The sequence below is a fragment of the Seriola aureovittata genome, chromosome 9 (assembly GCF_021018895.1).
Source record: "Seriola aureovittata isolate HTS-2021-v1 ecotype China chromosome 9, ASM2101889v1, whole genome shotgun sequence".
Taxonomy (NCBI): domain Eukaryota; kingdom Metazoa; phylum Chordata; class Actinopteri; order Carangiformes; family Carangidae; genus Seriola; species Seriola aureovittata.
Genome location: NC_079372.1, coordinates 18,664,104 through 18,729,508, shown reverse-complemented (window position 1 = coordinate 18,729,508; position 65,405 = coordinate 18,664,104). Strand labels below are relative to the sequence as shown.

Below are 65,405 nucleotides of genomic sequence, written 5' to 3'. Positions count from 1 at the left end.
AACGAGAGGATTTTTTATGCATAGCCACAGACCTGTAGCCCATATTTTAATGTCAACACACTGATTGGACAACCTGACTCCAATTACCCTTTTAAATAAAAGCCAATATGTCAGGGATTCATATACCTTTTTTTAATACTTTTTTTTGTACTTTTCGGTCCAAGATAAATGTTTTCTATTAAAACATGAAAAACTTTGGTACAACTTTCCAAAATAATCAACAGTACTGAGGGAAATAATGCAAAGGGTGTTAGGAAACGGAAAAAAGAACAATATACTTGATATTCTGTTCCAATTGCTGGCTGTGATGCCTTTATGATGATCACCAACTGGTGTTCAGTTTACCTCTGGGGTGTAATTAGGCAGCATTTACTGGGGCATATGCCTTGGTAATATTTTACCGTGCCCCAATAAAACAATCAGGGGAAATTAATGTGTTTTTGCATTGTCCAATAACATAGAGTAAGAGTGGGCAAACTTCTACAGCAGCTGAGCTCAGGCCCTGTGCTGACTGCTGCTCTAGACTGACAGCTGGACGATGGCAGCAATTAACAGTTTTGTTTTGAGCCCATTTGAATGATGGCAGTTATATGTGTGTGGGCTCATTATTTTATAAGGCTGTGAGGCGAGGTTCATCGCTTTGAAGGAATTGAAGACATTTTTTAATAAATTTAAGCTGTAAACACTGCTGTCACCACACATCATAGCTACTGACCAACCAACCAAGACATTTAAGTTTCATTGTACTAGATGATGCTATTATCCTAAGAAACAAGTGTTTTTCTTTCATCAATCCTTCTGTCATTCACCCACCGTCTCCACTGCCTTAACTTTACACAGACATTAATGAATGTAGAGGGTGTTAGAAAGCAGTCCAGGGCTGCCTCTTTCCCTGTCAGCATCATTTCCCTGAGTGAGTGTCTGCTGTCTCTATGAGCATGTTCATGGCTGAATATGTTTGCTCTGAGTCAGCTTGTCGACTTTAGCACAGACACCTGTCACATACAGTGATTTCACCTGGCAGTGGACACAGGTGGGTGCCATCTCTCCGCCTTAACATGCGTCTTTTACCTGTCCTGATGGGGGACGCTTTACTGACTTGAGATTCCCAAGGAGTTTTTAGTTTTTTTTTTTTTTTTTTCCTCAGTTATTCTGAGGGTCTAAAGGCCTAGTCAGAACAGCTTTCATAACAGCACCTTTTAGGGGATTGAGGTCTGACCAGTGTTAAATGGTGAAAGCTATCCTGCTGCACCATAACCATCTGATAAACCTGTATTTGCAGGGGTTATTATGTGCTCCACAAAATAAGATGCAGCAGGGTTTGCAGTTAGTGAGACAGCTGCCAATGGTAAAAATACCTCTCTTGAATAGACTCTGTTAACTTACACACTGGTTAACTGCTAGCCTGCTACTTGGGAGTGAGCAAGCTAACTAATGTTAAATAAGCTAGTTTCCCAGTCACTTTACTTTGCAAGGATGCACAAATACATTTTGTTGTTCCATCACCTGGAGTAAGTGGGCCACTAAGATCGACTTGATAGGCCTCATATGACGCTCAAATGTGCTGTTGTTTCAAATCTTGTTTCTTGTGTTTTATTTTGCTGTAGTCCATACTGCATGATGCTGTTTGTGATTGATTGTCGGACAGTTAAAGGCAGGTTTGTTCTCTGAAATGTTGCCATGTAGGTTACTACTGACGAGGATGTATTTCAGACGAAGGAGCAGTGCTAGCAGCTCCGTGAGTCCGTACTAGGGCACAGTAGCTAAATGTTAACATCAGCATGCTAACAATACTCACAGTTAAATGGCTAACTTGTTGATGTTTCGCAGATACATCAATGTTAACTATGTTCACCGTTTGCTAATTAGCACTAAAACACTAGCAAACTTGGGGGCCGTAAATGTCAGAGCAAAACTTCATGACAGTCAGTGTAATAGTTGTTGAAATACAAGTCTGGCGCAGAGTGGTGGACCAACTGACCGACGGTTTGACCATTCATAAAGCGACTCTGCTATCATAGTTAAAAAGAAGGAGTACGTCTTTTCGCCCCACAGGTACTGACACTCAGATAAAGGTGTTGAGGTCCTGGAGGACTGTACACCACAGCCTTTAGTTGCAGTGCCCCTGTTTTGCACAGTTTGTCATTCCGTGTGCTTACTCAATTACAGAATACCTTCTCCTCTCAGTACCATACTAAAGGGGAGAAGCCCAAAAGCACAGCGGTGCACAGTGTTTGCACTCATTCATTCGGAAAATACAATTATTCTCCCTCCCCTCGGCTGTGAAATTGCTGTACAACCGCTGTTAAACACGCCGCAGTCATAATCACTGATAAGAGATGCATGGGGCCGGTCCTCCTCTGCCAATACAATATGCAAACGATGCCCTGCCGTTCTACCCATCTTGTTACTGAGCGATATTAGAGTTTCTAAAGACACTTAGGAAAGGCAGCAGATGTGACGGGTGTCAGTGAGCAGCCCCCCCTCCCCCGTTCCCTCCCAACGCTGCAGCTTCCTGCCAGGATCATGGTCAGGGATCCAGAGAAGGTGTGGTACAAAATGAGTGATTAATAACACAGAAATGTACACTAGACGGGATGCTGATAAGAAGAGACGCTGCCTCGGTTTCAAATGGGAAAGACAACTGAGAGCTTCCTGTTAGAAAATTTTGTTCACCTGAATTCTTAGTTGTTAAATACTAGAAAACACAGTTCAACTTAGCAGCAAATTAGTACCTGCTAAATAATTTCAATACAATATCAGCAAGTATGACAAGACAACAGACCAGGACCTGAAAACCACAATCGTAGCATCAAAGACATGCATGGTTTCAAGTTGATCCTGGTAGTGACCGTGCCATTTTCACAGTTATAGAGCTTAGAGGGGCTATTTGTAAGGTTTCTCTGCCGCCCAAAGTGGTTTCCTGCTGGGACGGTATGATGGTGATTGTTGCTTGACAAGAGCTTCAGCCATTGTTGTGTTTACAAGACAAGAGGTTATAATACCTCCTCTGAGCAGCGCTGCGTCTTCAGGGCAGATTGGAGGCTGCAGTGAGTCGCTGTTGGGAAACTAACTTCGGTAGTAGAAAAGACGCGATAGAGACTAGAGTCAACATTGGCATTGCTTTCCACCGCTGGAGACAGCAGTTGGTGATAAGAGGAAGGAAGTTTGATGCCAAACCTGCAACCTTTCTTCTATGACGTTTCTTCTAGTGAGTAAACAGCTGTTAATGCTGTGGACAATTCATCACCTGTGGCTCCATCTATCATCACTTAAGTTTCATAGCTACAAAATCTTCAGGTTGCCTCTGTCAAACTAGATGGTAAAACCGAAGATTGTGAATCTCTCACTGATCTATATTTACCATCTTTGGGTCTCACGCAAGAACCACATGTACAGAAAGATTGTTTTTAAGTGGCACGTACGAGCGATTTATGGTTGGTAGCGACGAACGAGACATGTGCCGAGCTCGTTTCAGACAGCCTCACCTGAAGCTCTGCGGTGTGAAATTCTTGTTCTGGCTTTGTGAATGCCCTCAAATGAAGCAGAGCAGGTAGCCTTATATTGATTATGCTGGTGATCAAATCGCACAAACGAGCACCTGCTCACGAACAGGTGGCATTCGTCAGGCTGAAATGAACAATTTTCCAGTTTGTTTAAGCCAAATTTGTGCAGGTAAGAGAGTTTGGGGGAATCGACTCGGAACATTCAACTTGGATAGGAAAATGTTTTTGCATGAGGCCCACTGAGACTGACAGTTCTCTCTTGACCTTTGCACTCAGCATATCACACAGCTAATATTGGCAGGTGAAGTTTTGGTCAGTGTTTTAAGGAAATGTAGACGTTCAAACTTTCCTTTATTCGTCTCAGCCGTGTCGGCCTAGACGTTGAGCATGACAGTTCATGATCAATGAACGAGTGGAAATAAAAGTCTGAATTCCAGCTGTTAACCAGTGAAATCTAACCTAATGTTCAACCAACCAATCAGCCTGAAATCTTTAACTGGTCTCACTGTGCTCAGATAAACATAAAAAGTGAGTCAGTGTGAGAAAGGAAATGACATGTACTTACATGTTTTCTTACTTTTACTTTATTGTTATTGAGTCAAATGTTAGTTTACTGATATAATGGTAGATCAGGCTTGAGTGCTGCACCAGTGGCAGTTCATCAGTGATGGCAGGGGATCATCAGATAATGTATTATTTAGAAAACTAGGCATTTTCCCAATGCACAATTTGTCTGACAGCTACCGTGTTCTCTGAAAAGGACATAAAGATTCAGATCAAACTAAAAATAGAGGATAAATTGAGTATAAGTGGGTCAGCTCTTTACTACTACAGGTCTCTGCAAAACATCCTCCTCCATTTCCCCTCTGCACTGATCCGTCTCCTCTCTCACTCGCTTAAAATGCACGAGTAATTGGGAGTTTTTCCCCCCCCGCTCCTAAGGATAAAGACAGCAAAGATACAGTGATGTATTGTGCACAACACAGGCAGAATAAAACAGTGGGTTTGTTTGTGTGTACAGCTCTACCACAATACACCTCCACACTGATGAGAAGAGAGCTCCAGGAGGCTGCTGAGATCCAGCAGTGGGTGGGTTCAGACAAATAAATAAGAAACAGGTCTGTCTCACTGTGAGGATCCTCTCTCTGTGCAGGAAGCTGCAGATATGTACGCGCTCGTCGTCTCCATCTGTGCCTGTGTGCAACGGTAAACAAGTGTAGGCATAATGAGATTCATGTGCACAGACGGTTATCAATAAGCTGTTGCCAGTCTCGCTCACTAAACCATGACATTAATCGAACAGAACAAACACGCAATCAAGATTTTATTAACAAATTTTTTATTTGAAAATATTTTACACGCAAAAAAAAAAATCCCAAACAAACAAACAAACCAGGTAAAGTGATGAGAGCAAGGTCTGTCTGTTTTTTTTTATCCTGCAGAGTTCAAGAACACAGTAGAGAAAGTAAACAGCACATCTCCTGTTTACTGTGTCAGTTTATCTACAATATTCTGCTCTCAAAACTTAACTGCTCTGCAGTGAGCACGTTCACTTGCACCGCTTACACTGGATTTTAACCAGTTACCTGTGATGTATACAGATTGTGTTTAGTGGATAAATAAGATTTAATTAATTAAAACATCTAATTAATTAACATTTTTTCCGGTAATTCTGAGTTTGTTTTTCTTTTTTTTTTCCCTGAACATTGCATGTCAAAGATTCAGGTAAGATTATAAGATAAAAAATGAAAATAAGTAAATGAAGGTTTGGTTTGTAGCTCTGCATGTAAACGTCCTCACTGACTTTAGTTACAGAAAAACAGACCACTGGCTCAAGGTCACGGTCAGTCGGTCCCAGATCAAAACCGAGGGATTTCAGTGTTCTCACATGGAAGAACATACTGTTTGTGTTTGAGAGAGAGAGAGAGAGAGAGAGAGAGGTTAGAAGTTGTCTGCGAGGTCCATGATCCTCTTCCGCTCAGCTTCTTTGTACTCGTCACTCTTCCCATCGCCGATGCTCTCTGCGTACTCTGCAAAAGACGGAGAGAAGTTGGCGGATTAGTTGACTTGACAGCGCAGGCGTGGCTGTTTGACTTTTGAAGGTACAGAGAACATCCTCGGAGCCAGGAATTCACGAGCTCCGTCTCCCCATGGCTGAACAGAAGATAAATGTGAGCGGGAAAATAATACACGGTATAGGGAATCTGCCTGAAAGTCTTATTCAGAGTGACGGTAGAATGAGCTCTAGTCACTTTGTCACCAAAAATAAGGAGTAAAAGGTGAATGTCCTTGTGTTCTCACAGCCCTGAGAGCAGGGAAAGAAACAGATGTTAGTATTTGAACAGCAACTGGATGTAAAGACACATACGTGGCCCACATTCAAATATGTACACACAATATAGATTTTTCTAAGTAAAAGAAAAACATAAGCAAACATTAACAGGAGTTAACCCGTCAGCAGCTCCCATTCCTCCCACTCGCTTTTGAAATTGTGTTGATATCTGGTTGTCTACAGTGGAGAATGCCGACTGAAGACAGTGAAGAATTGCCATCATTGAATAGCTTTTCACTACAGTCTAGACTGTACTAGTTCAGTCTGCCCATCACTTTGTAACAAAACTCCTATTACAAGATGTTTCCTTTGAAAAAGTGCTGTCATATCATGAGCCGTCCCTGGACAGCGCCTGTGTCCTCCGGCTGTGAACAGTAATCAGTCCAGGTGTATTGTGCAGTGATTGCACTTCATCACGTCCTCCTGAGCGCTTCCTTCATTTTGTGCGTCTCGCCTCCCACACAAGGCCTCCGAGACCAACCCAAAGTCGATTTGTGAGTCTAATGCACAGAAAGAGAAAGTTACAGCTGCTGCAGACCCGGTGGAGTGCGGGCATTTGTTCCATCTCTCGGCCAGCCTCTGAGGCAGGGATCACACATTAAACCCGGGGATGTCGAGACAGAGAGATGAAAAAGACCACTCTCTTCTCTGGGAGACACTGCAGAGAGGAAAGAATGACGGAGGGGTGGGGGAGGCTTTCCTGACAAGAGCCCGCAGGGTTTAGGATGAAACACGGCTGTCAAAGACACAGAGGAGATTTTGTTTTACAGTTTCACAATTTTACAGTTTGCTTTCATTTTCTCCACTAAATAAGCCTGACTGACCCGGGGCTTTGCTTCAAACCTTTCTCACTGTCTCACTGCTCTCAGCATCGCCACAGTTTCTTCACCAGATTCCAACAGTTTCTGTATCTTGGTGAATACAGATAGAAATGATGCCAAAACTACAAAAAGTTTTATTTTGATCAAATGGAATTATCATTTAAAAGTACTCAACTGATAACAAGCTCAAAAATCACTGCAGGTGGTTTACACTGTCGTGTCACAACAAAAAAAGGTTCTGGGTTCAAACCTGCCGTTTGCATGTTCTCCTCGTGCCTGCGTGGATTTCCTCCTCGACTTCCTCCCACAGTCCAAAGACATGTAGGTTCAGGTTAATTGGCCACTCTAAAATTGCTGGCAACCTGTCCAGCCATCGGCCAACATCAGCTGGGATTGGCTCTAGCCGCCAAATGTGGAGGAAAAGAAAGAACGTTTCTCTCTGAAATGTCATTGAGGAGAAATATAAAGTGGCAGAAGATAAAAAAACAAAAAGTAAAAAAACAAAAACACACAAGGTGTCTGAAAATTGGACCACCGTCCATCACTGCATGACAGAAGTAAAGGAATAAATCAGACAGGTTTGTATTAAAGTCAGGAGCAACATCAGTCATATTTGAGCTGTAAGGAAAGCAGACAGAGGACGGCAGGGTGGTGCAGTGGTTAGCACTGTCGCCTCACAATGAGAAGGTTGTAGGTTCGGTTCTAGGTTTCTGTGTGGAGTTTGCATGTTCCCCTCGTGTCTTCTTCTCTCCAGGAACTCCGGCTTCCTCCCACAGTCCAAAGACACGCAGGTTTAGGTTAACTGGTGACTCTAAGATCACCTGTAGGTGTGAATGCTTGTTTGTCGCCTGTATGTCACCCTGGCCCTCGCCCAACGTCAGCTGGGAATTTGCCTAAAAGCATAAGCGGTATGGGTAATGGATGGATGGACAGCAGACAGTATAATGCATGAGATACAGGTTTGCAGACTGGAGAATAGAGGTCACTCCATCACTGGATAACCTGAACAGAGCTGGGTTGAGTTATAAGCTATAAAAATGTAAGTGCAGTAGTTTGGGGGGGTGGGGCGGTGTGTGGGGTGTAGGTTTGGACCATGGCACAGAGATATGCAGCTTCCACAGCAGCAGCTCTGGGGGGATCTGAATGTGATCCCCAGAGGTGTGGGATGTTAGTGAACTACAAAATGGCAGAATTTCACGGTTGACTGAGAAAAGCAGGTTAGGGGAAACGGAGCGAGTGACTCAACAAAAACATGAAAACCTACAGACTCTTTTCATTGTTCGCCTGTCATTGTCCCTGTGTGTGTGTGTGTGTGTGTCTCCGTGTCTATAAATGGCGATGCAGTCAGCCACACAGACGGAAAGGTCAGAGATTCGGTGACTCTTCAACTCTCTGCAGAACCTTTTCTTTGGCATGCTGGTACTCTCTCCTCCTGTCACCACGGCAACACGGCAGAGGACAATACAGTACTGAGCATCGCCATTACTCAGGTCAGTGACTGGGACTGATCTGCCATGAGTACAAGGAGAATCGTTTCCAGGAGCAGTCTCTGCAGCAGCAGCAGCAGCAGCCCCGGGTAGAGACACACTCTAGGACTTTGAGTGTGATTACAGCTGCAGCTGGGACACAGCAGCTCATTTAAAACACCCATATACCCAGTCTGAAACTGGTCTGATCCAGCCGCACAAAGGGCAGCTGGCACAAATGATCCTGTGCTATGTTCATCCGACCGCAGAAGTCGTGGCATTGAGTGTCACTGACACAAACGGCGGAGAAGAAATCAAAGCCGTTCTGAGGTTTCTGCTGAGTCGTATTATGCTCGTCAACGTCGAGATAAACTGCGTCTTTATATCTAGATCGGAGGAACGCGGTGTGAAATAATGTCTACTGCAAAGATGTCTCTAAAATACCACCATCAAAACATAAAAAGGACACCTTGAGAAGAATCACCAGCTAATTTGTATGGCCACATTTAGTGAGCCATCTGCTGAGCTGTTTTTTTTTTTTTTTTTTTTTTTAAATAGCTGTTTCCAAGGCTTTTAAAGGAAATGGCAGCATTAACAAGTTTTTCCTATGTATCCAGTAAAGAAAAGAGCTGCACTATTGCATTGGGTAATGCACTGCTTCATTACTATAACTGCATTTTGGATCTTTGGAGAAAAGGATCAGGTTGTGTGTTGATTATATTTTCTACACAGGCTGGTTTTTCTCTCTTCATCGGATTTGTTGATAATAAAAAAGAAAAATAATAACCAGAGTTATCCTTTAATGATTCAGATCATCTATCAGAAGTCATACTTCAACAGTGGCTCAAGTGTCAAGGAAGGATAAATGAAAAATTCATACAGTGACTGAAAATGAAATGATGGATCTGGGCTGGATTATGACCCCAACAAGCCAGAGTTAAGTGTTGGATAGCAGATTTGGAACCCCCCCCCTTCATACCGTGATGGGTCAACCTGCTATCACCATCCGTCTCAGGTGACTCTTAAGTTCAGGTGTGAACGCACCCAAGACGCCTCAAGACGCATTTGAGATTCAATCACTCAGGTGGTCTGGGCCACGTTGAAGAACTGCCTACTTCACTGACGTCCTCTGTCACGGTCTAATTAGTCCCCCAACAGTTTCAAAACGAACCTCAAATATTTTATTATTTCAAATGACTAAAACTTTAGTCTGTGTGCAGCACATGGTTTCGCTCAATCCCTATGTTCCCCGTTCTCCCTCCCTCTCTCTCATCTGTCAGACTGGTTAAAAACAACGCATTTTAACGGGGGATTTCTTTTTTAATTCCTCACGCCTTCCAGGAGAGACCATCTGAAAGTCTTGTTGTTCTTCTTCTCCCTCTCTCTGTGACGGCCTGCTTTTCGCCCCGCCTCGGTGTGACTGTTCAGAACTGCTAAAAACACTTTGGGCCTCAGACAAGGCCAGACAACATGTTGTACCAACTAATTCTGTTAGACCTTAACCCAGCCCTGAGGCAAAGGAGAAAACAAGTCCACCAGAAAGTATATTTGACATCACCTGAATGTCCTTTATTCCTATGCTTTATACAGTTTCTCAGAGCTCCACTAGCACTACCTTGAAGGCAACATACAGTGTTTAACATGAATCTTTATAATTACGCCAAGTCTAACCACCTGTCAAATAACCTACCTAAAGTTTCTTAAGTGGAAAACCTTGCCCCAGGTTTTCACAGCATTAGTGAAATCAATGTTCTTCCTTCCATTGTGCAAAGCCTTCCTTCCTGCAGAGCTGCTTCTCATTCAGAGAACTAAAGCCATTAAGGTCAAGACATCAGAGCCGGCGACACACTTTGCATGTGCTTAACCTTTTACTGCAGTTTCACATTGACCAGTTGAGGCACTTGAAATGAGAGAGGGCTTCACAGCGCGGCCTAATGAAAAGGGTGAGGGCATGCGCCACGAGCCAAACACACACACACACACACACACACACACACACACACACACAGATGCTATTGGACGTACACATGCAACAGCACCATACCATTACAGATGCATACACACGGTCCTCAACACATAAACACAATCGCAATGCAGGACAAATACATATACGTCAAGATCATGCAAGGACAAGCTCACGCAACATGCACATTAATATGTGAAAACATGCGAGGGCCGACATGAATACAGTCTGCAAACTGTATCACAAAGGAAACAGACTCAACATGTTCATACCTGCATATATTTTCTCTCAAAGGGATGTTAATATGAAAAAGAAAAATATGCAGATAGAAGCAAACAAGGTGCACATAAATATGCAGACATGCTACAGGCAAACATTTACACACACAACAAAACAAATCTTGTTAGTAGGTAAAAACACATCATGGAAACTACGCAGAGAAGTAAGGCACACGTGTATGCAAATATGCAGATGAAAACAAAAGCAAATACACATTTGAAAACACATTCCCGCACACACACACACACACACACACACACACACACACACACACACACACACACACACACACACACACACACACACACACACACACACACACACACACACACACACACACACACACACACACACACACACACAGTGAGGGCTGGAGAATTGCCATGCTTGCTGGCACTGCCATGCGTGACGGATGGCTCTATCTTCAGTGCTACATGCCACTGAGAGCCAGGGGGGTGTGTGAATGGAGCCTCGTCCTCGAGCTTTATCCGACAATGATACAGGAAGGATGGATGTCACACCGGGAAGAAAATAACACACCTGCTAGGTCTTTGAAAACCAAACAGAAAACAAGTACGGCAGGACAGGAAATCTTTGGGACGGGGGGGAAAAGAAGTGGTGAATGACAGACTTGGCTCCTCTCACACTGACAATACGATCAAATTATAATGCGTATTCACATGCCAGGATGTATTTCTGTGCATTGTTTTACCATTTGTACACAGGTAATGTGAATAAGAAGCACATAAACACCTGTTTATACACTTCTACTTGGATGTATCAGATGCTGGATTTTTATTGTGTTTGTTTATTGCTCCAATATCTTTAGAATTAAATTACTTCTCCAACTGAATTTTGTATTTAACGATTTTCAGGACCATCATTATCACCTATATCCTCCTCTGTTCCTCTGCTCCAGTAGGTCTCCATAAGCAGGGGACAGTGTGACCAGCACAAAGGAGGGATGTATTCAACAGAAGCCTGCACAAAACACTGGTTGAGATAAAGAACTCAACTCAATCTTAAAAAAAATAGAGAGATGCGTTCTGACAACCCAGTTTCAAAGTTGACCCAAGTCTGTTTCTTTGTTCCCACAGAATAAGTAAGAATGACATTATTCATAGTATTTTATTATAATCCAGCACACCCACTTTGGCAGGCGAACAGCATGGGCTCGCTATCAAACGACAACCACGGCTAAAGAGCAGTGATTATACCAACATTTCCCCAAAAAGTTGCTTCCTTGCCAAGTACTCTGAAACAGGATTTTAAGAAATGTGTCAATAAAGATTCTCCGAAAGTAAGACAAACTGATTTAGCTGTAGGGGCAGCTACTGTCCCTTCCACAAAATACATCTCTTTAAACATTTTATTTGCTCTATTTCACTCCGTAGTGAGGGATTTATGTTTCTGGTGCCACTGCCAGGCCGACCTGTAGACGTGAGAGGGGTCCATAGTCGGAATCAGACACTAAACTCTTACTTAGGCAACATCCACTCTAATATATTTTCATTTTAAAGATCGTGTTTTAAAACAAAAACAATCTCAATCCAGACGACCATTTTAGCTCCATATCACAAATAATTAAAATGCAAGGAAGAGCTAAGGCAGTTGTAGCATTAAAATGGACAATTTAACTGCGCGACAGCAACTAGCAAAGACAACAAGGTTAGCAATGCCGCCATTTCGTTATCCATGTTGCTTTCACCACTGTTAGTCGAGGCTGATAAAACCCAATCAGGGAGCGACAGTGGACGACCATGTCATTGTTTCCATTGGTCTTCGTTTTTGCTCGTCCAGACCTCAATGCAACCCTGGAGTTTGTAAAGTAAAGCAGAACCAGCAGCATTTCCAAAAGTCTCAGTTTTAGGGGCTCGAAAACTCTGGAGCAGTGTGGAGGCCAGGCGTAAAAAATACTGTTTTGCTAACATGTTTTAACAGTAACTGGACATAAGGTGATGTCTCTGCTTAAACCATAAAAATTACATTCCTTAACTGAACAAAGGCCTTTATTTGAGACTATTAAGAATGCCTTTATTTCTTAACTGCCTCATTATGTAAGTACATTTAATCTTATTTTAGTGAGAAGTCGGGTTCATTTTCTCACAATTCCTCCATATGTTTCACATTAAAAGGCCCCAGCAGTGTCGTGAAACACCTGCGAGAAGCGAGTTTCAGTAACAGCAGATTACTGCCGAGAAAGCACAGTGAAGTAAAACTGACTGGAATCCATTAACCAGTGAGTGAGAGAGAGTTTTTGTTAGAAAGAAAAACACAGAGCAACAGAGGAAAGAGCACAGCACGACTATGACGTTAAACTGTACTAATACTAATACTCCCCCACATTACAATACACTGCATTTTGTTTGTTTGTTTGTTACTAAAGCTGGTCAATTGCGAGCTATATTTTATTTCAGAAATTGCTGTGTTAAAGAAAAGAAAATGACTCACCTCTCATGATGTGGCGTACTACTTTGACGGAGCCTCCTCTGAGGTTGAGGATTTGATGAACTCGCTGCTGCAGCTAAATGCAGAGAAAAAGAGGATCATTAAAACACACCGTAGATTTAAAGTCAAACTGAAATTTAAATTCACTTTTGATAATAAATCAGTGTATTTATCCTCAGTGATTGTTTGGACCTTACTTGATCTTATTCAATTATCAAAAACAAAGTTTTGACAGTCTGGTTGTTTGACATCACCTTCAACAAGACCCAGACAGCTAACACTAGCTAGCCCTCCTACTTTCTATAATGTGGGACACACGCAGTGCTACATGTGTGGAAGATGCCAACCATGACTCAGCAGGTGTTGAAATAACATGAAAAAGGCAACAGCAAGTGGGAATCAGTACTAACATTAGCAAGCTTAGCTAACTAGCTTCCACTTTCTGAGTGGAAGCAACTTAGCTAAGCTTGCTAGTTTCTGTTTCCAGAATGAAATACAATAACAGCACAATAGGTCCTCCTGACAGCTGTCTTAACTCGCTAACAGTGGATGGCCAACACCGTGAGAGCTTGTTAAGAATAAAATAAAAAAAACATAAAAAAAGGTCTTGTTTCGATGTTCGTAGGTTATGATGTGTTCCTGACAGCAGCGCGCCACAGAAACTGACAGCATGTCCCCAGGCAGCAACAGCTGTGAGGTGTCAGTCAGCTGCTGCCACGGCAAACACCCACTCAGAGGCTGTTTTCACAAACATTTCCAAAAAGTGTTTTATCCTCTTTGGAATACATGAAAAAAAAAATTCACAATACCCACAGTATCATTAAAGTTCATATTTCCCTACTCAAAAACTCAGATTGGCATCAATATCAGATGGGAGGCGTCACACAAATATCTGAACTGGAATTTGAAGGGGCAACTTATTTATAATTATTCCCTAAAAAAGCATGAGGTGAGCAGGGCTGGACTGCAGCTATTTAAACTGCAGGTCCAGTCTTAAACACACACAAAAGTGTCACCGCGTCCAGTGAAACCCAGATTAGTGGTGAAGTGAATGAGCCACTTGGCTGCAGTGCCCATAAAAACCATCTGACTCCTGTCTGCTTTTATAGCCTGTCTGATCAGATGTGCGAACAATAATTAATCTGAAAGGGAACTAATTTGGCAAACCAGTCAGTCAGTGTGTGTGTGTGTGTGTGCTTGTGTTTGTGTACCTGTGAGATCCCAGAGTTGCTGATCTCCACCATAATGTAGCAGATCAACTGAAGGACGAACAGTCCGGCATCCAGGCGGCGAAGGTAGAACTCGTCCTCCATGCTGTCGTCCAGGATTTCCCCGCGACGAACCATCTCCTGATCACACACACACACACAAAAAGGCACAGCACATTCATAAAAAGAGAACATGCATTTATGCATGACGAGTGAACAAATCCCAATTTACTGTTTTTTATAGAGGGTTCCTCTTGTTCATTGCACACTTTAGATTCAACAAAAAAAATCAGAGAGTAAGTTTAATTTAGGTGTTGTTTTTCATCGTTTTCCACAAATCCATTTTCTCCATTGACCAGACACAAATCAATTGATTTCACAGCGTAGCTGCAAAAAAGAAGGGAGGCGGGTACACATTCACACAAACACACACACACTTGCATAGTTATCCATCTTAACAACCCTGTCAGTATGCCAATAACACAGTGCTGCCAATACGCACACAGCCCACATTAATCATCATTAGAGATTAAGAAGCAGACCTGAGTGGGAGAGTGGAGTCTGGAGTGTGAACCATTGGAGTGGGACAGAAACAGACAGTGTGTTAAGTGTTTGGCTGTCACACAGTTTTACTTCTGTGCATGAACAATAGGAAGATATATTCTGTTAAGGCTGTAAACAATGCACAAGTTATTGCAGTGAGGAAGGCAAAGCTGATGATGCCACTTTACATTAAAATCTTAGCTTTTTAATTTAGATCTAGATCATTTTAAATTTAGATCATTTGCTAATTTAAAGACACAGGCTGAAAGATGTAGGAGGAGTAGTTCTGTAGCATTCTGCCACACAGTAGTAAACTTGTGATTGTTAACGTTCCATCATAAATGATTTTTGGTCAAAACTTTGAACTTAAAAATAATTTCTTACTATTATCTAATGGATTTTATAGAATATTACATACATTAACCAAAGGATTAACATTTCCCAATAGAGTTCTCCTGGTCAGTTTTGACTACTAACTAACACATTTAACCTACATGCTGCAAACCTACCTAAGAAATTCTGTATCAACTATTTGTGAATCATGCATTTGTTTCAGTCTACAAAAGGACGGCCCAGTACTAGACAGAAAAAGCAAACGTGCTCCAGTATGTGACAGTAAATCAAGAAAAAAGGGCGACTTTTCAAACCGCTCCTAATGAAAACAAATAGCTTTCAGCGCGAGCTAAAGGGTACTACACATGACATTTACATCCCAATGATTTAATCTCAGAGAAAATTAAAACTTTCAAAAGGCCTTGTCCTTAAAGATCAATTACACTGTAAAACCCAATTATAGCTGTTAAGTTCAGCTCATTAACATGCCTCAATCAAAGGGCAGCTCTTGAGGACTACAGTACGAGACTATTCTGGGAAAACCATTTGAGCTGCAGGTTGCAGAGCTGGGACAAAAAACAAAACAAAACAAACAACATATCCATTTTTGTGACATTGGGTTCTGACAGCAGGATTTCATCCTGCTTTAATGATTTCATCCCGAGAGAAGAGAAAACAAGCAGATACAACTTTAGAACAAAGGCCTACTGTACAATGTCAACTGTAGGTTATAAAAGATGCAAAACAATGCAGATAATTAACAACAAGAACCTTTAATAGAAGCTGAATGTAGGGCATTTGTCTCCTCTGTGTCCTCTGGGTAAAACACTGGCCCAGAATTCTGTCTTATTACAAAGCGGAGACTTATCGCATTGTAAAATATTCCCAGCGCTCGGCCTTGTTGTCAACTAGCAGCCATTAAATATGTAAAAAAAAAAAAAAAAAAAAAACTTGAAACAAAGCTATTTGAATGTAAACTGTGTTTCCACTACTTCCTGTAGGAGAAAAGATTATCTCAGTTTCCAGGACAACTCAGCTCATTATTCAGAGCCAATACAGTAGCTTGAGGCAAAGTTACACAAATCTCACAATCCAACTTCAGCAAAGATACAAAACACAGGATGTGATGGGACACAATACATACATGTGACCCCTGAGGGAGAGTGGAAAACAGCACGCACACGCGCACACACACAGATGTGCAGCACACACCGTGCTTGCTGCGTTTGCATTTTTTCTCTCATTGTTTCACACCAGAAGTCTATTTCCTGTCATCCTCATTACTGCTCGTTGGCCAGCACTGCAAAGGAGAGCCAGGGGCATTTTCTGAGAGGGTCTTGGACAACTCAATTACTGCATATCCACAGGTTTCCATTACAGCCGTCCGACTATCAGCTGCAGGGGAATGGGACTTTATCACAACCGTATAAAACAATGTGACTGCGGCTTGGTCTGTGATGTGTGTACTGGTGAGATTAGAGGAAATACAGTAGGATAGACTACAAGGTGTGTCAGCAATCAGAAATTAATTCTGAGAGCAAGGTAAAACATCGAGGCAACACGGTAATGTCAACATCAATCATACAAAGAGGAGTCCAAACCGCTTTCCCATAAAAATGAACACTACAGTTTACAGATGCTCCCTCAACGCCTCGCATACAGACTATTGGAAGATGCTAACCAGGCGTCTAAAATGTCAGAATAACACACCAGGATGGATAAAAGGAACTGATCATCTCTGAGTCATATGCTTCTGATGGTTGGGACAATTTGGAACCGGTTTTCTACTGGAACTGGTTCTCAGTTGCCAATTGTCGAGGATGGTCTCTGGCCTTTTTGATCTTTTTCAGCTCCCCACTGATTCAATGGTCAACAACTATGACCTCTTCCCAGCCGGTGTTGAGGTCAAAGTCTCTTAAAAAAAAAAAAAAAGCAAGTAACTGAACCCTGTATTATTATGTTTTGTTCCTCAAAATAGAAACACAGGTGTCTCCCGGATAATTTAAGAATACTACATGTTTATGTTATGAACATCATGAATCATCTCTTAGTGTCTGAGAAATGTCATGTGTCGTCCGTCTGTTTGGTCTGTCAGATGTCTCTAGGTGCCATGATAACCTGTGAGTATGAAGCTGGACTTATGCTCCTGCAACAATACACGTAAACGCATCCACAACCCTGCGTGGATAAGGGTGTTATGGGTAACCATAGGTAAGCTCACAGAGAGGATTAAGATGACCTATCCGAGCCGTAACAAATCCAGAATTGTAAGTCTTAGTTGATGCCAGACATTTACTTCTGTAACCCTTGACGCCTGCAGTAACTCCTCCTCCTATTAGGCCACTCGTCAAGGGAAAAAAGAAAGAGAAAGATTTTCAAATAAAGGTCTTAGACGGGTCAATTGCTGCACCCTCCGGGGAGCCTTCCTTTAATGGAATAGAGAAAAAGATGTTCAACACACATGATGAATCAAGCCAGATCTTTGAATCTGCACAGGGAGTGGAGGGTTTTGAACAATGATAAGTGCATTAAATATTCATTATTGTGAGGAGCAGAAATGGACATTTGGGACATTAAAACCCGAGCAGATGTGGGCTGTGTGGCAGTATTCATTACAGCTGCGGAGTTTTGTCCATTTGTGAGTTTTGACATTGCGGCCAATATCTTTTGTGTGGCAGCTCGGTCCCTCTGGCAAACACCGGGCAGAAGAAGCAGAGAAAGAATAACGTGTTTAAAGGAGGGATTGGACAAGTCAATTACTGCAACCTCAGGGGAGCCTGGCAGCCTGGCTACAGTACAGACAAAGTAATAAGCAGCGATTTTCAGTCTCTGTCCCTCTACTGTAACTCAGCTGCATTGTGCAAGTGTGTTTGTGTGATGGGGTGTGTATGATTTATGTAAGCCTGTGTTGTGCGGTACGAGTGCTGGATGCGTGTACTGGAAACCTCGCATGTGCGTTCGTGCCCGTGTGTGACACACAGTATGTATGAATATTGTGCGTCTTTCAATGAGAACCTTCATCTGGGTTTGTGTTCCTTAATGTAGTATTTAGTTTTGAAAATGTGTTTGTCTTTCCTTTGTGTGTGTGTGTATGTGTGTGTGTGTGTGTGTGTGTGTGTGTGTGTGTGTGTGTGTGTGTGTGTGTGTGTGTGTGTGTGTATGTGTGTGTGTGTGTGTGTGTGTGTGTGTGTCTGATGTTTGTGGATGGTTGTTATTCATGTGCTTTCTTTTCCGCTGGGATGCTTAGATGCAGAATTAAAGTTATTTCTTTGTCAGCACTTTGCAAAAACCCACTGTGACTCTGTATATGAGAGTATGTGAGAGTGTGTGAGTGTGTGTGTGTGTGTGTGTGTGTGTGTAGGACGTAATGCTCTTTATGAAGCTTAAGCAAACACCAAGAAGAGAGAGGTTAGATATCCTCATTAAAAACCGAGACAGAGAGGTTGATAATGAGGCAAACTTTGAGGAAAAAAAAATACAACTTTGTGAGAGTGGGAGATAACATGCTGATTTCAAGTTATGATAATCTCCAAAAGAAACAACAGCCCTGTGGCTTGGGGTGCACATCAATTAGCATTTGTTTCACAGAGTGGGGCAAATCAAAGCAGCGGTGTTCCCAGGAGGGAGGAGGTACTTGCTCCACCATGACATTCAGTTTGTGCTGAACTCTTTCCAACAGAACTTTTAATCCAACAGAGTTTGTCTGTGTTGAGTCTCGAGCTGTTTCTCAGTCCTGATCTTTGACCGCTCCCCTCAAACTGCCAAGACGAGGCAAAAAAAAGAAATAGAGAAAGATTAAACAAACAAATTAAAGCCAAACCAACCTGTTAGTCCTCATCCTTGAATTATTTTCTCCTATTTAAATTTTTTTTTTATTAAAGTATAAGTCGAAGTTTGTTTTCAATGTGGTATTTACTCATTGTTGCCCCTTGTGGCTGTTCTTACCAACTGTCACGGCCTCAGGGGGCAATAATGAGCTCATTACAGCATCACAATGGCCCAGTTCAGACCTCGTGCTCACATCCGTCTCGGGTGATCCGATCGCATGTGGACAACTCTGAGTTCAGGTGTGAACGCACCCAAGACGCATTTGAGATCCGATCACTCAGACCACATTCGGAGGTGGTCAGGGCCACATTGAAGGACCGCCTACTCCTTTTGACGTCCTCTCCTGCAGTCTGATTAGTCCCGCTGCAGTTTCATAATGAATGAAAATATTTTACCACTTCAAATGACTAAAGCCTTTTATTTCATTGTAGAGCTGTGCGCAGCAGATGACTGGAGACGCATGTTGATACCAGGTCAGATCAGAGCCAATGAGGCGAAGACACCACCACAACAGAAAACTTGGGACAAGCAACACGAAGCTGATTTGTGCTTTATTGGAAGTGTTTTCCAACTGTTTTTTTTTTGGTTTTACAAAAGAAAAGACTTCAAGGACAAAGACTAATTGGTCAATATGGCAAATGTGCGTCTATTTAACAGCCCCACTTCTGATAAAGAGCAGCCACTTTCCCCTGACCTTTTCCACTCGGATCTCTTATCCAGTCCCAAACGGGGCTAACCCTGAACTATAACTACACTCATTTTGCCTCACACCTTTCCTCTTGTTTTTATTCTTTCTTTTCGCTGATAACAGAAGTCTCACAACTCATGGAAATCATGTTTCAACATCCATCTCCACATACAAACAAAAGTCATTTCGCTGTAGTTCACCTCAAGTCTTATGCCTGATAAACCAACTGCATGTACAACTAATTGCATCCAAATATAATAGATTAGCACTGGCTACCAACCAGATAATATTTTTCATTAACATTATACATTATACTGTACATATACAGTGATTTTTTTTAGGATCTTTAGATAATCTGTTTGAAATTCATGCACATCTTTTTATGTGCTTGAAGATCCAATCACCACTAAAGTGTCATGCAACAAAATGGTCAAAGCTGCCATATTGACATTTAAGGAAAAGATTCCACCTTAAAACTTTGACCGTAGCTGCCGGTAGCCTCTGAGCCTCACGGTGAATTAAATGATTCTTTTTTTCTGTCTGGCTATCATCACCTAGAAAAGATGAGAAGGCAGCAAAACATCCTTTCATTCATCACTCACTCTTGTGACAGTTTCTTTATTTGGGATGCGTTTGAAAAGAAACATGATAAAAAAACAACCTATTAAACTTGGACAGCCTGTGCTGCTTCAACAATGGCTGCTGGAAATGAAAGCTCGCTTGTAATATTCTCAACATGACGAAACTATTCATGGAAGTCTAATGTTTGATCGCATGGTTTTTCTAATTCTAGTTGACTAATGTTGGGTAAACTTGTCACTGTAGAAACAGCGATTACATAACATAACATCATTGTTTCACAACTAAACGATGCACGTCACAGCTGCGTCTGCATCCTCGTCTAGTTCACTGGCAACCAATTCATTAGTGTATATAAGAGTTTTTAAGACTGTGTGTGTGCATGTTTGTAAAATGCTCACCGCTGCTGTTTTAATTTTTCTTCCAAACAACATGTGATGTGAGCAGCTCAAACAGGGTAAGGTCAAACCCCTCAGTTGAGGTTGAGAATGAATGCGGTCTTGGTTAAGACTTGAAGGAGGAGACAAGATGTGAACTCCAGTCTCTGGTGTCACTATCATGCACTTTATGCTGTGTGTCTGAATCCCACCCCATCCTGCTCTATACAACTTGTTACTGCTTCCTGCCCTGGAATAAAACATTGCCTGGTAATGTAATTGTCTGGTGCAAATAACATTATTGTTTCCTCCGAAACTTATTAGCCATTACAAATTAGATGCATGTGAACATAATTTGTAGGAAATAGGTGAAATTAAGTTTAAGTTTTTTCAGGAGGACTGAGACATTTTCAGGCATCTTGGTGCAATCCAAGAAGAAGAACCCGGCCTCGAGGTGAAAACTCTTTAATTGACCAATTTTTAATTAAAATGAAATTGGTTTTAATAAACCAATAAACCTGGCTGGAGTTTTCAGAACCAAATTTCACAGCGGCTTCACACCGCTGTTTAATGCACACCCTCATCCTAAATTAAATGAATGAACGGTGACTTCTGATGGAAGGAACGATGGATGAGGAAAATTGAGAGAAGACAGAGCAAAGATGAAGGGACGATAAACGAGCTGTGACACAGACAAGCAAAGTTCAGAGAGAGAGAGAGAGAGAGAGAGAGAGAGAGAGAGAGCGCATTTACTCTTGGGAAAACTAAATATGTCACATCAAGGTGTAAAACCAATCCAAACTTAACACAGACTTTATTTGAAAAGGTCTGCTGTCAGCAATGCTAAACCAAGCCATTTCTGCTGTACAAACACACACACACACACACACACACACACACACACACACACTCAACTGGGTTCTCAAGGTGCTAGGAAAGTGCACTCTGCTGTGCATTTTACAGTATTGAGGTTGGCCTCCGCCATGTTTTGCTGAGCTTCATCAATCTCCCAGAGCTGTTACCTACAAGCCAAGAGCAGAAACAAGGTCTGGTGAGGTGAAAGCAGCAACATTAGATGGGAGGAGAAGAAGGAGAGAAGAAATAGGAAAAAAGATGATGGAAGGAAAGAGAGGATGGAGGAGGGAGGAGATGATGTGGGGGCAAGAAAAATGAAGGCGGGAAGGTGCATGAAAAGATGGAGAAAGGAGAAATGGTGCGACTGAGTGGATCACGAGCAAGAAAAGGAAATAGGGAAGATGCAACGTAAAGAAAGAGAGGAGATGAAAATTAATGGGACCAGCAATGGTTATTGAATAACAGATAGGAAAAGAGGGGTGAGAGAAACAGAGGAGAGGAGGGAGGCGAGTCAAAAATGAGAAATATAGTTGGATGGAAAAAGCAGCTTTAAGGTGGAGAGAATCAGAGGGATAGAAAGGGAGGAGAGAAGAGAGACACCAAGGTGGGAGGAAAATAAGCAGCTTATTAAAGCGACTGGGCTGGAGACGCAGAGAAAAAGCAGCAGCAGCTTTTTCTTCGCTATCCTCCCGAGAAATCTGTGGATAATATGTTGCAGAGGAAAAACATTTTGCTTACCGCCCCTTAAAAACAGGCTTAACTGGGGAAAACCAAAAGGCACGGGAGAGAGAGAGAGAGAGATAAAACGCCGCTGCTGACGGCAGCCGACTCAGCGGAGGCGCGCTGGACAGAACTGGGTTGGCGTCTTTATCGTGTTATTTAACCTAACGTGACATTTGGTGGAAGCTTTGATTCGCACAGACCTAAAATATCATCTGGGTGTTTTTCAGTTTTAGAGCTGTAGAGGGAATGAAACCACAGATTTTGCTGTTAATGTAAATACAAGATACAAAATGTGAAATCACTACAATACAAACAATCATCATTGAGGAATATAAAGCATGGAAGGCTGTTTCTATGCTTTTAATGTAAATGCTAATATCAGGATGCTAACATGTTTGTTCGCCATCTTTAATACTTAATACTTTCACTCACGCATAGCTGAATATATGCCTTGCCATCGGCCGGATCCATCGTGGTTTGCCTAGACTACAGGCGAATGTCTCTCAACTACACAAATCATTGATCTGTTGACATGATCAGGAATCAGATAAACGCTACAACAAGTGTGTGCACCCTCTGTATGAAATCGCTGGGGCAATTTTTTTTCCTGTCGTTTCAATAAGACTGGGACAAAACTGGCTGATTTCAGTGTAATTTTAGTGTAGTTTTTAGTCCAGCTTTCAGCTTTCAGCGGTTATGAGGTTTCAGAGACAGATTCATGCTTGCTACATCCATGGCCGTGAGGTTCTGCCTGATGTAAACTACTGTGCAAAACTTTAAATGTTTAAAAGTTTTCTGAATTCCTTCTGCAGCATGACAACGACCCGAAAACATACAGCCAGAGTCATGAAGAACTTTGTTCAGAGACGAGGAGAACAAGATGCAACAGGTGCCTGACTTCTTGCTGGTGTGAGGATGCCATCATGTTATATTTGTAGAATATTTGTAATTTAAATTTGTAATCTAAATGGGATAGTAAATTTACTGCTCTTACATAGCCACATGCACACACACATTCATGCAGCGCTTATTTACCATACAGGCAACTGGGGTTGAGTATCTTGCGCAAGGACACTTCGAAATGCGGACTGGAGTCGACCGAATTTATTTTAAGAGTGGTTCCCCCTAAATTTAAACACAATCTTTAATCTATAAATCTGTGCAACAAATTGAGGCGTTAAGAATTTAAGTATCTATCACATTATTTGTCTTTCGGCAGGTTCTGCGCATTGTACTGGGATTACTGGGACATGAGTCCGGTCGTATATAGTAAGTTAATAATAATAATAATAATAATATTCATGTCTTTGCATAGTGCCAGGAGTCTGCAGGTTCTACATGCTCTTCGAGCTGTGTGCTGGAAGCAGTGGGTGGTAAATACTGATTAAGATGCTTTTTTTTTTTTTAAGTGTATAATGAATAGAATAGTGTTGCTTCGCCACAAATGGGTATTTTATCACCTCCCACCTCACATGTGCCCGGCTCACAGAACGGCTCTGAACTCGGGAAAGCTAAACCGTGTGGCTTCAAAGATAGTGGCACACACAGACAAGGTTCCTTATCACCAGGTTATCACAAAGTCATACTCTGTCATCCCGGAGGAAGTGGCGAGAGAGAGAGAGAGAGAGAGAGAGAGAGAGCGACGGGAGGAGATGGGGCGAGAGAAGAGGAGGGGATGGGAGGGAGAAAAAAAAAAAGGAGGGGGGGGAGTCAAACTGTCTGGCCTTTTCTTGACGATCCCACCACGATGTCTGTCTGAAAAATGAATCTGCTGTCATCTTTAGATAGGAATCTCACACTTATCTGTCTCCACCCACTTCTCCCTCCCCCTCATCATTCCCTCTTTCACTTGACATCCCTCTCTCTTCCTCTTTCTACTTTTCCCTGCATTTCCCTTTCTGAAAAAATCCACTCCTCTTCATGTAACTGTACTTCCTGTCCTGATATTTACAGTATCTTTCTCTCTGCTTTTTTTTATTTTCTTAGATGGTCTTTCTCTCTCTGTTGAAGCCATTATCCCCGCCCCCCCTCATCTGACCATGTACCCTCTATCTGTATCCCTCCATCAGTCTGTCTAGCCCACAGCTCAACACACTGACACACACAAACACACAATCACACACACTCACATGCAGACAGCTCAATAGGGGCCTCACACACACCTATCAAGTTTTCCATTCCTCCGTAAACTGTCATATTGTTATCAATTGGAGTGTGATGTTTTTTATTTTTTGGGTCTCTTCCCTCGTGGCTTTGGATGTGACACTGTGTGGAACTGCACATCTTATCTACCAAAAATGAACGACACAACCGCAACCCTTTATAACCGGGATCGTCATTCATATCTGAGCATCTGTAATGCAATTTGAATTTCTTTTATCTACCGGGTGATAAAAGAAAACCACAAATGTGTGATGGGATTGGAGTCTGTGTTTTTGTCTGTGACCATTGTAATGGAAGGTTATTGTTCCTGTTGTTTCTGTTCCTCTGCGGGTTGATTTTAAGGTTCATAGAAAAATTAGACCCAAGAGAAACTCTTAAAATGTATTTTCCTTAAAATGAATCACTTGTTTACACTTATTTCCAGAGTTCTTCATTACAGTAGTGACCACAACAAAGTGAGAGGATCATCACCTCTTTAGTAAGCTGGTTAATTTGTTTCAATGAACGACTTGTTCGTAAGACCCGCAAGACTCAATACCACAGTAAATATGACTTAAGGGGACGGACCTTTTCTCCAGAGCACATTTTATGATAAGCTGCAACCGGCTCAGCAATAATGAGAGCTACACTGTGGTTAATGCTAATTGAACTATCCTTGGTTTATGGCTGATATTTGCACTTGGTCAAAAAAAATAAAGAAAAAAAGATTACTCTGCTCATTGTTTTCTCAAATAAATCAATTACTATTTTATGTAAAAAATATTTGTTCGTTGTAATTTCCCAGAGCCCAAACAGATATATTCTAAATCCTCGTTTTATCCGAGCAACAGCCCAAAACCCAAAAGTGTTCAGTTTACCATCATATACAACAAAGAAAAGCATCGAATCCTCACAACTGAGCAGCTGAGATGATGAATCAATCATCAGAATAAATTTTCTGCTGATCGACTGATCGATTCATTTTTGCAGCTCTCAATGTGACGTCATCCAGCAAAACACATTGCTGGCAAATAAAATATGAACACTATAATATGAATAACGTAATCAACACACATATATATATATATATATATATATACAGTATACGTTTTCTTTTTTTACATAAAGCTGTTTCTGAATCCCCCAAACTACAGATGCTTCAGTTCATCTGATTAACAAGTTTTGCAAAAATCTGATCTGATGACTGTTCTGATGTGTGTGTTGTGCTGGAACGTAAATGAGAACAAAAGAAAATGTTTTCTGCTGCTGAAAATCGTTTGAAGAGAAGATACTTTTGAAACTACAAGAGTGCACTCATCCTGCAAGAGGAAAACTGCGTGTGAGGAAACACCAGTTAAAAAGGCCAGATGTCGTCAGCTCACCAGGAGGATTAGTGTTTGAGAAAGTTATGAAAAATCAGTGGGAGATTATTGGTGAGACTTTTAAACTCCTTCAACTAGACGTTTTTCCGTAAACAGAAAACATCCCCGGCCTATTTAATAAGAACTATTACCTGCCACTTCAATCATACTCACACCAGCCTGGAGCTGCTATGAGCCATTAACAGTCAGGAAAAAATAGGCAGTGGTGACCTGTGGGAAATATTGAGGATAAGTTGTATGAAAAATAAAAAGGCTGTTGCATCGCTGCTCTTGTGCTGTTGTGCCGTCTCTTTCCCTCCCTGTCTCCACCTGGCTACAGTCGCTCTCGCTCTGTGTTTGTCAGATAAAAACAGTGCCGTAGATTTTGCAACGGCTTTGACTAGACGTTGAATGTCAGAATTATCTCTGCAGCAGTGATAAATCAGCTGCAATAAATTTCTCTGAACAGAAACGTAACAGAAATTTAAAATACATATAGGAAAACACTTTACTTTCACATTTTACTCTCTCACACACACACAATTAGGCTTTTCAGCTCCTAAAAAATGGCCATAAATACTTAGTAAATATTGTCCATGGTCTCTGTAGCCACTCTGACACATGCATAGTAAATTATTTACTCTGTACTAATCTCAGCAGAATGTAAAATTAGCATTGTTATTTTTACTATTTATTGTTCCTATTTTTGTATATGTGATACCTGGAGACTTTTTGGTCCAGTGTTTAATGGTGCATGTTACTGCACAGCAACAACAACAGCAACAACAACTGAACTGCACCCAAGTCCAAACAGCACCTTTATAAGAAAGGCTTATTAAGATTAAAGGCTGTTGTAACGTCGTTTGGCGCTGATTTGTGGACGAATTCACACAAGTAGGATTGAAACTTGATGCTGAATGACTTTTTGGAAGGAACTGATCAAAACTGATGATGAATTACAGTCATTAGGTTAAACACAGCATGTTGTTATTAATAGCAGCATTAATAAAGCGGCATCGATTTCACACATCTGGACTGTTCTCAGATTCAGAACAGGATCAAACTGCTTGGTCAGATTAGATTCATACGCTCGTACTAAGATACCAAGAACATGCTGTTGAGCATCACTGCTTTTAATGACGTCGTGGTTAGACACATTTCCTTTATGGCATGTCATTTGTCCATTTGTGGTCAATAAAGCAAAGCTAAAACGTCCATCTGCTTAATATGAAGCCAGTGTATAAAGGCACAGCTCAGGGAGGAGGATGGAGGGGACAGGGGGTGGGGGGTGGGGGGAGAAGAGATTGCTTACATGTTTCTCTCCTTCGATCCTCTTGTCAGCCTGTTGAACAGCCTCCAGGTACTTAAAATGCAGCTCCATCAGTCGATCAACCTGGAAACAGAACGAAACGGTGGCAGACAGAGAGAAAGTGAGGGATGCAGCGTCCAAGAAGGTAACGTGAAAATAAGAGAAAGACGAGCACAAAGAAAAGAGCGATTTAATAATACATATGCATTGTGTATTCCCCGTATGTGGAACAACATTTCAGCCTTGTTCAAATTATGTTTTCATTTATTTCACATTAATAATTTATGGATTCTTTTTAACTCTTTGCTGCAGAGCGAGTAGACGCAGATTCCTATTTATAGTGACAAACATTCCCATGAAATGAACAGACACGTGCAGGAAGTGGACAAAGGAAATAAGACTGTAGGGACGGCAGGCAGTTTCCTTCATCAAAACTCATGTGTCCTATTGAAATGGCCTCGAGGAATCCACTGAATACGAGACATTTTCGCGTACGTGAGGGGAGCTGTGGGAGTTGTGGGGAAAAAATTTTTTTTTTTTAAATTGCAGCTTGATATTTTAGATATTTTAATCACTTTCTCAAGGTCGGTAACATGTGGCAGGAATCTGTATACACAGGCACAGAGCAGTCACTGATGTCTGATTGAGTGACCTAAATGTGAACCTGGGTGGATTTAATCGACCTTGTTAACTCCTGCCTACAGCTTTGGGTAAAAATAAGATTGACAAAAATACTTTAAAAAAATTAAGTCAGCTTAGTGTCTTCTGACGTATCTGCTTATACAGGGTACCTGGCTTTGATAAGAACGTGCATGAGGAGAATGAGGACTGTTGCAACAGCCACAACTGTTAATGAACACGTACGGTAACGGCATTGTTTCACAATTTAACATGCTCATCTTCTTTACTATCCCTTTTATCATTACAGTTCAATTAAGGAGACAATGCCATGCAAACGATAGGGCTCTGATCAAGTAAAATTATTAGTATTTACTGCAATTAACAATCTCTACCCATGTAGGGCTTCGACTAACTTTTATTTTTCATTATCGATTAATTTGCCATTTACTTTCTCCATTAATCTATCAATTGTTTAGTCTCTGAAAGACCTCGCTAGAAACACCTTCCCAATGCCCAGAGCCACGTCTTTAAAAGAGTTTTTTTTTTTTTTTATCTAATAATTAATCGAAAGCCTTACAAAATTGCTCATTTACTGTTAATGTGATAAAACATGAGATTTTAGAAGCAGGAACCAGCAGATATTTGACAACCTGGCTTAAAAAAACCCCAAGACATTTAATTCATTATCAAAGTAGTTGCTTGTTACTTTTCTCTCAATCGCTCACGGATCATTGCAACTCTAAAAACACGCACCGAATCTACTGTTTAATCAGCATTAAACTAAAAATATATTAAAACAACTTTGTGCGAATATGAATATGAAAGATTTAGATCATGATTGCGGTTTAAAGCTTCTGGAAACCTTGTTTCAAATGTTAAATATTATTCTATAACATCATATTTTCTTGACTAAATAAGTAACAACCAGAAAGTAAAGCCAAAGTTAAAGTTTAAATGGAAACACTCGAAAGGTTATTTAATCAACTCTATGGCTGTGTTCAGATTGTCCACTTGTTCACTCACTCGCCTGCTCTTTAGTGTCTGCAACATAGAGGACTCTCTAGGGGATGAGTGCAGACAGCAGATGACACATTTCAGACACAACTTGGATGTTAAATTGCTCCATAAAGAAGCGCCAGATATTCAGAGTTATTATCTCTGTCGCATAAACAGACGCCAGAGGACCTTAAAATACATGTTATCTTATAAGATTTGCAATTTCTACGCATCTTTCATGTATTATGTTTGTTTAACTTTGTGTCTACAGAGCAATCTTTACTGTGTTGTTTGCAGATCTGGTCCCAACGGGCGTTTTAATAATAAGTCCTGCTGTTCAGGCAGAGGAGGAGACGAGTCGCTGCGCGGTCCAGACGTCTGAGGAGTATTAAGTGAATAATAAAATCACATTAGCTAGCAGCTAACGTTAGCACCTAGCCTGTTAGCCAGATGACTTCTTCTGCAGCACTTTCACCAGACAGGCACTGCACAACAGTTTCGTAGTGCAGCATATAGTGGATAAAATTTCCAGCTGAAAATTTGAACACTGCCACAAAATGGCTGATGCAACTGTCCGAACATTTTTAAATCACATTCTGATTGGTGCAACAAAGTGAGTGACATCACGCTTTTCCAACAGAGCTCTGCCCCACTTCAAACCAGCTAAAGAGAGCACAGAGAAAAACAAAACATACAAAAAACAGTTATGTGTAATAACCAAAACTGTTCTAACTCTGTCAGAAAATAGTGTATTCATGCACGACCCAAAAAACATCTTTTCAGAGCCTTTAAATTTAGAATTAGTACAGACTTCTGATTCAGAGAGCTGTAGATATTCTGTAACCACAGTCAATGGATGTCAGACATTTCTCAGCTTACCCCTACTAATGAAGAAATCTGCTGGCGATCAAAAAGAGCAGTTTCAAAGAAAAGGACGAGGACGGAAAGAGGAGTAAGAGGACTAAAGAGGAAAGCAAGAAGACGAAGGAAACTAACCTTCTCACAGTCATTTTCTGTGAACTTGTTGAGGAGTCTGCTTCTCTGTTGGGACTTGAGATTTCTCAGCATGGAGGCGATGATGGAGCAGACGTGTTCTAAGGAGAGCAAAGTGATAAGTGAAAACTAAAGCATCCTCATTTACATCAACAAGACAGCAGCTAAAAGATTCTCCCATAGTCAAGTTTTCTCAAATGGGATCTTTATACACATTGATTATTACTTTACAACACCTTACAACTGCTTCTCCCTGCTCACTCTCTTAGACAAACACAGACAATACGCAAGCCTCCGACATGATAGCACTTCATTAAAGAGCTCATTGTGTTTTACAGTAAACTGGCTTCGCAATCCAACAGGTGCGATGTGCTTTAACTAACACGTGAGCTACTGTAATGCTCCGCAGTTAAAATAGCCTCAAACTGATGACTGCAAAGCTCATTCACATCCACAGCCCTCGGAAAGAACAAATTGATTAGCACTTGATAATTTGCAATTATAGCACACAGCCAGCTAAGCATGGATACTCTTACTGAGGGCGCGCAGAACAAGAGGAGGAGAAGAAAATCTTAATGAAATTAAGAAATCAATTTTCATTTTAGGGCGTGCTGGAACATATGTAATGGTTTTGGCTGTGGCTGAATTACATTTCTCGGGGTGATAGAAATTTGTCTGTGGCAGCTCCGGGGCCATTTAACGAGGTGAAGGTCTAAAAACATGTTAATTGACTAAATTAGCTACAAAAACGAGTTAGTCCCATTGAGTGCCCTTGTCGACCAATTCAAGCTACGAAAGACGCAATATCCTATTCACAGACCAGGCTGCACCCGTGGGTGACAAGCATAGTATAATATTTCTCTACGATATTGAATGAATAATACACTGTAAACACGGGGGGGGGGGGGTGTATGACATTGTAAAAAATCTCTAGATATACAGAGTGAAGAAAAAATATGTAATTGGACTTTATCAACAAGAGGTCAATATTCTCTCTCAACGAGGCTTTGCAGTTGCTAAGCAACAAGAGTACAGGAATCAATCCCATTTCTGCTTTTTAAAAGGGGTCGTGTTTGCTGTCAGCTCCCTTTGTGCGATCCCTTACGGCCCACAGCATCCTTACCCACAAGACACTGAGAAAACTAAAGGCTGCAACACCTGAGCTCATGTCAAATCTCTCACAATATACACATATCCATCTGCATTACCAATATGGTTGGTGGCACAAAAAGGCAGGAAAATGTTTTTGAAATAGACGATAAAGCTAAAAAGCGATGTGTTCTTTCAGTACAATAGTGGGACAATAGGAAATATGTCCCACCTGCTTTGGGATTTCTGTTTATTACTGTTATATCTGAGCATGAAGCCCTCGAGTGAAACAAAGAGCTGTTGATTTGAAACACTCCTGCAATTATTATTATAGATATAAATCCTTGTAGATGTGGTTTTAAATCTTTAGATTACTATAAACTATATTTTGCAACAACTAGAGTTTTGAAAACAGCATCGTAAGTTACTATTTATTAGGAGTTTAAGGGCTTTTTAAGCAGCAAAGATGTTAAAATTTACCAAATATCATGAAAGCTATTCCTTAATTTACACATTAAAGGGGCTTTAATTTTTTAATTAAGGAGAATGATTTTGAGATTGCTTTCATGTTATTTGGTACAATTTAAGGGCTCCATTGTTGGTAATATCCTCTTGGTCCAGACTGAAATATCTAATATATAATTTTATTCGTGGGCACGACATTTCCTGGTTTCCTTGTCGTCTAGCAACGCCAAACAGGTTGACATTTTTGGTTTTTAGGGAAATCGCCATGAAATTTTGCACAAACATTCATAGCTCCCTCAGGTTGAACTATAATAACCTTTGTTTTTTTTTTATTTTTTAACTACTGACATTCCCATCAGCTTCAGTTGTGCTTTGTTTTGAGTACTAATCAGCAAATATTAGCATGCTAACACATTAAAATAAGGTGAGCACAATAAACAACATACCTGCTAAACATAACCATGTACTCCTTACAATTTACTTCAGAGTTTCAGAAATGTAAGTATTTTTAAGGGGTTTAGTTTTCACCCTTTTCCAATTAAAAAACAAATTAGGACTAAAATAACTCCTTGATTTAGATGAAGGTGTGTGATGTGTTTTCTGGTATAAATTGAGGATTTATTAAGGGATTTACTTCATAGTGTGTCACAGTAAAATTCCCTCCATACCTCTGTGAGGTATGTGGTATTAGATTTTATTAGAGGTATTACATGTGGTCGACGCTGCGTGCTCTTGTTGTACATCAGTTAGGGGTCTGGCCCAAGGTTCCTTCATTTTCATGTAGACAACCGTGTTTCCTGTACACAATGACATGGAGGGTAAGTGCTGTTTCCAAAAGGACACCACTTTATCAACCTGATCCAAGTGGTAATTGATGTCGCCACCTCCACGCCCTGCCCAGGAGGATATTGATCGCTGGCTGTGGAACGTTCTCTCCAAAGACTTTAAAACCAAACGCCGACCACTGCGTGGAGATTTGTGAAGGGGTGGAGGCGGGATTACAAATTTGGGTACAAGATGGAGGGCAAGGTTTGGAAAAAATTGCTTCCTCATTTGTCCTCAAAAAGGTAACAAATCAATAGTTAATTTACATGCTTAGCTTTACACTTGAATATCAAGAGTAAAAACAAGGACCGAACAAGAAATCAAGGAAAGAGCCACAACAAAACAGTAATAATAAAGATTTTACAAGTGTCAAACAGCCATGTAGTATGTGGGAAGCTACCACCATCATTGAACATTGAATACATATGGCATGATGCTCATGACAGCAAAGAAACCTCCTGTTGTTTGTGTCACCGGTTGCCATGACAATCACATTAACACAGGCCTCCTTAGGAGCCAATGTATTTATTAATGAAGAAGCCTGTGGCATTTGTATAGACCTTTGTAGAGTTTCTTCTACAAATAACACAAAGCTCAGCATTTACTGCACAGACCCACAGTGTTACGCAGATGACACACAGTTTTACCTATCAGTTACACCTGACAAAAACGTTTATATCATATTTTATATCAGCCAGAACTTTTAGTTCCAGGTACTTTTCTTCAGGAACTAAAAGTTTCCTGTGACCCATTGTTGCCTGCGTTTCCACCGTGGCCTAAAGTACTACCCTTTTTTGGGGGTCGATCAATTACCCCGGAACTAAATTTAGATCCTGGTGCCTGCGGTGAAAACGCACATAGTTCCTCAAAAGGTTGCTGTGGAAAGTTCCTGCGGTGGAAACACAGCTTTATAAAAGAAATGAAGGTGCTTTTCTTCCTATGTCTGTGTTTGAATGCTGTTCAAACTTTGTAGCATTTTAATGGCGAGTGTTTGATCAGTTTTCCTACATTTAGCACAACAATGTCCATCACTTTCCAAGAGGAGAACCATATGAGGAACTAAACCTGTGTTTTTAGCGGAGGAGCCAAGGACTAAATTTAGTTCCTCTATGATAGTTCCAGTTGATAAAAAAAAAAAAAGTGGTAGCTTTCTGATAGTCCAGGAACTACAGTGTCGTCGATTGGTTAAACACAAGATGCCGTGGCAACCACAACTCCTGTCCCGCTTCATGTGACAAGTATCGATATTGCAAAGGATGGACAATTCTTGATGTATATCAACATTAAAAACAAAATAAGGTTTTTGTTGTCGGCTTCCTGACTCATCTAAAAAAAAAAAAAGAAAAAGAAGAAGAAAGAGAGCGCACACAAGCAAGCTGTGAACATGAGCGAACAAGAGTCGAGAGAACTAGCGAAGGAATGCGTTTGAGTTGTAAAAGGAATGTCACTTTTTTAAATCGTCATCTGTCTAATTTGCCTGATCGTCACACACCTTGAGTTCGGTTCACTAAATGAAGCACCACAATTCTGTACAAAGAATATAATCCTACATTTTTCACACATTCCTTTAGGTCTTTATACAAAAAAAAAAAATGTTACAGCTTTTATCAAAATTTCTCGTAAAACATACAGTATATTGCAATTTAGTTCCACCTTGAGATATGTCCCACACACATGAAAAGGTTTGAGTTATTAACTTTTCTCGTGCTACTGAATGTAGTGAATGTCATCTCAATGTAGAGTATGTCACTTCCTCGACAGAATATTAAATGTTTCGAAATCTTTCATATACATCTAAATATACCACGGCATATTTCTTATCAAAGTACGAGTTTACAGAGATGGAACATGATCAATGATCCCACCAGAGGAACGACCAAACGTGAGGAAGATGTTAATTAGATGCGTCTTTACACAAGGATCTAACAGCAAATCTCTCCCACTGAAATACACTAATAATAGGATTACACAGCACGACTCTGACAAAACAGATTACAATCAAACTTGTATCATGTAAAATGTCACTAATCTCAATCTGTGCCAAAGGGGCTGGCTGCTGGCAGGGGAGATGATTAAATGAGACTCTTATTTGATTCTCTGCTTTTGACTGAACTATGTGATGAAACTTTCATCATTAAAACACCGATAACCAAGTTTCTCTATTACAGGCATTTATCTAGTCTCATATATTCTGCTACGTCGTCATGCTTTCTAAATCTCCATTTGTTAATATCAGAGAGGAGATACTGGTGATAAAGTAATGGGCTGATAAAAGTCCACGTTTTTATCTTTGTCATGAAACTGCCATAATTTGCCGGGTAAAATGTTTTAATAAACGCATCCTATTTCTATCAAATGGCCTGTTCCATCTTTTCCCCCTCACTGTGTACACTTTATATAACTGCTATGTGCTTGTGCTGAAAGTCTTGAAATGGTTCAGCTACAACTTGAACTAAATCCAGAGAATCTGACCACATTACAACAATTTTAGCTTCCCCTCATCGGCTTTCTATCCATCACACTTTACGCTACTTCTAATGACATTAAAAAAAAAAAAAATCCTTCATACCTGTCTGATTTCTTTAAACCTTATATTGTATGCTCTTTGCTCTCAGAATATCTTGCTCCTATCTGTCCCCAGGGTTAAAAAAAAAAAGAAAAGAAGTCAGCAGACTGCAGGGCCTTTTGCTATCGAGCCCCCTACCACTGGAGCAACTTCCATTCTGACATCACACTGTCTGACTCCATTAAATCCGAACTTAAAAATCATCTTTACGCTGTAACTTTCAGTGAGTGGCTCATTTTTTTTTTGTTTATTTCAGTTTCCATTCTCCCTCCAGTGCACGGGTCTCAAGTCTCAGTGAATCCATTTAACCTAGTATGTATAGTATCGTCCAAGGGTAAAACTTGATGTGCTTGGTTTTGTCTCTTGTATGTTTGTGTGGTCTGTCGTCTTCCCGGGTCTTCATGGTGGAGATGAGGTCGTGTGGTTCAGGTTGGTGGCACCCGGAAGATGCTCGCTGTAGATGACGGTGATTTATGATATCGGGTAATATAAATAAACTCTGACATGAACTACAAGGGGCCACAAAACACTCAAAGGCGTTTCAAAGCATATAAAGTACAAAGACGTCTGCTCCATCCCTCAGCCTCTCCCTCGTGCACCTTCTCTCTACCAAACAAACACCCACGTGCACACGAGCACACAAAGAAACACTTTCCCCGGGTTGGAGCTGGAGACGGCGCTACGACTATTGTGCCTCGCCATGTAAATTAGTTGTTTACTTCTGTTCCCTTCTCACACTCACTCGCATCATTAGCCATCTAAATATAACAACCGGCTGCCACCAATTTCCATCATACAATCTCATTTCACTGGTAATGACAGAGTACATACGCCAATAAACTGAGACCCTAAAAACAAGGTGAATGGCGGCGTCGTGACAACAAATTTTTATGAGCAGAGAAATGTAATTTGTTGCTTTTATTATCTTTTTTTTTTTTCAGCTTTTTTTTTTTTTCTTCTATCCCACTCACAATGTCTCTATTAATTATGTGGTTCTGTATGCTAATGCAGCCTGGCAATCCCTGGTCATTTGGACTGTTTCAATTGCAGAAAGGATTTTACGGGGATCAATCTTTGCACCAAGGTTTATGATAGAGAGAGCAGCGAAATGAATGTGTGAGAGAGAGAGAGAGAGAGAGAGAGAGAGAGAGAGAGAGAGAGAGAGAGAGAGAGAGAGAGAGAGAGAGAGAGCACGAAGGATAGGAGGACAGAGAGGTCCCTACCTCCTAATTACTTTTGTTTGAAGCAGCTGATAGTTAATTAATCTACTGTGTTATTGTGTTATTCTGGAGAACCACTTGATTCACTACATTTTCAATTAGTAGCCTTAGTGAGAAGGAGGGTTCACTCAATACACCTTATATTATGACAGGCATCTCATTACGCCTATAGCTGGTCCACAAATCAATGGAGCCACGCTGGACCGACACAGGCTGAAACTCTCAGCAGACAGAACGGCTACATGCATGTGCACTTTATCTTGTTAAAGCTCATAACTTAAATAGTTGAATACAGGCACGAAAAGGCACATTTATTTGTATAGCACATTATTATACACATAGGTCATTCAATGTGCTTAACAGAAATAAAAGAAGCATAAAAAACAGAAGTAAAAGTTTAAAAACTGTATATAAAACAGGTAAAATCTAATTAAAGTTGAAGGTTCACTTATTAAATGCAGGCAGTGGAATATAAAGCAGTTTTTTTTGCTTCTTTTAAAAACAAGTTGCAGTTTAAACAGGTTTAATCTCCAACGGGAGGCTGGTTCCAGCAGTCGGCAGCGTAGCGGCTTAAAGCTATTTGACCCTGTTTAGTTTTAACTCTAGGCTTCACTAACTGACCAGCCCCTGCAGATCTGAGGGATCTATTAGGCTTATATACATTCAGCATTTCAGAAATATATTTAGGGCCCAGATCATTTAGTGACGTGTAGACAAGTAGAACAAAAATAAGAAGAATACAGACTACTATAGACTAATCCAGGGGTTTTCAAAGTGTGGGAAAGTGAGGCTCTCGCCTTTGTAGGAGCATATTACTCCCTTGACAATACACCCTTAAAATAACAGTGAAATACTGCGACGCTGACTTCAGACCAGGTTTGGTCCAGACCTGATCAAATACTTCAACCAACACACCCATGTGCGCTCAGACGGGCACAAGTGTATTCGTTATTTAAAGTAGTGTGTGTACTGGATGGGAAAATATCAACTGTAAGAGTCTGAAAACTAGCAAAACGCACTTGCCTTGCGCTTTGCTCCGGGCGTAAGACAGAGCGCTGCGTCTTTGAAGCGTATAGGTGGTTGATGTGGGGATGCACTGTAGAAAGGAATAAAAGGTAGATCGTACTTCCTCCCGTTTTTCTGCTCGCCCCGGACTCTGTCTCCTCTCTAACTGTAGTTACTAAAAACTGATCAGTTTTGCCACATGCATAGCGGAGTTTAGCTATCCAGATGTTTATGTATTTTCTTCAAGTTTCTTTTAAGAATATAAACCAATCTGTCGGCTGATTTATGTGTTGTACTCTCCCAGCACACACAGTCCAGCTGAAAGTGATAAGAGGTTGAATTGATCACAATTACTGTCTCTTTTTTTGTGTTGTTTTTTCTGTTTTTTTCCTCTTTGATTATATTAGTACAGGTATATTCACAGGTGGGTTTATAGGAGAGTGCGCGCATGCATTTTTGTGTTTTTACAAATAAATAATGGTAGTATGTGAATTACTAGGTGTTTTCAACATACTGATTTTCATCATCACTTACATCATCATACCCTGGATCTCTAGATTCTGCTTTGGTTGAGAAATATGCGGAAATCTAGATCACACTTGCCAAACTTCACAGGGAGAAGGAACCTGCAGGGTGGATTTCCACATCTTTTTTTTTTTTTGAAAGTGACTTTTACGTGTGTGTCTGCCATGCCCGGGGGCTCCGACACGAAGAGGGGAAAGGTTCAACTGTTACGACAGGTTATCTTTCCCTACTCTTCCTCCTACTGCATGTGGAGTTCAAAGGTTAATTCACCCAGTCCCAGGGTGAGGCGGGACGCAAAGGAAGACAGTTTGTTCTTCCTCTGCAGGGCTGGGGGGCCCCCACTGGATGTATCAAACTTAATTAACACAGACAGAGAGAGAGGAGGGGTTTCACATTTTGGACATAGGTAATCAAACAAAGAGCAGAGACGGACAGGGTTTCTACCTCTTTTTCACTCAGTCTCTTCTCTCTTTTGTTCTCTCTCACTTTGCAACACACGAGGATCCAATCTTCCTATCTCTCTCGCTCTCTCATCTCTCTCTCTCTCTCTCTCGTTTGCGCTTCCTATCTCTCACTCAGAGACAAGAGAGGTTTGAGAGCACAGGCAGGAAAATCAATCAAGACTAGATTGATAGAGTAAACTGACAGGACGAAGAGGCAGCAAACCGTGATACATGAGCAGATTAGGATTGAGAGCGTCTGCAGGAAACGGGTGTGACTACACGGAGAGAAAAACTAGAAGCAGGAGAAGAAAAAAAACGTCTCCATGGTGATTAGCACGATAACATAAATGAATGCAGTCAGCGATGTGCAGATTTTTTCCCTGACAAATAACAAAAACTTATGACAGCTGAAGTAGTATGAGATAAAAATGACTCTAGATTACATGCATATCATTTTCCCGTGAGGTAGGCAATCTAAATTCAGACTCCACCACACCCAATGAAAACTACTATACAGTAGAGATATAGTAATCTTTATTGGTAGTGGCAGAGTCTGCCACCAGTCTAAGTACATTGGATGCTATTGCAAGAAAAATGTCGACCATAAATATCTTCAAAAATTGAGTTTGACTGCATGAAAAATCTAAACCTTTTGGAGATCAACATAAGCGACATAAGATAACACAAATTAAAATGTGAATTGCAGTAAAACAATAACAAATGAAAAGGGAACTAAACTTCCCGAAGCTTGAATGGACACAAGATAACGAGTTAACAGACTGATCAAGTTAATTACTGGGGTTCCTGCGACCTTCCACTCGTACTTATCGTCCAGTGTTTTTACTCTGTACATCCTGCTCAGCTTCATGTGCAAGCAGTTGCATAGGAATGCCAGCGCTCACAGCAGTGAAATCATATTCTGCCTATTGAAAATACAAAAGATGAAAATAATAATTTTCCAGGATGTGCAACTTCTCTCGTACTAAAACTATTCCTGGTGCTAGAACTACTCCACAATCCAGGACGTGAGGGAAATCTGGAAATAAACCACATGTCTACATAATTTATTCATTGTATCTGTGGAATCTATTATCACACAGAACAACTGGTATCATTTTTTCCCCCAGTGGGTTGGTTTCCATTGGTTTGTTTCCTTTATCTGTTTGCTGCACCATTTCATAACGACGTATCTCACCACATCTTTCATTGCTCGACACGACGAGTCTCACTACTGTAACAGGTCAAATCAAGGCGGCAGCTGACTGCAGCCTTTTTGAAGAAACTTATTAGTGACTGACCTTCATGCTCCTTCTCAGAAGCGCCAGTTTTCTTCATCTTCTTGGGGGTTTTCATGAAAAGCGGGAAGATGGTCCGCAAGCCCAGGATGTCCACAAACTTATGGCAGTTATCTGCTCCCTCTGGTCCAATCATCCCGTGGTCCAGGACCTTCAGAGCACTGGTTCGAGACATTTTCTTTTCTCTGCAGCAAAGAGAGGAAACCATGCTGAGGACACAGATACTGTTGTTTCAGTAGATTTAAAGGAAAAGCGCACGTCAAATGAAGGACAGGTGACAACAGTTGAGAAAGCTGCAATAAACCTTCTGAGCAAAGTGGAAGTTAGACGATGTTATTTTAAAATATTTATTTTTACATTATACCAACTAAAAAATGAATAAAAATAGGCTGCAGATTTTTAAAATTTCACCTTTGATGTCAATATAATGGATGGAACAAACATGGTATTTTACAGTTATGTAGCTACAAACAACATTTGGTCAGTACTACAGACAGACTTAATCTTTATAACGCTGAAATTTTAATACATCACAAAAATTAACTTAAATAAAAAATAACCCCTTAAAATAAACTTCATATTCTGTTCAGCATATAATTATCATATACTTTACTGATTTGCATTTTTTCTTTCTTATTCTATGATTTTATCTGAAAATTTTGTGACGGCGACTTATAAAGTTCAGTGTTTTCTTTTGTTTTATTTTTGTTTTTTATTCCTCTCACTCCCACAGCTGCCTGTGTCTTTATGCAGGAAGTACCAGCTGGGCTAATATTCATTTATCTAGCATCTGTGTCACTGTCGCACCCCCCGTCTTGAACTGCTGCTATGATGACATTTTGTCGGCAGCTGTACTATTAATATTTTGGAGTTGTTTCAGGTCGTCTAACACTGACACTGTTACATTTCTTTATTTTGTTTGTTAGCTTGTTAGTGTGAAAATGTAACATTTTGTGAGTGAATATTGTCCACAAACGGAGCAGAAAGAGTAGCTTCGTATTGCGATGTAATGGTGTTGATTATGCTAATGATCAAAACCTTATAAACATGAACCCGCTCGTGAACAAGCGACATTTATCATGTTGAAATGAGGGATTTACATTAGTTTGGTTTGTGCAAATAAAACAGTTTGGTGAATGCAGAGTGGAACAGTGGCACAAAGAAACCTTTAGTTTAGTTTAGGAGTACAAAACTGTGTGAGGTCTGTCGAGAGTCGAGACCCATCTCACTTTTTTCTAAAGCAGCCAAAGGCAAAGAAAATTGCCCAAATGTTCTTTTACCCACAGCAACGAACATTATTCTCATCATGAGCCGCATGATATTTTCAAACTAAATCATGGAGACTAAAAAAAAATACGCACATTTAAATATGATAAAACAAGCAGACAAATTACTCTGATAATTGACTAAACAAATTAAATTGCATCTGTTTTTCACCGAGGCATTGCCATGACGAGCAGAACCAACTGTTTCCTGCTGTTTCCACCACCATCCCACACACCCCCCTTTCCCCACTTCACACCTCCTCTTAAGAAATGTAGCCGTCTGTCACGGTGTCACTTCCTCCGCTCCCACCAATGACAGATGACAGTGTTTATCTCTGAGGAGGGACACATATTTCAGGCAGTTGAGTCTGGTCCTCCAGACAGACACATTATATATGATGGACGGCGAGCGAGGCCGGGGGGTGGGGGGGTGGGTGGGAGCTGTACTCAGTGTACTTTCTGAGGGGAAACTAGGCAGTTCAATTGGTAGACAGCTGACTTAACTCAACATCCTGCTGTTGTCACCCCAAAATGGATCGTGGGTCAATGTTAGTGGGTGCTTCAATGACAGCAGCAGGTTTTTGATTAGACTCATATTCGAGGTGAGGCTGGGTCACACAAAGACGGGCCCTGGTTGAAGTTTATAAATCTACGTACACCATAAACGAAAGGGCAACATCCCCTTAAAAGGTAGAGGAGCTGTGCATTCGAAAATGTTCAGGATACTTTAAATAACATGAAATCATTCGATTCTTTTCTTAAGCACTGGTGTTGTACTCATTACGGACGAAGTCTATGGTTCGTGGTACATCTCAGTTTCGGCTGCAGAATCTGACAAACATTTAGCTGTGCCATGAATTCATCAAGAAGCCAGATGTGAAATCTGTATGTGGCGCAGAGCTGCATACAGACAAGGAGGTCTGGTAGGAATTGAAATGGAGTTTTTGATGGAAAACCAATAAATATGTCTCGGTGAAAGAAGATGATTTTTTTTTTTTTTTTCGCTTTTGTATCTTGTTGCTCAATGTGTTTGTTATTTTTGCAGCTGCATTGTGTCTCCGTTAGAAAGCAAGAGCCAATCTCTCCTCAAAATTATAATGAAACTCCTCAAGGACTCACAAGTTTGATGTTTTGAAAATTATTTTAACAAGTTTGCGACACAGGGCTGCTGCTGTCACATTACTTCTGCCTTTTGGAGACGTTTTCATTGCAAGTTTTATTTGTTTATGATATACAAATATCACTCTATTCAATTTTGCATTCGATTGTGTTTTTGTATATTTTACATCTTATTTCACAGTCTTCCCTTCTGACTTCAGATGTGTTGAACTTCTGTCTGTAAGTCACAAACCTGCTTTATTGACCTGAAATAAATAAAGTCAACAGAGCATGTGATCTGAAGTGATCAGGGACTATTTATAAAAAATATTCTAATTTTTTTGGCCCAAAAGTTATTCAAAATGCATCTTAGTGCTAAAAGTAGCTCCTAAATCTGAGAAAGGTTAGAGGTCAATCCAGAGGACTCTTGCATTTTGTAACAATAGAATGATAATACATTTCTAAAATCATATTTTGATGGTGGTCATTTAATAAGGACTCAGTTGGCTCACTAAGAAATCAAACCGATGATGACGTCAGCCTCAGCCGTCTGTCAGAATTCACCATCAAACCAAAGTGCACATTAAACAATCACCAACTGTGATGAATAGATAAATAAAAGAAGACTGGTTTTGAATATGGCCCCTGGTATTTAAACTTGTGTGATCTACATGCAGACTCCATGTAACTACATATCAGGGCTACAGCAGCTACCGTCGTCAACGTGTCGAGATCATAAAACAAGCTGCGATTGGTTCATTTGTGCTGCTTTGTGTTTTTATCCCGCAGGTTTCTGATGCCGGTGGAGATGTGTTGATGTTAAATATTCAAATAGAAATTATTATGAATGAAGGCTGTTGGATTTTCTTCAATAAAAACGATATCTTGATTGATTAAGGATTGAACATCAATAGGTTCATTTTGAGTAACTGGGAGAAAAGGCCAAGTGTAATGACAGAAAATAGCGTTAACGTGACAATAACTTATTATATATGGTATATGACTAATGCATGATGATGGCCTGATAATGTTGGACTGATCCATCCGATGTCGCAGCGGTGGGGTCACCATGATGGGCTGACTGTTAAAAACACATGTATAAATCCACCTGTTTTTATCAATATTTCCAATCATGTACTGTACCGACAATCAAATTCACAATTAGCTTCTCCGTGGGGACTTTAACAACTTTTCCAAAGTCATATCTTGCTCAGCTCTTTCTCCCCCTCCCTCTCCGTCTTATTCTTTCTCCGCTCCTCTGGTGGATGATTTAACACAAAAGGGTTTTTTTGCATTCCAATAATGAGATATTGATCCTAGCCTTAAATCTACGTGTCCAGTGATGTGATTATCAGCGCGGAGGTGCAGAAGCTGTGGAGGTTTCATAAATGCGTCTAATGTGTCTTTACGAGTCTTTAAGGTCACGTCTCTGCCTTGCTGCGCTCCAGCAACTGTTGATTGATTGGACCGGCAGCCTCGCCGGCAACAGAGCAGACGGACGTGCTGTTCTGTGCAGTGCTACACCCTGTTATGCTATGAGTGTTTAAATTTTCACAGGGGAAAAAAAAATAAAAAGGCTCTGAACTGACTGTATATCAAGAGACGCTCTGTGCAGGTCTCAGCACCGTATATTTTCCTTTTAAAGAATTTTTTTTATAGCGCTAAAGCACTTATTGCCCATTTGTTATGAAGTTCAGCGTACCGCACTGTAGCACTCCAGTATATCGTGAGAGGTGAATATAACTGGGGATATACTTCATACATAATGCATCCATGCCTCTGAAGATTGTGACGAATTCCTGGCAAATGTCCAGCAGCATAGGTAATTTTAATTGATTAATGCCTGATCGAGAAAACCGCCTGTGCACCGAAGAGATGTGCAGTTTTGTAATTTTGTTTAAATTTGAAAGCTGCCTGCAACACAGAGGTTTCCATTTGGCACCTGACTCTTAAAAACCTCTGAAGTCGGAGCTTCCCTCAAGCTCGCAAACACACTTTTCAAAACAAATGAAAAAAACCAGAAGAACTTCTCTCCCACACTTCCCTGCTCCCTCATAAATTTTAATTTTTTTTTTTTTTAGATAACAGGGATTCTTCTTCTGAGCCAAGAGTTAGTTGTTCTGACAAGAAATAAAATTACAACTTTCCAAATATAAGCAAAATAGTCCACATCTGTCTTTCCATATTTTAAATACATCAGCTGGACTGCAGTAACTCATCCACCGAGGGAAGTGGTTTAACATAGACGGCTGTAGTTTTCAGAAACAGAAAACTGTATTCTGATTCCTGCATTAGCCGAGACAGCGAACGTGACCAGGGAGAGGGAGAGGGAAGGGAGTGGTTTGCCTTCAAGTCTCATGCTAGCTCTAGCATGACTTCCAGAACCTGCATATTGAAGCTTTAACATGTGATCTTAGAAAACACAAAAGACCCACGCAGCACATTGAAAGGTCAGCTAACACTCACTCCTTCTGCTGGCTTAACCAAGCCCAGCAAAAGCTTCTATTAGCAAGTCATCAAACCAAACCTCAACCTCATGGTGGCAGCTGACATCATGAGATCACCAGAGTTAGCAGGTGTCAGCCTCTGGGCGCCATGAATATCTGTATAAAATCTCATGGCAATACATCCAACAGTTGTTGACACACTTCAATCCGGAACGACTGACCGACGGGAGACAAATCATCACTGCCATATAAAGCAGTGATGGCATTTTTAATTTTTTTTATCGACCGCAGTCTCACCTAAGCATGAGGTTCATTAGCTGAAGCCCTTCCCCTCTGAGGAAGCGGTCCCGATTGCTGGCCAGCATGAGGCAGGAACACAGAGCGTCGAAGAGGTTCTCCATCATCTCCTGTTCCTCGGCTGTTGACGGGTTGTGACGTTTGAACACCTGAAAGGAGGAGAGGCAGCAAGAGAGACAGGACTTTGGCTTTTACACTAGAAAGATAATTCTACAAAAAAAAAGGTTTTTGGAATAATTTGAGAATGTGGGCTAAATGAGCCTCTTTTTTCTTTTCTTTTTTTTAAAATAATGAGCAGGAACGAGCCGAGTGTGACACGATTAGACAGGTTTATACTATAATTAAGAGAACAGAAGGAGACAGGGTGGGAAAATGCCAACAGTCTCTACCAAAATGTTAGTCAATGGAAGCTTTAGTAGCTCATTTGGTGGGATATAAGCTATAATTTGAATGCCCTATTTTGGCCACAAAATGTCACAGGATGCTCAGAACCACCCGAAAATTTAACTACGGGAGTTAAAGTATGGGTTAATTGAAAGGCTTAAAAAATTGTGTGAGAAAATTTGCTGGAGCCACAGGTTGGAGCACCACCACAAAGCATATTGTTAAATTACTGAGATTTACCCAAGTGAGGCTGAATTGGACGATGGGTTAATACGAAGGGTAGTTGTAGAGCTAACTAAAAATAGAAAGTAAAAGCAAAATCTTACAGATAGTTGCTGTAGTAACACATCAATGCCATCCATCTCACCCAGTAGTTCTCTGGTATCTGTGGAAAAGAGATGCAGAGAGGCTGAGAGATAAAAATGGCAGAACAGGACAACAGGGAGATTAAATTGAGACGTGAGAGACTGAGAAAAAAAAAATGTTTAAGTGGATGGATGAAGGAAAGAGAAAAAGGAAAAGACAAAAGGCAAAGGAGGAAAAAACAGTAATGTGCTACAGAGGCAGAAAACGATCATAAACACTGACGAACACTCTCTGGCCACGAGGGACCTCCGGAGAGAAAATGAAGAAAAATGAGGGCAGTGAAAAATGTATATCCTCACACGTTATTCCATCTAGACCTGTGTATTAAAATGTTGTTAAGGTTACGCAACACAATTCTGCTTCTCAGTGACTCCGAATTGGAAGTGAGGGCCAACTGTCTTAATCTCAACAGCCAGAAATCCTGAAACTTCACATCAGGAAAAAAAAGGGGGGAGGGGGGAGACCAGAGTATATATTGTGCTTTTGCATTTCTTACTTTCTGTAGCACAGTGAAGTGTTCATAACTCAAAGCACACTTTGATTTGAACAGTATGCTGAATCTACAGGGTCTTAATTAGTAGGGATGAGATGCTCCTCCTGTCTGCAGCAGCGACTATTTTACATATAAACCCTTCAGAGTGGTGTTTCAAGTCAAACTTGACGGTGGGAAGCGATAGCAATACATTCAAATTAGCACATCAAAATAATTCCCAATTGCCATTTTCCTAATAGTAGGTTTGTGATTTGCCTTCAAGACAGTGACAGTACTATATGGAACGTTATTTATGGAAGCACGTTTCCTTTGTGTTGCGAGAAATAGGTTTTTATTAGATTTTATTTTGTATGTGAAGGGCAGGAAGGAGAGGATGAATGGAGGCAGCGACGCTGACGAGGAGGAGAATGAGTGTAAAACGAGACACGACTCCCACTGAATATCAATACGGTTTGTACCATTAATGAGAACCTGTCGAAGGACCTGATAGTCCTGCAGCTATCTGAGGCTTTATAGGGTTTAAGTGAGGGGGGGAAAGAGGGGAGAAGACAGCAGCTAGACAAGGAGGGAGGAGCGGTGAGATCGGGGGATTGGAAGAGGAGTAGGGGAAAGAAAACAAGGAAACATGAAAGGTGATGGAGAAAAATAAGGAGAAAAAACAAAAAACAAAAAGGAAAGGGCGAAGGAAGTGAAAGAAAGGACAGTGCCAGGGGAGGTCATGGACAGAGAGAGAGATTAAGGGACACAAAAATCAAGGAAGATGAAGGAGGAGAAGGAGAAGGGAAAGAGAGGACAAGAAAAGGCCACTATGGGCAGAAAAAAAGAAGAAAGAAAATGATCAGAAGAGAAGAAATGAACAAATGTGGAGAAAGAAAGGACAGAGAGAAATAAGGGGACAGCGTGTTGAAGAAATGGCGGCCCGTTCAAGGTACCAAACAAAACCGTTTACGGACAAACTTACTGTCATTGTTTTGCAGCAAGATAGCCAGGATTTCACTGCAGTACAGCTTGTTAGCATCAAACGGCATCTTTGCCTGAGAGGGAGAGGGGAACGAGTGCAAACTCCAATTATCACTCATCTTAAGAAACTCTGTTCTCCAGGGTCCAGAGTCTTAAAACAACACGTATCCTACAACAAAATCTGCATTTCTCTGACCATAAGCGGAGATTATACAAAATATATTGTATATTGCGGGTGATACACAGCAACAGCAACGTCACATCTTTCAACTTCTGGATCTAATGGTCTTCTGGTGAACAGGTTTATCTGAAAACCCATTTCATTGCATGTAATCAAGCGTTTTACTCAAGCTGCAACTTAAATAACTTTAAAAACACATTCACATTTTTTCAGTGTAGATCATTTTGTTTCTAAAATTATGTAGAATTAATTTATTTTCCCCTGGTTTTGGATTTTCCCTAACCCTAACCACTGACTGAAGTTAAATTAGCCAGCTGGTTAACAGTGGGTTATTTACAGAAATGTTGTCCTGATAAATAAAGAAATGAAATGGAAAAAATAAATCTTCCACAAGATATCTAAATAGTGAGCTCAGCATGGGTTAAAATATTTGCTCACATATTACATTTAATTAGTTGTGGAACATCAAGTTTTGCAGGAAAGATAATAGGATCGCTCCAACTTTCTTAATCAGTTCATCTTGAGGTTATTTTCTTGATTAATCGTTTAGTGTCTGTAACATAAAACTATTAAAAAAGCTCATCACAACTTCCCACAGCTCATTGAGATGCTATGAAATGTCTTGTTTTGTCCAACCAACAGTCAAAAACATATAAAATAATTAATTTAGTACAACATTAAGACACAGAAATCAGCATATTTTTACATTCGAGAATCTTAAACAACTCTATATTCTAGAGTATATATATATATATATAGTATATACTATATTCTCTTTACTTAAATAATGTCTTAACCAATTAATTAATCAAAATAGTCACATTCTTACCTTAATTCTCTTGAGCAGCCACTGCATGAGTCCCTGCTGGGCGGCCTCGGCACACAGGCCTGGTCTGAATTCCGCCATATTTTCAATGATGGCTGACGAGGACATGCAATATGAAAAGTCAGAATTTATTCTTCAAGCTGCATCTTAAAAAAAACCTGCCAGAAAGGACCCCCTACCTAGTTTTTGATAGAGATTAAGTAGGGATGCACCGATCTGAACCACTGGATCAGTACTGATACCGATCTTATTAAGTGGATCAGGAACGCTTTCTCTTTCTCAGTGTCATTATATATTTCAGTGTTTCCACCCACTACCACTATAGTACAGTCAAAGGCCACTATCAAAGTCCTCTGTCAGTCCAAGGTTAACGTCTACTGTACAGATGCTCTGCACACACACTTTGAAGGCAGGGAACAGTGAAATATGGCAGTCATCTTTGTATAGAGTGCTCGTCTGGGTTCTGTCCCAGCGTCTTCTAATATTATCATTAGAAAGCTGTCTGTGCCACATGATATCTCTATCAGAGCAGACTGCAGCAGAAGGTGACACAGAGAGAGAGAGAGAGAGGGAGACTGTGGGGTGGTGATAAAAGGAGAGAGCAATGGGGAAACTGAGAGGGAGAAGGGAAGATGGGAGAAGCAGAAGGGAGGGAAAGGGGCGGGAGGACAAGCCAAAGAAGAGGGATGCAAAGCTGAAGGAATGAGGGACGGGAGGAGCGAGGGAATTAAGAAATATAACAAGAGGGAGTTGAGATGGAATAAAAAAAAAAATAGATTTGGAAAAAAAAACAAAAAAACTAAACAAAAGAACAACATCTGCAGAGAGGGGCTGCAGATGATAGAGAAATGTTAAGAAAAAGAAACAGAAGAAAAGATGGAGAGGACGGGTGCTGAGGGAGAGAGAGAGAGGGCCTTTATCAGTGATTCAAACAGAGCAGACAGACAGCATCCTGGAGGACAGCAGGCTCAGAGCAGAGAGCAGCCAAGGCAGACAAAAGGCGTATTCAAGCTTGGAAAGCTCCCTTGATAACACACACACACACACACACACACACACACACAAGCTTGAATAAAGGATGCACTAGCACGCCTCTCTTGATATAACCCACACTAACGCACAAAGCCAAACACACACACCTAAACAGCCCTCCTGACACTCGGCCTCAATCTGGCAACAAAGAAAAAAATAAATAAAAAATCATCTCAGTAGACTCATTCAAAACAAAAAGAGCTGAGAGGGAGAAAAGTCAGATTCATGTGAGGCTAAAAACTATCTGCTGGCCAATGACCTTGAGTCTGCATCTAATACTGTCAAATCCACGCTGCAAACAATGATCGTGGCGCTCTGTAACCTGCACGCTTCACTTTTGCGGACTTCACCCGGTCTCAGATTTAAAAAAAAAAAAAAAACTTCCAATAAGTGTTTTCAAAGCGCTTCCTCTTTGCCAAAACATTTAAATGTGACATTGACAGCTTGTATTCGCTGACACTGAAAAAGTTAAGGACACTTGGCAGCAGGGGGACACACTGATAAAGCTTAAAGAATACAAATAAAGTTTGTCTACGCCCTCTGTAATGTCACACCGGAGTCCGCGAGGACTTCCTGTCACCGCACTGCCCAGAGCTCTAACTCGGGCTCATACACACCTTAAAGGCGCACACACCTCCCTCTGGAAGAGCCTGTCATGTCTCAGAACTAAACAAGACAAGGTTGATCAGTTGTGCTTGCTGCGAATATTCAAATTATATTTTTATCCAAGCCTGTTTTGTTTTTTATCCTGTTCAGTGTAAAACCACAGAGTTGTCTCTGCAGTGAAATTTGTCCCAGATTTCTCACTGATATTTGTTCCACATGTTCTGAATATGAATGAACGCACAAGGCTGTGCAGCAATTGAAAGTCCCCTCACAGTCCAGGTTTTGTTTTGCTGCTGAGAGACACGTACGGTCGAACACTGTGTGTTGTCGACACAATATTGTTGTGAATTGTTTGAAAAACCACCTCATTTTTTTGGGGAGAAATTCACGTTTCCATTTCTCTTTTTTAAGTTCACAGTTTCAAATTGCGCTTTAAGCAGGTTAATTGAAAAACACCTAGAGGAAATTGCTATAGCTGTTTCTGTCATGCTTTAACTATTTCAGTGAACCCATATATTCCATCTGACAAAGCTGTGGCCTCCGACACTTTACAGTGTCCGGTCGAAGGCTCTGATTGGTCACAAATGAACGGAGCATTGGCAGTTTGGAAACAATGACACTAATATTCATTTAAGACAAACCGCTGAAAGTGAACTGTGTTGAGTTCATTACGGCTTTACTGCATTTGAATCCAGGATTAAATATGGCACTGCACATACAGTGAATTGCGTTGAGGTCTTTCGAGGATTAAATTATTAATAAATAAACTGTGTTAATGTTGATGGCGGTTTTGTCTCAGCATGAACACTTCCTGGAAAATGATTATTAAAGCCTGGCTGTACATCTCATCTCCTTACCCAGTGTGTTGTAGATGCCGTCGGCTTCCTCCTTCACCTGTTCATCCAGCCGCTCCATATTCTGCACCAGCAACGCCACCACCTGACCCTCCAACTGCAGACAGAGAGATGAAGTCACATTTTTAACTTCAGTCCTCTTCACAGGTGCAATAAAACCCTCTAAATGTATTCTCATTACCTGAGAAATTTCAGGTAATGATCAGTGTTCTTCTTCTTGTATTAAAATACAAGAAGAAAATAAGAAACTTCACATGGCATCACACACCATAACATCGAATATGCAGTCTGATTGCTGAGGTTGGGTATGTGATTGAGAACACACAACTTTTTTTAACACACCATCCTTTCCCGCTGTGTTGGAGATCTGTCAACTGAATCCTCACCTTTGTAATTTTGTAACATGATGTGATGTTTAAGAGGAAACCTGACAAACTCAATTCACAAAGAGGAAAAAAAAAAAAAAGAGGCACGAGAGGAACGTGGCAATGACAAGATTGAAGGTTCACCCTTAAGCTTCGGCCTTGGCAGAAGAAACACGTCACCTGTCTGAGCTTCTCTGCACATTAGGGCTGTCCCAAACGTTTAATCTAGCGATTATTTTTTCGATTATTCGACTAATCTAACGATTATTGTTTTTATTAACCTAACAGTAATTTTATTGCAATTAAGTTTTGCTGCCATCTTGACTCGCTGCACCAGGGTGTTTCCTCTTTATGTGCTCGTGCATGACTGTCGTGCTAGAGAGATATGCCAGATGCACTTTGCAGAGTCTGCAGACTACCGCACTGTTGGTGTCAAGATTAAAGTATTCCCAAACTTTGGAGGACCGTGTACGAGCCTTTTTGCCGCGTGTTGCTCCACACGCTCCGTCGTACTGCTGGTAGACGCCGCCGTGTTGTTCAAATAGATTACACAGACGCAAATCATTCACGTAGTCAATGACTTCAATTACATCACCGCGTTGTCCCAGTCCGTGCGCTGCGCTTGTATCCGGGTAAACCAAAGACGATGGATATAAACGGTCCCATTAGAAAGTTCTGGTTTTGTTCTATGAACATTTACCCTGTGTGGTTTTACACAACGCGTCGACACTAAAATTCCACGTCGAATAATTTTCATAATCAACATCGTCGATTATGTCGGATAATCGTCCCAGCCCTACTGCACATGTCCAAGTGTTATCAGTCAAGTCAAGACTGGAGACTCATAAACAAACAGCTCGCTGGGTGCTGACTGGCCGGATAAAAGTACAATTACTGATGAAAGGAGATGGACAGTGGACACAGATTTATGAGCCACCGGAGACTGGTGTGGATCATTTTGATTCATCTTATCAAGGGTACCACCTGGCCTTCTGGCAACAAGGACAGAGGAGCTGGAGGCAGTACAGCAAAGAGGAGAGACAAATGGATTCAACCAACCCTGGCTGCCCTGAAACCGTTTCACTTGGATGTTGCTGTACAGAAAGAGAGTGGGGTTTATGGGTGCTCCGCTGCATGGTAAATGAACTGCCTTTATATATAATGCCTTTATCCTTAGAGCGATGCAAAGCCACCTGAGCTACTGTCTCTACCACTGTCACATAACAAGCCAATTCTCTCTCTCTCTCTCTCTCTCTCTCTCTCACACACACACACACACACACACACACACACACACACACACACACACACACACACACACACACAGAGCAGCTTTTCTGTCAAGTGCTTGACATTCGTTCCTGTCAAATTCTAAACAGCCGACAAAAAGAAAAGCTTCGCGAGACATTACTCCAATTCCTTTCATACACTGTACATCATAGTGTACCCATAGACTGTCTATCAAGATGGATGTAGCCCCCGTGACATCACCTGTTGCCATCTTGGCAGTGCGTGACTGCGCCTAACTCCCGGCTAATCCAAAAACGAGCAAAGAGGGGGGTGGGGTGTGTGTGTGTGTGGAGCATAGACTTCAGTGCATGTCGGCTTGTGGCGAGCGTACGCCTCTATGGGGACTGACTCGCTCAAGTGGCCATTTGAAGAACTGCAGTTTTTTTGCACTTCAGTGTTGCCTCTTTTTTCAGCCCCGGAGGTCGCCGCTTGAGTGTAACTCAACTGTAATGTCACTTTCACTGAACTACTGAATTTTCATGTAAAACGTGTAGTCAGGCTGCTCAAACACCCCTGAGACATCAGACGACACAGGTGTGGCGAGAAACAATCACCAATATGCCCGATGAATGCCACCGGGACGTAGCCTGGCACAAAACTTGGCGGGTTCAAGCCAACAGATCGTTTGATGAAGTGTCACAGAGACAGCCGTGAAGGAGCAGAGACACACACTTCTTTCCTCCACTATAGGTATATCAGGACTTCATTGCAGTTTGACCTTTGTGTGTGTCGCTCCAAATGTCAGCAAACATAATGGGGCATCAAAAATCATCCCTGGCTCATTAACAGGCTCAGAGACAAAAAGAAAAAAAAGAAGAGAGAGAGAGAGAGAAAGCTAAATATACAGAGAGAGGATGGGACAAAGAGAGATAATGTTAAACACACAGCCACGCAGTGACAAAGAAAAGCTTTAGATAACTCAAAAGAAAAGAGTGTGAGAAAAGATGCTATAATTGTGTGGATGACATTACACATTAAAATGTAGTGTCTTTCCTCTTGACTAAGTTTTTGACACTTTCTGAAATTCAATCTCAAGTTCATTTATTTGCAACACCAACTTACACTGGCGCACAGCTGAAAAGAATTTAAATAAGGTGAATTCATTATCAATAAGTCAAGGCAGAAATAATAAAGCAGTGTGCACATTTGTGCCCCATTTAAATTACACTATGTTTCCAAAGTTAATAGACTATTTGTCTAATATAAACACCAGTAAAAACAAATAATATAGTATCAATATCAATCAATATACAGTATCAGATGCAGACACTGGTCTGAAAGCAGCATCATGATAACAGCTTGTAGTCTGAACTGACATTAACTCAAAACATTTGCATGTATTTCAGTCGGGGAGAGCGGACTGAAGCCCTGATTTTGATTCGTTAAAAGAGACAAAGGAATCAATCCTCAGCCTGATTTGGATGCCAGAGAACCAGAAACTTCAGTATTGACTCCACAAAGTGCTGTTTCGTCAATATCGTCAAAGACTGATGTAAAATCCTGAACTCACCAGAGCATCTATGAGCACCTCAGCACCCTCCTCGCTCTCATGGAGTGTGTCGATATCCGTCAGCTCCTGCAGCAGGTCCACCACTGCTATGGCGACATGTTGTTCAGGCTAAGGACGATAAGCTTGTGTTGCGTGTGTTCCACGCAACCACAGGGAAAATCAATCAGTGATTTTTGTGTTGTAATTGTTGTTGCTTGTTGTGTATTCATTTTAATTAAAACCAATTTTCTCTTGAACGTTTCCTTTGTTCACTTTTTAAATCAACTTTTAATCAAATGTACTAATACACTATTTTTAATAGTCTTAATCTAATATCTGAGCATTTTAATATATCATGATTAAAGTGTGGGGCTGGTAATATTCTATACTTCTCCTATTGTCAACAAATCCCATGAATAGACAAAAACCAACCATTTGTTATTCTGTCTCTCAATACTTTTTGACCCCCACCACTGTGTCTATGGCTCTGAGTCTCTAGCCCAGTCATTTCCACTAACAACATAATCATTTCAAAACAGGGCACAAGTGTATAGTTTCATTTTCAGGCTCAGTAACTTCCAAAAATAACTGGAGACTATTTCCAGTAGCACTTCAGGTGCACTTCCACCTGAGATTGACCAAAAACAAAACAAAAAAAAACTGCAGTGTGCAAGTTCAGGTAATGTAATAACGGAACATGTGCCCTAGTGTAATGGTGCGGCTCACTGATGTGTTTTTTAATGGAGCTCTATGGCAATGAGAAATAAGCTGTATAAGGCTACAGACACAATACTTGTTACTGGGATCAACTCTTTGTTCGTTTTTGGTCTTTTCATGGTATTTTTTTTTACCAAAAAAAAAAAGAAAAAATATATAATATCCAACATTAAATTCTACATACAGAATGAATGGATCAAAATGGACAAACAGTCTGAAAGGATATCAGTGTTTTCATGGCTGAGGAGGCCCAGCAGCGAGTGGACGGCATTGAGCTCCACCAGCAGGTGGTAGAGATCTGGCATCGTGGCGATCACGTGCATTTCCTGGATGATGTCGTTCAGATCCAGCTCCGACTCCATGAACCTAGTTAAAAAAATAAATAAATAAATAACATGTTAGCATTCTGTTTTGCCATTAAATTCAACGTGCAGGAATCTGATTATTAGTTTTAGAGATATCATGTCAAGAAACCGAGGTGCTACATAACTGAAAATGAAGCCATCTTTTTGATTGCGCTTCAATTGTGACAGTCTTGATTTGACAAATGAAAAAAGAGATTATCAGATTTTGGTGACAGTGAGTCACTCATGGAAAATTTACCTGAAGATGTGTTTAGCGATGAAAAAAAAATTGTTATAAGCTTTGTTGAGTCCACATGAAAATTTGCTTAATTTAACATTTAATCAATTAAAAATATGATGGAAATCACAATACGACCAAGTGCAATATCCAAATCGTAAGAGCTGGATTTTTGTGGACAGTTATTAATGTTCTTACTTCTCTGGATTGTCTGGAAACTTAATCCTCAGTTCCTGATTTTTGTATGATCTTTTCTCAAAGGTCAGGATCATTTTCTTCACAGAACTCTCGTCCACCGGCTCTGCCTGTTTGATTAGCAGAGAGAGAGAGAGAGAGAGAGAGAGAGAGAGAGAGAGAAGGGAGGAACAGATGAAAAAAGGGAAAAAAATGAGAAAAAAAAATAAGCCTTTTATGTAGGTAACTGCTTCAAAGACAACAAAAGACACCTGGATTATGGGGCTCAAATTAGGGTCAAAAAGATTTTTGGTTTGTGGCTGTAAATCAACTTTTGTACACCTGTCAAATAAAGGATAAAGAGGGCAGCTGGTTTTAATGCAGGTCCGGGTCCTGATGAAGCTGAATCATTATCGACTAAAAAAAAGATTTAATGTTGGTCTTTACCAGATACAGATTCTTTTTTTCTTTTTACAAATACAAATCTTTTCTACAAATACACAAACTCATGCTAATTTTTTTTGCAGGTTTACAAAGGTTGATTTTGCAAACTGCAGAATTATTTCTGAACATCACTTTCCAAGCTAAAGATCTTTTTGACCCTTAATTTGAGCTCACACAGGGTCAAACTAATTATGTGAGCAGAGCGGTGGAGCTACAGTGGAGCAGTGGAGTTTTCTACAATCAGAGGGAATCTGAGTGCGTTTGACCAGAAAGGGAATGTGTTTGACCTCCTGGTGGCTTAAAAGCCTGCTAAGTGTGGGAAAGATAATGACAGGTTAGGAAATTACAATTGTCTGACATTATGGAACAGAGCAGCACTTTCCTCTGAGTAGCTCTTGACACAGTGAATATTTGAAAAGGCTGCAGTGTGGGATAATAAGAACTGGATAATGTGGATGTGCAGTTTTCTTATGCACTACATAATATACACGAAACTGGCACTAACAACGAACAATCACATAGAAACTTTCCCAGTCCATTCGTTTATCATTTTATATTTCGCCTTTACTTTGGTGTAGTGGTGCAGTCTTGTTTCACTATTTCAGGTCTGGAATCATGACTCACTTGGGTCAAGTAAAAACAGATTACAAACTTAGACTCAGACCTAAACCATGCATCCTAAATATGACCTTAGGGCCTGATAAAATTCATCTTCGGCCACACTCAATTTGTGTAGATTCAAATACTAAACACTTGGCTATTTGTCACTGGTGTGAACACACACACTTAACAGTTACATTATCATGTTCACCCACACATGCTGGAAACAGACGCACATGACTATTCTGTGAAGAAATGTCAGACACTATGCAATATATGGAAAGGTTTCTATGTATATCCAAGTGTGAGCGAGGCTCGGTCAAGCTTTTGATTTCAACACACAAAAGCAGAGTCTTAATCTGGATTTCTGCTCAACATGAGGGGTTTATGGAAGTCCCAGGTCCTGATTTATAGTCCTGTGAAGGATTTCTCCCACTGATATCACCACCACAAAACTAAACAGGTGTGTCACACATTATAGGGTCATAATGTGCTTTAACTATATTCCTCACTAACTGTTACACTTTCAGTCACTTCGTTAGATGTGTTACTGTAAAGGAGTGCTTGTTGGAGAAAACACAAGCAGCCAAAGCTGACCAATCACAGTTCTTGTTGTTTCCACATTGTATCTCCACTGCACCTGTGTAGACTCTGAAGCACTCATGCTTCAGACAAGTACCATATGTAAGACTCCTCACTCACTCACTCCTTAACACACAAGTATAAATCTAGCTTTGTAGTGTGCAGAGTACAAAGCAATGCAAACTATTTTTGTTTTTGATAAACTTCAACCTATTTTAGGAGACAACTAAGACAGTCACCTCTATCCTGCAAATAAAATTCATCTATTCTCACTTTTGTAACTTTAAGCTGAATTTATTCTTTCGAGAGACAGGGTTGGTGTGAATAATGGGTGATGAATATCTGCTCTGAAAATTCAACCTTAACCCTATCCCCTGTACCATTTTGAAATTGTGATATTTTCTCACTAATGACATCTATTATCTATGAATGGCAGCTATTAGATAGATAGATATAGATAGATAGATAGATAGATAGATAGATAGATAGATAGATAGATAGATAGATACTTTATTTATCTCCTAGGGGAAATTCATGTGTCCATTAGCTCATTGCTGATAATAATAAAAACAGGTAATTATAAAAAAAAAATCAATAATAATTAGATTATTTAGTGTCTTGCTCTGTGAAAATAAATTAGTCATTATTTTCAGTTCACCGTGGCAACTACTTCCTGTAACAAATTGTGCAGCACTTCATTAATGGATGAAACTCACTGTTTACAACTATGAGTAAGAGGAAGTTAATTTTTAATTTGTTTCAAATAAAAGCTCTGAACATATCTTTTGAATAAACATTTCACTTTGTAGAAAAAATAACAATTCTATAATAACGCTATAGTAATTTTCCTCACCTCAGGTTCTTCTTCATCCTGGTCCATCAGTTTCTCCAGGATCTTCTTCTTGTCCCCAGTCAGCTCCTCAGTCTCCCTCATCTCAAGCCCTCCTTCAATTCCTGCTGCAACTTCCCGGTATCTGGCCAACTCCCTGGCACCCAGGCCTTTCTGCTGTTTCCCTCCCCGAGAGTCCTCCTCTCCTCCCGCTGCTCCTCCATCATCCTGCCTGGGACGCTTCGCTCCTCTATCAGGCTGCGAGAGGAAAGGAGATGGTGAAATGTAATGATGTAAATACATATAGAAGTATGTTGTTGATTGAGAGATAAGTAATTAAGTGCATCATGAAATCGCAAACATAAGCATCTCCATGTACCTGACAAGACAGAACTACACTAGCACAGAAACTTAATAAAAAAACACTGCACTTCTGATTAATAATTTTGATCTGCTTTCTTCTTTTCACATAAGTGCATCTTCCACTCAGCACCAATTGTACAAATATGAACAGCTGCTCTGAGGAAATGACAACTTTTAAGACCAGCTGCAAAAAAAGCAGTTTGAAATGATGTAAGAAAATGAAGATTTTACTGAAATCAAATGTTATTTAGTGGATCGTTAATGTGCCGAATTTTCCAATGAATGCAAACGACTGTTAAAATGCATTTATTCATATGGTGTGAAGTGTGTATATATTGTATATTAAGCAAAACTGTATTAATTAGGAGAATGTTTAGTGGACGCTGGCATACAAGAAAAGATACGTAACCGAACTGACAATGCCCCTCGAGTCAGTGTACAAATGCATAAGTGTTTGTCTCAACACTTTCGTGTGAAATTAGTTTAGATACTAACAGCTAGCATGTGTATAAATTAGTGTCGCAGCATCCCTCTCCACTCACTGCAGCCACGTTCGGCTATCATGCTAACTGCTAACGTTATTGTAAACAAAGAGTATAGTTGAGTTATTCTTCTGCCAAGCGGGTGCTACACTATTCACTGGCGGTAAACTAAAGGACGTAAATAGACAAATAAAAATAAATAACGCGATTAAGCTAAAGTCTGCTTGCTAACGTTCAGAGGTAACCGCTAGCAATGCTACTGAATGCAATCCAATGAATGAGATAAGTTAATGTTAGCTAGACTAGAGTTTCCAAACACTGACGAGTATGGTTAAATTTCTACCTGATAGCTCAGGAGCTCTCCGACATCCATTTGTCCGGGTTAGAAGCTTTAACCGTGTCACCGTTTTGTTCAGGTTCAGGGTTAATGTCAGGGAATAAAACAAGAGCGACCACTTAGCTTGTCGGCTAACAACAAGCTTCCCACCACAAATTCATGCCTGCCGTAAAACGGTTGTGTTGATTGTCGTAGCAGCATACTGTCGTAAACTTTGTTACCCATGCTGTGATGTGATTACAGCCGTTAACTTCCCAATTCTGCAAAGCTGAGAAGAAATTGAGGTCCACTTGATAATGTTTACCCCTTGAGTCATGTCTACAATTTAATCAAGTTAATCTATTTGCATAAAGCTCATTTTACAGATGTGCTTAAAGCATGATTGCACATCTGATTTAAAACCTGAAATATTTCTGAGCAAAAACAAATTAAAAAAACAGTTGATTCAGGATTGTTGGTGAGGTAGACTGGATGATAAAGATTTCACAACAAGACACATGATTTTGTCTAATGGCAAAACGCACACTTATTTTAGGCAATGATTCAGTGATACACAAAGAACCAGTCACTACAGCACAGGACACAGGACACAGGTTTTTAATTTCATGCTGCTGAATTCAGCAGATAGGGAAATATTCTACATTTTAGTCATTTTTTTAAAGAAAACTATTGTTACTTTGCAGATTAAGATTATACATACAAAACCTATGAGAGACGTGTAAAATATGATGCACATTTTCTGACAATATAAAGGGCAGTTAAAATTAGCTTCACATCAACCAGCAACAGCAAGAAACATGTACATGTTAATGCAACAAAAATGATAGCCCAAATGTATATTATAGATTAACATGCTGGAATTGGTCATTCTGCAAAATGACGACTTTAACCTTTGAAATTTGGGTCAGTTTTGATGATTGTACTTATTACTGATTTTACTTACTGTACTTGGTGTATTTTAACACCAGCAGTTATTTATACCAATAGCCTACTTTACGCCACTGGTAATGAATCTTAACAAAAATATGTTCTTTCCTCAAGAAGAATCCTTTAGGCTCTCTCACCAATCCCATAATAAGCCCCCTCAATGATACAAGTAAAATTAGACATGACTGTTTCCTCATCAGACCTCACTCATGAAATCCTGGTCTTAAAGGCTCAATTTTGCTGTATTCATACCAGCAGAGGTCTATATGCCAAGCTGGCTTATTGTTCCAGACAGGCAGAAAATCACCTTTTCAATGAGCATCACGGGGAAATATATGAGTGGTGCATGGTGTACAAGCCTGCATTGCCACTCCAGTTTCTGTCCTGTGATCTGTGACAGTAGAGCAATAGAAAAAACATTTAAAAGGAAGGCCACTGCCAAGCAGTCAAGCTTGACATCCCAGCAAACACGAGGGAGAGCACACTTGATCAAAGGGAAGAGAGAGAAACAGGGTGACAGAGAATAAAAGGGAGCAAGATGGGTGAAAAGAGAAATTTATATGGAAATCCCAAGGCTGGAGACAGCATGACAGTGGCAGATGAATACAAAGCCTTGATTGGGCAAATTAGAGGGAACTCTTTTTTCATGAGGTTAATAACTGGGTTAAGAATAAACAGACTCTTAATTTTACAAATCTCATATGTTGCATACTCATGGTCTGTGCGTATTTAATGATGTAAATTAGGTCAACTCAGACAAATATTTCTAAAATGATGTGCTGATGCTTAAAAATGAGTCATGATGGTGAGACAGACAGGTGTTGTGTGACACCAGGTTTATAATTAAACATATAGTGTTGCTGATGGATGGACGGGCAGCTGCTGTACGCTGCGTGTAGTGAAACATCAAGTAATAATCCATGCATGAGACGTACAATACGTTTGTTTTTTTGAGAATCCATGAACAGGTGTTAAATTGGCACACAAGAAATTCCCAATTTTATTTGATCCAAATAAACCAGAACCATACGGCCTTATTATTGCAAAGCACTTTGTAGCTTTGGTAGGTAAGAAAGTTTTTCATGGAAAACATTTTGACATGTCACAGTAGGAAAAGCACAGGTTTTAATAATAAAATTAACCATGGCTGAATTCAATTCAACTGCTTCAGTTTCAGCAATATTGTGTGTGCTCACTCACTGTCACAGTGTAATGGCTCCATGCAGATATACTGCGGAGATAAATACCCTAAAATTTAAGAAAAGTGGTGGAAAACAAAAGACTTTTTTCTTTGACATACTGTAGTTTTTCAGGGAGCAGAACTGCAGATATTTGATGGATAGATTGAAAATCTGCTTCATGTTTTATATGAAAACTGTTTACTGTGTTCAATATTTAATTAAAAAAAATACAGACAGATACATAATCTTACGATTGTGAAATACTATCATAATAAAATGTCATTTCATCTTGTTTCTTTTCAAAATGAGTTTATTGCAGGTGATTTTTGACCAAAGCAACTTCATATTTATATCGAGTTTCCAGCCTCAACAGATCAGACACAGTAAACATAGTATTTTAAAGTCAGTACTTCTAACTTAAAACTCAACACGATGAACAAGATAGGGTCTGTGACAAACAGCTGGGCAGTCAAAATGTGTTATATATTTTATATAAACATGTCAAATACAGTTAAATAGCATCTTCAACCAGCTCCGGATCTCCTCCTCTGCTGAAGCTGCAGTGAAGCCTTCATTATTACAAATCCTTTTGGTTTTACACAATGATTAAGGCATTCCACAATCCCTGAAGGAGCGAAAAGCTTTTCATACACAACTGTCTGCTTAATGACATCGCCTCATCATTCCCCTGCAGAATTATTCTGGGGCGACGCTGTCGGATCATTTCCACAGAATCATACCCCATTTCCTTTGAAACAGAACAATACAATTTCACACAAGCTGTGAGGGCTGATTGCATTAAATCACATGAGGTCAGTGTGATTCTATCATGCAGCGGAGGCCCACATAAGTGTGCTCAAAATTCAGAGTGGCAATGTTGTTATTAAAGGAGAGACAGGGAGAGATGATGAGGACTGATTGTCCTTGTCGTTTCCCCCTTCCCTAAGTCAAGTGGTGCAATCAAATGATTTTCTCTCCTCTTAGATATGATTTGAGCTGTGCATGACATCAGCCTTCAGTCCTTCAAGGCGCGCTCCACCACCAGCACACAAGTCAATAAAGTAGCTGAATTTCCACAACACTGATGAGATAGAAAAAATAGTCTGATGTACAATGGTATTCTATGGATGGACAGTGACCTAGACTTAAGGTCAAGATTGATAAGTAGTAGTAGTAGTAGTAGTAGTATTTATTTGTCCCCGTGGGGAAATTGGTTTGCAGCATTATCACAGGCATTTCAAAAAAAAAAGAAAAAAACAACATACGATAAAGACAGTTTAGGACATACAACATGAAACATTTCCACTTCACGCCTTGCAGCATTAATAAAAATATAATGGCTAAGATGGTCGCACCTGCTGCCCAGACCAGCTGGACAGTAGGTGCACAGTGAACAGCTAAGGTGACTAAACAGAAAAGTGCATTATTTGTTTAAGAGCTTAATTGCTTGTGGTACAAATGAAAACTTTGACCTATTTTTGGTGAATGGGGGCGGACGGTAGCGCCGCCCGGACGGCAACAGTTCAAAAGATGGAGCAAGGGGGTGCTGCTGGTCACCCACAATGCTGTTTGCCTCTCTCAGAGTTCTCTCCCTGTAAATGTGTTCGAAAGTAGGCAGTCTGATCCCGAGCAGTTTACTTGCCATTAGTACAGTTTTTCTGACCAACTGTTTCTGTGCCTCAGTAGCGTTACCAAACCAGCATGATACAGAAGGTTACAACATTTTCAATAAAAGCACAGTAAAATATTTTCAGCATATTGTTATGTACGTTAAAAGACAGCAATAAAAATACATTCTCTGCTGTGTTTTGGTGTTCAAGTGACAGTCCAAGTGTCCCACTTTAGCTTATGGTCAAAATTAATACCATGGTATTTGTATTCCACGACGGCTTCTATTGGCTCCCCTCTGGTGAGAGTAGGTTGATGGTTTTGGTTCTTTCTAAAGTCTATGGACATCTCCTTAGTTTTGGATGTATTCAGGAGAAGATTAGACTTCTCACACCAGTTTAGAAAGTAGTCTAAAACTGGCCCGTGCTCCTCCTCCTCATCATGTAAAAGGCTCAACAATGCTGTGTCGTCAGCATACTTAATTTACTGTTATATACTGTGAAATACTGTTATATACTGTGTTCGTTATTTCTGTTTATGACAAGCTTTAATTTTGACTTTGAGGCATCAGCCTTAATATTTCAGCTGGGCCTTGAGAAATTACTTTTTTTTCTTTTTTTTACCTTGACAGTCTCATATTCATCTATTCATCAGTGAGTACACTGAGCACGTTTTAATCCCCATGACACAGCTTAATTTATATGTCATGGAGCGAGAAGCTAAGACAAGCAGTTGAAGGTCCTGATGGGGATTCTTTAAAGTATAAAGAATATTTTAAAACTGAAGTATTAATATTTTCAGGGCATATGTAGACTTTAAATGAGAACAACACAAAAATGAGCCAAGATTAAATCATTTTAACATGTAAAGAGACTGAATTATAGCTTCACTTGTGACATTTGTCTGCTGGATTTGTGTGTATAAATTGCGAAACAACATTTTTTACTACTTCAAAGTGTTTTATAATGATACTGTAAGAGCTTGTACATAATATTTGTAATTTTTAATTTCGGTTCCTGGCAGCTTTATATGTTAAATTGACAAAAGGATAAGTCAGACTAATGGCTGAGTTTGTGCTGGAAAAAAGAAAAACATGCTTATGGGTATACATATGAGACGTCACAGATCCATTTTTACCAGCTAGCAGCTCACTCTCTCTCCCCTGCGTCTGTGTGTGTGCTCTGTAAGTGCATGTGGTGACATCACTCTTTGCAGTAGTGTGTGTCCTCAGTCCGAGCAGAAAGGCAAACTTGACTGGCAGTGGAAAAGATGTCAATCTGCTTTAATTAGTGCATTCACCCGACTTTAAAAAAACCCGCTCATACCTGCTAATTTTGGTGTAAAAAGGGTATAATTGTAATTGTAATGGTCAATCAGACTAATTAACCTGGTTGAAAGTTTCAAGTCTCTTTCACCAGTTGCTCTTCACCACATCCAACATGGTGTAACGACACACTCTGGAGTACACTCCTGCATCACATCAGGAAGGTGAGAAGTTGAAGCCACTGAAGATTCATTAAGAAGTGTTAAGTTACTCTCTAAACTTTGGCTGCTCAAATGACATTACAGAAAATAGCCTGTTTAAAAAAAAAAAAAAAAAAAAAAGCTCCCAAAAATGGCACTTTTGCACTTGATTTTAAGGTGATGGAGGTTATTACTTGTTTGATGCTGTAATTTTTGGCTTGCTGTGAAACATGACACACACTAACTGTGTTATATGCAGGAAAAGCAGATTAGAGCATAAGCATTTCAAATTTGTCACTTTAATTGGCCAAGTCACTCTGAGGGCAGTTCCTGCATGACGTCAAAGCAGCATTATGTTTTTTAACTAATGTACATTATCGCTGCTGCAGCTTAGAAAGGTCCTTGTTTTTCACTGACCCTCCTGCCTTGGAAAAGCAGGAGAGGAAGGTTTACTCAGGTTTATTTAAGGATCCGAAGGATTATTTGGCAATCCATCTACTGGGCGGAAAGACTCAGACAAATAATATTTTTTTTTCTCATTCTAATTCTCATTCTACTTTTCCTGCAATTTAAATGTTAACAAAAGCTTATTAGCAGGCACTCATTTGCATACTGTAGACTGTATCAAAAATGACATTTTTGCATTGTGTTAGCACAATGCGACTCTAACAAGCTTAAGCCTATTCTCTATAAAAATGCTTTCAAGAAAGCCAGAAAATGTCTAATAGCTTTCTTCTCCAATGTCTGGCACACAAACATGACACACATAGAGGCTGGAGGCTGCTGCCTGGCCTGTTTTAACATGGTCGAGAGACAATGAAAAACAAGAGAGAGAGAGAGAGGGGAGATGGCAAGTGGCAGGACACACGCCAGACTTTAGAGATAAATGTATGTAGGAACAGTGTGCGGGGGGGGGGGGCACAGGAGGTGGAGAGTGGCAGTCAGAGATAGAGGAGGGGAGAGCAAATTAATTTTATCTCCATTATGAATATGATGGCTGTGGTGGTGTGCTGTGGTGGTGGCCCACGCCTTTGGGTGATAGTGGACCAGGGGTAGCTAATCGGAGCAGCCTGCACACACACAGACACACAGACACACACACACACACAAAGACGCACACAGAAAGACACACACACACACACACACACACACACACACACACACACACACACACACACACACACACACACACACACACACGCTGTTCTGGGAAGGAAAAGCCCCTGAAACAGAATTTAGAACAAGATGCGATAGAAAAACTCTCCAAAGAAACTGATACTGATGAAAGTGTTTTAGGTGGATTAGCAGCTCCTTAAAGGCATGAAAATTAATTAAATTAATTAATCTGCTCACCCCCTGTGAATAGTAAAGTGGAAACCCAATTTAAAGGCACAGAGCCACCAAATAATGCAAGGAGCCGCTGTTTCAATACCATATCAACAATTTCAATGAAGAGTTAAGCATAAATACGCGTTATGTTAATTTTCTGTATGTTTTATTGCCATATGAATATTAGATATGCCTTCAGATGTTAACAAATAATATGGTGCTGTCATATTGATAGACACAGATGCTGCAATGAATTGGTGCAACATGTTAAAAGTATTAATAATTTGCTTGCACTAAGAGAATCCAGGCTGTGAGGACAGAGTGTGATACAGCTCCAGCCACTCTGTCATTTTGGGCCTTATAAATAAAAATGCCTTGACTTGAGTCTTGACTTATGTGGTTAGGATAATGCCACAAAACCAGCAGTGAGGGTGTAGTGGTCAGCATGTGCTCTCCCTCCCTCTCTCTCTCTCTGGTAGTTGTGGAATCAATATGTGCTCTGTATGAATACACTAGGGTTGTGGATCATTGAAATGCTACAGGGGAATATGGAACGAGTGGCTGTAATTTATTTTTACGGTGTTAAATTTGTCATATGATTTGAAATATAGCACGAGAAAAAACAACTTGTTGATCCATTACAGAGTGTTAGGTCTGATCCAAGTGTGGAGAGTCGACTGTACGGCTGTATTTAGTCTGTTCAATAAATAAACGGCAGCACAGAAACAGACTCAAGCCCCCCCACACAACACCACCCCCCCACCCCACCCCGTTGCTTAACTACTCAGTTTCTGTGGCTGAGCTCAGTTGCATCAAGTTGCATAAAAAGTACAGAGAGACAGATTTTTATCTTTACTCTTTGTCACACAAACATCCTTTCCCAGATCCCTGCATTCACTTATAACTCCACTCTTCAGCAGTAAACTCCTGTCACAAGTGATGCTTTGAAATCAAATGTGTCATTATCTCACATTTTTAATGAATTATTCACAACGCCGAAGAAATCCCTTTGGATTAATCCCTCCATTG

The 65,405-nt window shown here is 40.4% G+C and overlaps 1 protein-coding gene across 1 annotated transcript; it reads right to left on the bottom strand.

Annotated features, from left to right (window-relative positions):
- Positions 1-4,828: 4,828 nt before the first annotated feature.
- On the bottom strand, positions 4,829-58,035 carry ctnnbl1 (catenin, beta like 1). The gene is made up of 16 exons (XM_056385412.1): positions 57,874-58,035; positions 56,710-56,943; positions 54,255-54,361; positions 53,701-53,840; positions 52,779-52,876; positions 49,617-49,710; positions 47,125-47,216; positions 46,116-46,188; positions 44,622-44,680; positions 43,912-44,060; positions 38,808-38,989; positions 29,375-29,472; positions 26,765-26,845; positions 14,027-14,164; positions 12,819-12,891; positions 4,829-5,536 (listed from the first exon to the last, which is right to left on the bottom strand). The coding sequence occupies exons 1-16, from the start codon at positions 57,901-57,903 to the stop codon at positions 5,448-5,450; spliced, it is 1,737 nt and encodes a 578-aa protein (XP_056241387.1). The 5' UTR covers positions 57,904-58,035; the 3' UTR covers positions 4,829-5,447.
- Between the last annotated feature and the right edge of the window lie 7,370 nt (positions 58,036-65,405).

Excerpts from the sequence above, each read along its gene's own strand:
- ctnnbl1 (XM_056385412.1), bottom strand. The coding sequence starts at position 57,903 with ATGGATGTCGGAGAGCTCCTGAGCTATCAG. Across the intron at positions 44,061-44,621 it reads TGTTACTACAGCAACTATCT|GTGTTCAAACGTCACAACCC; the intron begins GTAAGATTTTGC and ends TCCTCCTTTCAG. Across the intron at positions 26,846-29,374 it reads CAGAAAATGACTGTGAGAAG|GTTGATCGACTGATGGAGCT; the intron begins GTTAGTTTCCTT and ends TTCTGTTTCCAG.